General features: G+C 39.2%; 1 protein-coding gene and 1 long non-coding RNA gene across 2 annotated transcripts; both read right to left on the bottom strand.

Annotated features, from left to right (window-relative positions):
• Positions 1-6,059: 6,059 nt before the first annotated feature.
• LINGO3 (leucine rich repeat and Ig domain containing 3) lies at positions 6,060-7,960 on the bottom strand. Its single transcript, XM_053462427.1, has one exon. The coding sequence runs from the start codon at positions 7,939-7,941 to the stop codon at positions 6,124-6,126; it is 1,818 nt and encodes a 605-aa protein (XP_053318402.1). The 5' UTR covers positions 7,942-7,960; the 3' UTR covers positions 6,060-6,123.
• A 24,658-nt stretch (positions 7,961-32,618) lies between these two features.
• On the bottom strand, positions 32,619-37,293 carry LOC128490540 (uncharacterized). The gene is made up of 2 exons (XR_008353960.1): positions 37,171-37,293; positions 32,619-32,917 (listed from the first exon to the last, which is right to left on the bottom strand). It is a non-coding gene; the product is annotated as an uncharacterized LOC128490540 (long non-coding RNA).
• Positions 37,294-60,948: the final 23,655 nt, after the last annotated feature.

The raw sequence follows: 60,948 nt of genomic DNA, 5'->3' as shown, positions 1-60,948 counted from the left end.
ATCTTAGCATTGGAGAGAGGGAAGATGAGGAGTTCAGTTTTGGAGAGGTTAAGTTTCAAGAAACGTGCAGATATCCAGGTAGAGGCAGATGCAAGGCAGTTAGTTACACGATCTAAGACAGAGGGAGAGAGACCAGGGAAGGACAGATAGATCTGGGTGTCATCAGCGTGCAGGTGGTATTGAAAGCCAAAGGATGAGATCAGTTTGCCAGGGAGGAAGTGTAAAGAGAGAACAGAAGGGGTCCTAAAACTGAGCCTTGGGGTACCCCAACTGAGAGAGGGAGGGGAAGTGTTACTGGAGATAGAGATGCTGAAGGTACGATCAGAGAGGTAGGAAGTGAGCCATACCCCCAGATATGCCACTCCACCCTCCCCACATATGCCTTATATACCCTATATGACTTATACCCCCAGATATGCCACTCCACCCTCCCCACATATGCCTTATATACCCTATATGACTTATACCCCCTGATATGCCACTCTGCCCTCCCCACATATGCCTTATATACCCTATATGACTTATACCCCCTGATATGCCACTGTGCCCCCTGATATGCCTTATACCCCAGTATGCCTTATATCCCCAGATATGCCACTCTGCCTTCACCAAATATGCCTTATATGCCTTATACCCCCCAGATTTGCCATAGTGCTCTTATAGATTCGTTCGCAGATTCATTCACAGGATACAGGATTAATCTAACTGTCCCCAGGATTTCGATTTCCCTTAGTTTGCACCCCTTTACCTCTAACTGCACCTTAAGTTAACCTCATTAAATTAATTAAACGCTCACTCCTCAGCATTAAATTAACCCTAAAGACCCGTTTAACTATAACTGCCCCTAAATTAACCCTGAAGACCCCATTAACCATCACTGCCCCTAAATTAACCCTAAAGACCCCATCAACTATAACTGCCCCTAAATTAACCATAAAGACCCCATTAACCATAACTGCCCCTAAATTTACCCTAAACACCCCATTAACCATAACTGGCCCTACATTAACCCTAAATAACCCATCAACCACAACTGCCCCTAAATTAACCCTAAACACCCCATTAACCATAACTGCCCCTAAATTAACCCCCACCTCCTCTAACTTTCAGCAGCCCCAATATTAATTCTTACTTCCTGTTAGATAATTTGCTGATCAGTGTGAATGCTATAAGTAAAGGGGTGGGGGGTCAGCCTGTCAGTGCTCAGATAAAATGCTGCATCCTGCATCAAATTGGTCTGCATGGTTGTCATCCCAGAAGGAAGCCACTTCTAAAGATGATGCACAAGAAAGCCCACAAACAGTTTGCTGAAGACAAGCAGACTAAGGACATGGATTCCTGGAACCATGTCCTGTGGTCCTATGAGACTAAGATAAACTTATTTGGTTCAGATGGTGTCAAGCATGTGTGAAGGCAAGCAGGTGAGGAGTACAAAGACAAGTGTGTCTTGCCTACAGTCAAGCATGGTGGTGGGGTAGTGTCATGGTCTGGGCCTGCATGAGTGCTGCCGGCACTGGGGAGCTACAGTTCATTGAGGGAACCATGAATGCCAACATGTACTGTGGCATACTGAAGCAGATAATGATCCCCTCCCTTTGGAGACTGGGCTGCAGTGCAGTATTCCAACACAATAAAGACCCCGAACACACCTCCAAGACGACCACTGCCTTTTTAAAGAAGCTGAGGGTAAAGGTGATGTACTGGTCAAGAATTTCTGTTGCCTCTACAACCACACCATATGGTGCCCTGTGTGACCACACAGGTTGCATAATTAAATACCTGCCAACATTTACAAGGGCCACGACAGAAGGTATTTGGGGCTTTACCAAGACTTTATATGTGGTTTATGACCTATTGATAGCTATTTATCTATCTGAAAGAATTTAGGAGAATATATTTGTATAACACAGTTTCATTAATAGACATATCTTTCTGTTGTTTCTATTCACTGTGTTGTGTGTTGGTGGGTATTCACTCATACCCACCAAAAATTCTGAACTCCTGGAAAAATGTATAGTTTGTTGGCATGCATGCATGTATTCAGGGTAAATCAATAAGGTGAGATTTCCCTGATCTCACATCTTTAATTTATTGCTATGTTAAAGCAGGATATCCCTGCTTTAAACACCCACTGAACCATTGTTGCCAAGCACTATTTTAATTTTTTTATTTTAATACCTTCAAATATGTAATATGTAATACAGCTTCTTTTCTTTTTTTCAAGGTCACATGATTTAATACAAATTAATTATACAGACATATGCTTGTACAGGTAAATCATGAATCTTACAATTTACTATTATTATCTACTCCATCCAATCATCATACAATCCTCTGGGGGGGATTAGGAAATCTCGTCTAGGCTAGCCAACCACTATTTTACACATTAAAACCGGGTTACCTTTGGAGAAATATTTGGGTAGAACTTATTTTTCTATATTGCCTTTGCTTCTTGGCAACACAAACCCACGAAAAGTGTGAATTCTAGCAGTGTTAGCCTACTAGCTAACATGTCTACATTGAGGTTTCATTCCTTATTTAAAAAAATGGTCATAAAACAATAAAATACATAGCCCTGGTACAGATATTTTGTCATAAATAACTTGGAGAGGAAATGCTAATTTGTCTGTCAGCTTTATTCTGGCATCTATTAATGTCATGTCCATATGAAATGATTACTTTTCATTGACTTTCATGATTGGGTCCCATCAATAATGTTATTGTGGTCCACCTGCCCTAAATTCCAAACACAGACTCTTGTGCTAAGCATTTCTCTTTATTTCAGGAAGACACAGAGGAAAAACCCATTAAGAAGAAAATGTTCTCCAAAGCAAAAGGTTGCATAATACGACACACATTAATGATTGACCTGTTACCTGGAAAGTGCTTCCTTGAACTTCTTCAGATTGTGCAAGGTAACATCAACGCTCACAATTTCTGTGACTGGTGTTCACATGACTTAAAAAGTATGCTATTGGTCCCCTGCACCTGGAATCACTGGGAAATATTGCCCATCATGTTTAATTCCATCACAGTTGGCTTTAAAGCTTACTATATTCATGATGGCACAGAACATAATGAAGGGATGAAGGAGTTAAGGCAAGCAGTCAAGTGAAAATCAAAAAGCAATAATTGCAGATGAATAGTTGCTCAACGCAGCCCCTACATAATTTTTGAACAGTTTCCTTGATGAACGCTTCTCCTTACTCTAAACACTGAATGTTCTTAACTTTTTAAACCAGCTTCAGTTGACGGTTCTATACTAACTTATGATAGTTTGACACTACAGGGCTGATATCTCATAGTTTCTTTTTTTTTTTTTTTAAAGATATTCACTGGTAATTAGCATTAAGTGGGAGTAAACTAGATTCAACGGAATTCAACCAACCTTGATTTGGTATGTAAAATCTAGTTAATAATTGTTTAACTATAACAAAAAGTTTGAAAATGACTGTAACGTGTTAACATTTTTCAGCGGGAAATAAAAATTGTCTATTTGTGTTTAGGATATGCATGTCCACCGAACTGATTTTAGAGCTTGTTATGCTCATCTACAATCAGGAATCCCTACAGGGCTGCCCTCTTGATTTCAAGGACATGTTTGTCCTTAGGAAGAGACAATTGGTAAAAGACTTTATTAGGATCCGTTTATTTTCTATGTATGAATTCAGTTCTATGCATTATATTCACCAAACTAGCAGGAAACATCATATCCAAGATGATTAAATACAGCCCTGTAAAATGCATTTTCCATGGCAATCTCTGGTTAAAAGGACCATACTATGCCTAGTGTACAAGGTCACATTAACAACAGAACCCTGCTAGCAAGCAGTGCACATGCGACTACATTCTAAGTAGTTGGAAGGGAATGACAGTTATCAAAAGGGTAAAATACACATTAATGTGACCTTACCCTTATTTAGCTACTTACATTATTGGCATTTTGGAGATGGATACATCTGTTGCTATCCAGTGGTGTAATCTAGCCTAGTCCAACTAGGCCTAGGGTGGAAGGCCCAGGGGGGGTACCACATAACAGGAACCTTGATCGTCTTCCCTGTAGCACCACTGATCTAAAGGTAGGTTAGAATAAAGATCACAGATCTCGCCAACCAGCCCATTAGCACTATAGAGGACTATGTTGAGTCAGCTGACATCATATGCTAGCACTCAGCAGAGGATGGCAGCACACAGTAGGCGACTAGTGGTGCAGCCCTGGCTTGGGCCTAGGGGAGCACTGAAGGTAAATATGCTACTGACAATACCACTTGAAGATATGGGCAAAACTGGTTGCAGAGGTGGCCTTGTGTCTGTAACCACCTCTGTACATAAGAGTATAATCATATTTTAACCTTAGTAACGAACATTTAATTCCTAATTCTAAAAGGCAGTAAACTAGAACACCTGCAATGTTCATGCAACCATCAGCATGATGGGAATTGTATTCAAGATGTAATATAAAGGGGTGGTATTTAATTCATGGGATAGGCATGCTTAACATACCTGGCCTCTCCAATAATAATTGAAAAAGGTTTAAAGTTTTTGGGAAAACTAGATGAGCCCCATGGGTTTTGGCTGTTGTCTTTTCTAAAATAGTATAGCCCCATAGCTCCAATCTTACTAGCTGAATTAGATTTTCAGTATTTCCACACATTCTTCCTCACTTTAATCTTGGGAATCGACTCCAGCTAATAATTGTCCTATTAAATTAAATCAGTTGGTTTTGATTTGTTTTTTGGTTATCACACTGGTGGTAATCCAAAATGCTTTCTAGGTTTAAGAATGTTGTGGATGTGATCTTAGCATGACAAGTGTGGGTCCTAATTATTTCATGTTGTCAAAATTATTTAGGATATATTTAGGATCCCAGTTTCATTCTTCATAGTGTGAACTCAAGTGAGATTTCAATATACTCAAAAATATGTTGTCATAGCTTGGATAATTCCCATTGTGGCAAAATGACAAGATTTCACCCTCCAAAGATAATGAGATGTATATTACATAAATATATTTTACATGTAATGCAATTTTTTAATATCAGAAAAATGAAACTTGTTTATCAGAGAAGTGACCATAACCTTGTGGGTTATCTGCATTATTCTAGAGAATAACCCTTTTGTATTTAGGCCTGACGCAGAACTGAAGTGGTCTTAGAGCAGGCCCTAGTCCAAGACAATGGCACTCCATGCAGGAATACTCTTTTCTCACCACAATTTATTTCCCATTTTAGATTTCCCATTTGCATTATGTTGCTATACATTAATTGTGTGTTTACACGATTTAATATATAAACACATTTCCTCCTTTGCCTTTTTTATATCATTTTTACTTTTCAGTGGATGAAAGAGGGACACAAGGATTTTGGTCCTAATTGGGCAATCAGTCCCCAGTAAGATTGCCTAGGGGCTGCCACCACTTTAGACATATCTCCCTAGGAATAATACTGCCTGGTAAACCCATGATTCCGGTGTCCAGACAGCTGCTTGGAATGACCATCCATGACAAATATCGTTGAGGATAATCCACGTGTCTCCTTTCTTGTGATTTTGTATAATTTCCCCAAACCCTCAAAAGCATATGAGTTGGTGCATATTGGTGCTGTGTATACTCTGTTCAATTCTCAAAATCAATAAATGTATTGTATTCGATGATTCCTGTATATATCCTGAGTTTTTTCCTCCAGTGGTTATCAAAATAGCATTAGCGTTTCATAGACATTTTAAACCCATTTCATGTCTTGATTCCTGAATCATAATCTAGGGGCAATTTTCAAGAATTAAACATATTACGTTAACCAATTTTCTCATTCTATTAATTTCAATCATACTGCTAATTGCTTTGTCTTCTAAGTCACCTGGAGATCCATATCAAGATCACACTGGTAGTTGTGATTTTGACATCCTATTAACATTGTATTATTTATCATGTTATATGTTTTCAAAAGGTTGGCTTATGCCATCCTTCATCCTAACGCGAATGTAATCATATCATAAGTTGAGCTGTAAAGGAATTCACTTAAACTTGTTGTTAGCCCTTGTTTTATAGGACTGGAAGAATAATTATATTTTTTCAAGCAATAGAACATAATGTCCAAGTTACTGTAATTCAGTCTGTTAACCACTTTCATATCATCTTCATGTTGAACTTCCTGGCTCCACCCTGACCTGCTGCAGAGGTTGGGCCATCAACCTTACGGAAAGAGTATTCCACTGAGAAGTTGTTCTTATGTTGTCCTCTGCCTCTGCTCCACACAAATAGTAACAGGAAGCAGAAGAGGACAACACCCAGGAAGGTAATGCAGCCCATTGCTGTTGACACCAAGATGGTCTTCAAGTCCAAGGTGAACTTCAAAAACACATGGGTGTCATTATGAAAAGTGTCATTGTATTCTGGGAGATATAATGTTCTGTTGGAGTAAGGGGAGTTGTCACTTTTGACTGTCAATGTAGCAAAGTAGGTGTCATTGCCTCCAGCATTTGTAGCAATACAGATGTATGTACCGCTGTCCTGTACTTGTGCATATCTGATTTCCAAAGTTCCCTCTGGTAGGACAGTTGATCTCCCAACACTCCTGCTTGTAATCATTCTTCGTTGAGGTGAGACCCATACAATTATTGGGGCAGGATCCCCATCTGCCTTACAGTGAAACGATACAGCTTGCCCTTCATGAGTTGTAATATGCTGCAGCTTTCTGTCTTTTATCTTGGGCTTTTGGCATGTAAAGTATTCAAAAAGTACTGAGTCAGGAAAATCACGAAGAGCGTTGCCCTGGATTTCAGCTGGAGAGGCACAGACAGGTTGGTAGCCATCAAAGTTGAGAGTCTTTCTGCGTTGCAGGATCCACAGCAGGCGGCAATCACAGACAAGAGGATTGGCATCCACTCTCAATGTCTCCAATGTGTTAACTGACTGGAACACACCCTCCTCTAAAGTAGACAGAAGGTTATTGGAGACATTAAGAAGACGGATTTGTCTCAACCCATAAAAAGCCTGGGAATCCACAGTAGTCAGAGAAGCGCCAACCATGTGGAGCTCTCGAAGTCTGAAAAGGTCTCTGAAAGAGCCACGCTGTATGGATCTGATTGGGTTGTAGGAAAGATTTAGATATTCTAAATATACCATACTCCTTAGTGCAGCTGCTGGCACAAAGGTGAGGTTAGTGTAGGTGATGGAAAGGGAAGAGAGGTTCAGCCCCTGAAAAGCTGTAGCACACACATCCTCCAAAAATGGCCAACAGTCCAATTCAAGCACTTTTAAGTTGTAGAGCTTTTGAAAGTTGTGCTCTTCTAAAGAGCTGGTTCCCAAATGACGAAGTCTTAGTACCTCAAGTCCTTGTAAGTAAGAAAGTGACTCACCAGATATGGAAGTCAGGTTGCACTTTTCAATGGTTAGCTGCTCCAGTCCAACAAGCCCAGAAAAGGCTTTCTGTGAAATGTACAGTAGGTCATTGTCCCCAACGTCCAGGATCTTCAAGTTCTTTAAATCCTGAAACATAAAATCAAGTAAAATAACAATTTTGTTTTCACTAATGTCCAAAACAGTCAAATTGCTTAGTTTTGCAAAAACGCCAGTGGAAAGAAGCTTCAGCTGGTTCCCTTTCAGTCTGAGTATTTGAAGGTAGAAGAGATTGGCAAAGGCCCCAGGCTCTATCGTAGAGATGATATTTTCACTAAGATCAACTTCCTCTAACTGAGAGTATGAGGACAGTTCACCAGGGTTTAGGCAACGTATACGGTTCTTGCTGAGGTCCAAAAATCTGGTTTCAGAAGGTATACCCTCAGGAATCGTGGCCAGACGCTTGCGATGGCATATGACTGACCGGATCTGAGGTGTACAGTCACAACGGGCAGGACACCCCAAAGCCTTCCAAACTGGAAACAGTAGTAGAACTTGAAGAACCAGAATCAGGGGCCAGCATGATGCCATTATACCGGGCATCATAAAAACAGAGATTCTACCATTTTCTCAGGCACCTACAGACACAAACAAAACATGCATTAGTGCCAAATCATATAAAATCCACTATTATCAAATAGACTCAACACCTGTCTCTATATTGTACTTATATTTATGCACACTTCATCAAGTTTCTGTTTTATTTAATCCTAATCACTAGACACCAGGAATTGATCTTTACTGTGTGTGTGGAGAATGTCAGTACACATACTAATAGTAATGATAATAACAGCCTGATGTATGTGTGGCAGGATAGAAATGTCATGTATCATTTAGACTTTTGCACGGCAAGCAAAATCAATTTTGCCAAATTCTTTTTGCCCCGTTTGTTTGGTTCAGAAAAATTTGGATACCTTTTTTTGATTTGAAAATGAAATGCAGGGGGTTTGCCCAAAGAGGGAGGTCCATGTCACGTTCTGCACTCACATTTCACTTGCAGCATCTCTTCAAAGTTAAGGAAGAGATCCAGACTTGATTTTGCGTTGCAGGACCACCACCACAAGCAACAGTAGGGACTCAATTTTTACCAAAAATGGATGATTTTGATGAATTGATCCCACAGGTGAAGGAGTTGGGCACTGGGAAGACACTGGGTAGACACGTAGAGCCCCATGGTACTGGACAATAAGTATTTAAAGTATTGTTTCCTCAGAGATTGAGTAACAGCAGCAGAGCCAGGCACACAGACTCATCCAACCACAAGACCGTATTACCAAAAAAAATGGATCCTCAGAGTAAGGAAGGACATTAAGTCAGAGAGGCAGAGCAGGGCACAGGACAGGCACATTCAGATTGTATACAGTTGTGGCCAAAAGTTTTGACAATGACACAAATATTAATTTTCACAAAGTCTGCTGCCTCAGTTAAGATGATGGCAATTAATTGCAAACTCCCTCTTTGCCATGAAAATGAACTTAATTCCACAAAAACATTTCCACTGCCCCAAATGGACCATCTGACATCATATTTTTGATTCTCTCATTAACACAGGTGAGAGTGTTGACTTGGGCAATGCTGGACATCACTCTGTTATGCTGGTTGAGTTAGAATAACAGACTGGAAGCTTTAACCCCTTAACGACCACGTCATGAAAAAATGGTGGCATTAGACAAGCTTATAAAGTGATCTATGATCTACGATCACTTTCTTCGTTTAAACAGTGTTGCTGTAATGCCTCGATGTCGAGGCATTCAGCAACACCGATATCGGGATCAGCGCCATCTCTGGCCCCTCCCTGGGGCATGTCCCGTTTTAAAAGAGTTTAAGAGGCGATCATCGATAGCGAGGCATTCAGAGACATCAAACACCCTCTCCAGGACGCACTCTCACCGCTCCAGAGAATAGTCACAACCGCCACTGCAAGAGATTTTGCCACTCGCAAGATGGTGGCGCGTTGTTTTAAAAAAAAAAAGTTTCCAAGAAGGTCTCTCCAGAAATCCTCCTCCTCCTGAGAACTCTGGCTCTGTCCCTTGCAGGTTGACTACAGGTACTGCACTCCCCAGGTCTCAAAAAACTTTGGCCTTCATCTTTAAAACATTACCTACATCCATCCCTTCCTTACGCAAGATGCCACTCTTGTCCAAGCCCTCATTATCTCTCAACTTAATTATTGTAACTCTGTATTTGGTCTGGAACTGGTCTTCCTCAAACCCTTCTTGCCACTCTACAATCCACCATGGTGCTGCCAGATTTATCTTCCAATCCCATCAGTTTACTAACACCTCTCCCCTCTGTCAGTCTCTTCACAGCATGTGTGCTTCAGAATTAATTTCAAAATCTTGACTCTTATTTTACATAGCGGTTCCCCTACGTACATCTCCTTACTCATTTCTAAATACACTCTGCTCATCCAATGATCTCCATCTGTTCTCTCCTCTGATTTGTATTTTGCTAGATTTCTCAATGGCCTGTCCTCTGAAATGCCCTCCCGCAGCTTATCTGCCTTTGGTCCTTCAAAAAAAGTGTCACTAACAGTGGCACTTTTACCTCTTGTGTAATAAACCCCTCACACCTTTTAGATTGTAAGCACGTTTGAGCTGGACCCTCCTCACCAATAAGTTATGTATTACATGTTATGTCCTGTTTACCCATTTTACAGCTCTGTCGAATATGATGGTGCTATATAAAACAACTAATAATAATAATAATAATAGAAGTCAAGTTTTGGAAATTTAAAGAAAAGTGCATATTGTAGCGGCTGAATGAATTTAATCATAGCTTGTGAAAATCTAAAGAAAGGCAAGAGGCATTGTGTGCCAGGGAAAGTAGACTGTGGGCTGGCACATTTTTTGTTGCATAGTATATATTAGCAGCAGAATGTATTACAAGATAAAGTTAAATAATATAAACGTAGCTGAGAAAAACAGTATTCTAGTTAGGTGATTAAACGCTCTGCTTTTAAAGTCCATTAAGTCAGCCACTGACAGGCCTTAGCAATCAGTGTAGAGTCTGATGTGACCCCTCAATGTACAGAAAGGCTACCATTGATTTTAGCAGGAGTGTTTTGATGCCAGCGATTGGCACGAAACATGGACTGAGTGGGTGTTCCACTGCAACTGCAGGCTTGGTTTTTTTTTTTTTTTTTTAAATAAGAATGTATTTTAAAGTACTTACTAATTACTTTAATATGAATTATTATTTGCTTAGGCTGTTTGGGGCTTTAGATTGCCCCTCTAACTATATGCATGCATGCATATGTGACTGTATGCAGGAATTATATAGTACATTGGGAAGTATATAAGAATATTCCACAGTTTTTTTTATTGCATTTTTCCTAATGTACTTTTTATATAGCTTATACTATATAGAATATATTGTATATATGACTATATAATATCCCAAGAAGTATTTTATCTGTAACTGTGTGTTACAATTATTTGAATTCTGGCTTCTTCTTGTTTAGATACAATTAGGTCATGTATGATAGGTGGCACTTAAATGTGAATGCCTTTCTGCTGTATTTGGCTCTTTTTTTTACAAGCTGATGCATCTGGAAAAGTGCTCCAGAGTGCAAGAATACATTATGACACATCTGCAGTTTTTCCACATGAATTGCATTTTTTATTGGAAAAAAAAAAACCATACCAAATTTAATTTCAGATAGAATTGAATGTAGCCAAATCTAAGCTATGGTTGATAAGAAGCTTAATGTTGTTTATTACCAATTTCTTAAGGGATCAACACATTTAAATAGTCCTGTTGACATATAAAATATAAATGAACACTGAAATGATGGTCTGTGTTCACAGTGTATCAGAACCCCCCCTCCGTTACAGAATAAAATGGTAAAAAAACTGAAGTAAAAGAAAAATTACAAAACAATATGATACACTGGGTTTCACATTTTTTTTTAAACAAAATAAGAATTTCTACAACATTTCCAAGGACACTCGTAATCTGCAAGGAGTAACATCCTACAGATGGAAAAAGTTCAAAATTCCAAGAGCAGACAAGAGTTTAACTTCTTAGTGTCCAAACAGAATTTATCAAGACTGTGAGTTGTAAAATTATGCAGAATGGCTTTTCACTTTATGTTCAGAAACATTTCCCAAGTGCAATATTACCTCACATACATAGTTTGTACTACTTCACACACACACACAAACTATTTTTATCATTTTTAACAGTATAAGGTATTTTGGCGCTTCTTTGCACATTTCCCTTTTTTTCTAAATTATTTACATTTATGGATCCCTTTGGGGCCTTCACAGAGCATCATTTTTTATTTCTGAAAAATATTTTTTTCTCCCCTTTTATGTAGAGAAACCCCTTAATGAAGTAAAGGAATTATTCTGGTAAATAACTTATAAATTGTGGGAATGCTGAAACTTTGAGTGCTTGTCTTGAGTATGACACATTAGAATACCTTGGAGTACTTTCTGTGCATGTACAGTGGATATAAAAAGTCTACACAACCCTGTTAAAATGCCCGACAACGGTAAATCATGTCAGAACTTTTCCCACCTTTAATGTGACCAAAAGGTGAACAATTCAATTGCAAAACAAACTGAAATCTTTTGAAGGAAAAAAAACAACAACAAAAACATTTTTTGTAGAAGAGGTTAATACAGGGTTAATATGGTATGCACTACGCAGCAGCTTTGGTGCCAGGATTTTAAATGTCCATATGAGCAACTCAATTGGTTGATGCCAGAGGAGGCCCCTGCATGCGACCAATAGAGTTGCTCTTATGACCCTTACCTCCTGACACAGAACTTGAGTCGAAGAGTTAAAGGTCTGTACGAGCGACTCTATTGGTCGCCGGCAGAGGGCTCGTACAGACTTTTAAAATCCTGGTGCCGCAACTTGGCCGGGGGAGACCACTTGGTTGATGCCAGAGGAAGCCTCTGCAGGTGACCAATAGAGTCGCTCTCACGCCCCTTTAACTCCTGACGGCGAACCTACGGATTTCCATTCCCGTTAACCCCTGGGATTCTGCGTAGATAAGAGATTAATTCCATACAAAAAAAACTTTCAGTGGCTTCAAGGGATAATTTTGGACTGCGCAAGCATCAGGTCAGGCCAAATGGATTTTGAAGTATTGCCGCAGGACCATAAATCCGAAAGCCACCCATCACCTCTCCCCAAATCTCACATTCCTGTAAAACCCCTGGGTCTCAAACACCAAAAGATTACCTAGGGGTTGGCAACTTCCAACTTCCTGCCCTCCCTGCATACCCCCAATAGAACTAGAAGCCATCCTAAGCACTGAGATGCACCTGCAAGGAATAAGAAAGAAAAAAAAATGAAATAAGAAAATAAAATGCACAGTTTCAGAGAGGGGCAAGAATAATAGACACTTTACTGTATAAAGCACTCTTCTGCCGTTATAGTCAATGGTGATCATTTTAGATTCCACTGTCATCAGGTGCATATAATAATCATTTTTTGTTTCATTTTTGGATAGAGCTTTGTTAATCTTTGATGGAGTATTTCTTTAAATTTACAGGTTTGACCTGTATGTTGAAATTTTCCAACTGATGAAGAAATATAGAAACGATTACCTTCTTTTAGATCATCTCCTAAACCAAAAAAATACAAAGTGAAATGGCATAACATTTAAAATGCCATTTCAACAGTTAACAACAAAAGAATGGTGCTCTAAATGTCGTCATTAAATATTATTTGATGACAAGTATGTGTTGTGCTCTTTGTGTGCAGTTCTTCATAATTAACACTCTTCATTGTATGATTTTTATTGACTTTGGGCTTCACTGACGCCCTTGTTTTTGACCATAAGTTCGCATTTACCTGACCACCAAACCTATATAAACTTGTTAGATATCCCATTCCAAAACCCAGGCCATTAACCCCTTCAGTCCAAGGGGTTTTTGGTACCTCAAAGCCAGGATCAATTTTGCGATTTTTGCAGTATGTCGGTTCAGCAATTATTCTTCTTTCCTGTGAATAGTGTACCCATGTAAACTATATATTGTTTTTTTCAAGGCGAGATAGAGCTTTGATACCATAGTTAGATGATTAGCTGAAAATTTAGGATGAGAAATTTAGTAAAAACTAGCGAAAATTAGAAAAAAAAAACCCTAATATTTTATATATTTTCCCTCTGAATCCTCACAAAATTAGGTAAAGTGATGGGAAATCCCCTCCAAGTTTATCAATTCAGGTGCCCTGATTTCAGAAATACCTAATTTATATCGATTTTCCATACTTTCCCAGCACTTACAGGGAACATACTATAAGGTGTACATTATTCATAGAATTTTTATGCTTATGGCTTTGGGGGTTGTGAACAGGGGCAGGAGGGTTATACTTTTTAGATGTTGCGTTAGGGCAATGAGATGTAAGGGTTTTTTTTTTCCTTTTTTTTATTATTATTATCTTTTTTCTATATATATTTGTTTTTAATTTAATTTTTTGTATTTCTTTCTTTTTTTGTATTTTTTTTTTTTTTAAAATGAACTGTTATCAGCGCAGTATGGTTAGAGGTCCTCTTAGGGACCTCTTGAACATGTAATTAATGCCAGTGATGTCACAATGACATCACTTAGCTCACTTTATTGGTTTTTAAAAAAAAATATATTATTTATTATATTATTTTAGTGGGTTTTTTTTCAACATGGTTTCTTACTCTCCTCCCTGCGACCCCCCTGCACGATCACACTGTGATCTCTATGCAAGTCCCCACAAACTTGCATAGAGATCAAGTAGCGGCAGGGATGTGTGTTTCTTTAGATGTATTTTTTGGATGTACCGGTACGTCCATAGGGGACTGAAGAGGTTAATATGGAGTTAGTCTCTATTTACAGCTATAACAACCTCCGATCTTTTGGGAATGCCTTCCACAAGATTGTGTCTGTGGGCATTTGTGAGGTCAGGCACTGATGTTTCACAAGAAGGCCTGGCTTGGAATTAGCATTCCAACTCAACCCAAAGGTGTCAAATGGAGTTAAGGTCAGGTCTTTGTGCAGGCCACTCAGGTTTCTTCTCACCAGGGGCATAGTCATGCTGGAACAGGAAAGGTCCTTCTCAAAATTTTACAATAGGCACTATGCATTCCGGTAGTGTTCTAAAAACTCAGATTTAAAGATAGTCAGTGAGCTCTTTAGTACAGCATTCTACTGCCGATGTTTTCCACTAGCTGTCTAAATGAAGAACTTAAACTAGGGTGTTTTCTTTAACTTTGGTGATTAGATCCGTATGAGGCCTGCTAAGGGTGAAACGTGCAGCAATCATTTTAAACTGAGGGTTCCTCTAGTATTGTCAAAAGGACTTGGCGCATTGAGAAACTACCCTTGACACGTATGCATGCAGCCTTGCGAGTTGGAGACACACCAAAACAAGTGCATTAGGATTTGAAAAGTTTGTGTCTCTTAAATAATTTACTTGTTTTGAATGGCTGCTACCTTTTGGAGATTGCTGTGTGCTATCATGAAGCTTCTAATGAATGGCTACACTACAGACATCGGAAATGCTCCACTTTGATGCTTCAGTTGGAATACACAGTACGCAACAAGATAACTCCGGAAGCAGCACACAGTTGCCCATCTGGGAGCGTTACCAGGGATCTGTATAACCACCTGCAACATCTCTAGTAAGCTTGGAGAAGTTAAGTAGTGGATCTGCGTATGTGGATTTTTTTAGACTCTGATCATCATGAGCTAATTTGCTGTAGCTTCCTGAAACTTTGTTTAGGGCACAGTATGCGCTTTAAGATGGGGCTGTTTGTTTATCTTTTTATTGCCCTAATAAACTTATGACTGAGGATGATATTGCTTATTTATGCCATTATATTAATATTATGACCGTTCTATGAATTAAATATTCAGTTTACATTCAAATGCTCAGTAATCTGTATATAACTTTTTAGATTACGGTATTTATGTTTTGTGTGCTATTATTTATTTATTAATATCTGATTTACTCAGTTTGGTGCTTTTCAGAGTGCAGATCTCCATTTTTTCCTACTGCTAATGTTTGACTGTGTAGATGACATTCTTGTGTGCATGATTTTATATACCTGTTAGCAACACTTAAACTCAGTGATTAGGAAGGCTGTTCACGTGCTTTTGGTCATATAGTGTACTTCATTCCTTACATTACTTAAAAATAAAAGTTGTCCATCTCTTGGTGCACATCTCATGAACATTGACACATTTGCAGGTTCCGATGTCCCTAGGGCACTGAACCCTTTGTCATCTTCCTGGCACTATCACACTTTAGCCATATGAATAAGCTAAAATGCTATCAACCTCAAGGAGGTGAGGTCAAACTGTCCTGCAGAGTGTCTCACAAGTGGAGGCTATGGGGAAAATACTTAAATGGACAAGATGTTAAATACATGTTTTGATATTACTGTTAAAATAAACTATGTGTCACAAATGTCTAATAACTACTCAAATCACCATTATTGCTTTAAATGTCAAAACACATCATTCACAACCAGAAATGTAAAAATTGAGTAACATTTACTACCAACTAGCAACTAAAGAATTTGGATGTTATAAAGTTGTGTAGTATTTATGTGTCCGGTGCTACATGGCAACATCGATGAGCACTTAAAAGATTCAAAATGTGAAGAATTTGCCAGTACTATAGCTGTTCATAGCAGATTATTGAAAAATAAATACATTTTAAATGTTTAAATTTAAAAAAAAATAACAAATTATGTTTCAATGAAGACATCTCTAAAATTATACTTTATATGGCCTATGTAAAGATGCTCCTAATAGCATTGCAGCTGACATGCTTGAATCTGTTGCAGATTATTAGAGCGTTACTTCTGTTTGGAAGAATGCAGGCAATTTGCAGTTGTTGAAAATGACATCTGCTGTTTCTCTTTAATCCTGCCTAATGTTGGAAAATCTGCAATATTCTGTGATATAAATCCGAGAGATATAATCTGAAGGGGCGACTTCATCGAGGTCATGTCTGAGCATTTTCCAGATGCTGAAGATGCATGTACTGTTTAATCCATTCAACCCACTCACTACCAAGGACCTAAAGGGCAACAAGGAATATTTATAGACACATGGAGGGGATTACTGACAATTTGTCTGAAAGGACACGATTAGTATTAGCTAAATTCAAAGGGTCCCAAAGGGACAATGGGGGTATGTATAAGAAACTGATTCTGGTGCAAAGTTTGAAAACTTTACCATAGCAACCATTGGAATGGTCTGATCATTAGGATTACCATGAAGTGTCATATCAATTAAGAAAATGGACCTACCAGGACAAAAATCTAGAAAATCATCACTAACTGCTGTAATGCATGTCGATAATTAGCTTGGATGTACCCCAGATTCACAGCACAGCATGTTTTCAAGCCACTCTAGGTCTAATATTAAAAAGGGAAAATTCTAATTGTTGTTGGGGAATGTTGTCGCCACATCATTATATACAATATGGTACAACCAGGTGAGCTGAGGGAATAAAGAACAGCTCTTTTGCAAAAAGAATTTCCTTCAATAACCGTTTCTAGTCTGTAACATCTTGCTTCACCTTTCCTCCATTATACTAGCAATTCCTTGGCTGCTGCTTCACAGGGATGAGGGGGAATAGGTAGGAAATAATAATAATAGTCTGTTCCACAGTCATCATGGACACATTTACCACCTGCCCTCCCCATGCCATGAAGACACAGAGCATCGGGGTATGATGTCTATGTCAGTCCATGGAGGCAACTCCACAGTGTAAATGAGCTGTTTGGGGAGAACAAAGATTTCCCCTGCAACCTGCCCAATGAGCAACGGGATATTGGCAAGTAGGGAGACAATGTACAACTATCCATAAAAAAAACAAGAAATCAGAATCACCCAGCAAGCACTATTTAAGAGCACATATCTGTAGGATAAATATTGTGGATTTAGTCAGTCTACATGGCCATATATGATTAACCATGGGGTCAAAACCTCCAAATATACAAAAAACTATTACGCTTCAGAATTAAAAGTCAACACTCGCTGAGTCCAGCTTCAGTCACAATCTGCCATCCCTGTTTCGGGTTTAGTCAGGGTGCTGAATTAAAAAATTTATTTTCAACCACAAATTATAGTTTAGATAAACACAGGACGTGCTGTGGACTGGGTCCCTGGTGAGTGGCAACCATGCGTTACACCAGTGCTGCACCTATGTCCATTTTTAAGGACCCTAGTACGTAATCAAGATTGTCACAGTGTTCGATATTATACCCATACCTCTGCGTCTTTATTTTAAGATAATTTAATTTAATGAGCAAATTGACAATGCACCCATACAAAGCCATTTGCCCTATATAGCCTGCCCATTTTTATGTGTGTGCTCTAAGACTTCAAACCTTACTTAGCCCATGGTTTTGTGTTATGTTTCCGAATGAGGAAAGTGATTAGATATGCTAGTTTCTCCACATTTTGCCATTTACCTCTTTTCTACAAAGCAGTTAACCCCAATTAAAAACACAAGTAATAGGCCGTTTTAATAAAGTTCTTGTTTAATCTGCACTGTTTCAGATTACATATAATTACAGTATACACTGCCATGCATAAAGAGTTAAGGTAGTGGCAAAAGGGTAGGAAAATAATAAAGCAAGCAAGGAGAATAAATACTGTAACTAAACTTTTCGTTCTGAATTGTGCCAAAAATCATAGGGTACAGGATGAATTATTGTTAGGAGGAGTTGTAGTGAAAATATATAGTTTTAATAGAATACAAAAATGGTTTATCTGCAACTAGGAGGAGCGAATAATAAGTAATTTTTTAATGTCAAAAGGATGAAATGTAGGTGTATTTTACAACAATAAAAGTACATATATGGAGGACATGTACATATAAAATGAATTATACTGAGGTTACATGGGGTAACAAGGTCATTTAGAGAGATGGATGTAATTCCTTTACCCTCTCTGTTAATTATACCCTCTTAATGACAGACTGCCCCCCCATCTGAGATATCGCAATCCCTGAATCTCTTTTCATACAAGGATCATAATGTGCTGCAGGCCTCTGAGTGTTCAGTATTACTACACAACTAAATCCTACATGGCAGGCTTTATCTCCCCGGCATTAATGTGAGTAATATCATGAGGTAGGATTTTAAGGGGGAGGGTGATTTGCTTGACCTGGTTGAACAAGCCATATGGGGTGTTGTGTAATGTAAACAGCAGATTTCTGAGCTACAGTTTTATTTAAATATACAGATTGGGGACATTTTCTAAATACAATTTGACATTCACACGTGACTGCTGGTGGCTAGCTATGACCCTTGCATCTAATACTACATAACCCTCCTTGTGCCTCAAAGTTAAATACAGCTCTGTATTTCTCATACTCTCTGGCACTGAAACACTTAAAACATGTGCCAAAATAGACAAAACAGCCACACTTAATTACTTAGACTATACAGAGACTCCAATAGTTTATCCTTAGCCAGCCTAGATTTCATTTGTTTTCCAGAAGAAGACATCTGCTTTTAAGTAGCAAACAGTTTCAATGAAAAAGGTTAATAAAATTAAAAAAAAATCATTTCATAGTGCTTATTTTAAAAATCAACAGTTCATATCTCATGTACTGTTAGTTTACATATTTTGTATTTTTGAATCTACATGTGCATTCAATGATATTGTTTGAATTTATAGTAGCACAATTACGGTAGTTTCAGTATTTGGTGAGTAGATTGTCTGCCATTGCCTGGCTTCATAATAAGTGCTATATTTGTCCAGTGAAGAGAAGTATACAACTGATGTTTGAAGTAGTCTGATTTCCCCCCATTTTTTTTTTTTTAAAGAATGCATATAAAAGTGTATAAAATACTTTAATATTCATTATTTTTAGTTGAGGCTGTCGGAGAGATTAAACAGTTTATTTAAATACAATTTAATAAATTATTCAAATGCTTACGGGGTATATAGCAGGCCCATTTTGGAATTTTACCGCCGACAGGACAATTACCAGATAAGCCAAACAGGTTTTATATGCTATCAAAATCTGTATAATTTAAAGGAGATTTAACACAATTTCATGAACTCTTTCCTCTCAAACACATTTAATGTTCTGACAGAACTTTACTATACAGGAAAGGTTATGATACTCGTTTATTTTCATGGATATCATGAAAAATAGCTCAGGAAGTGGTAATAAGAGTACTGAAAGAAAAGGCTATGTAGAGTACAATGAAAAGAATATACATTAAAAGCACAGGAAGCGAATAGGCACTTCCTCCTCTAATACAAAAAAATCAGTGGCGAGGATTTTAAGAAATATGGTGGCATGAAATTAAAGACAATATACAAGAGGATAAAATTAAATAAACTTAGCTACAAATGTTTCAAGACACCTACTAACATATACCCTAGCAATCTCTACAAATATAATAGCCTTATTACTGTGGAAATTATCAGTCATGCTGGTCAGATCTTAAGGTAAAGGTCCAGAGGGCAGGTAGTAATGTGTTATTTGTCATAAGCCCAGTCCAAAGTGAAGAGTAATTGCCAGCAGATGAAGGAGAAGTGGGAATAAACATAGTGATGCAGGGGAGAGGTAGATGGGTGATAGATGATGGCCCGTAGAAAAGTTATGAACAAGCAGGGTGGTACAGCATGAGGGGAAGTGCTGATAGGTATGGGATGTGGATGGGACAGTAAAGCACAGAACAAAAGCTAAATAGGGTAACCAAAGGGCAATTAAATGGGGCAAGCCAAGGTCAAGGCATGCAGATAGCAGTCGTGGTCATAGAACAAGTTGGGTCAAACACAGAGTAATTCAGAAGGGGAAATCATACCAAGGCAAAGATGAAACTGGCTCAAGGAACTGGGAAAGAAAGCAGTGGCAGTAACTGATACACTGCTGTTTGCATATTTGTCACATTTTCTAATTAGACAAAGATAACCTGAGTAAACATAAAATGCTGTTTTTAAATTATGATTTTATGTATAGAAGAAAAAGCTATCATACCCTACCTGGCCCTGTCTAAAAAAAATGCTTGCCTCCTTAGTTACTAAATCAGCCAATTAACCAAATGTAATTGATAATTGGGTTTCATTTCAATAGACACACCCAGGCATGATTACCGCCAGCCCTAAATAGATCCTGTCTTGCAAAGTGAAGTAGACTAAAATGCATCAAAGAAACCTAAAGAAACAAATGAGAAACAAAGTAGTCGACGTCTATCGGTCTTCAAAAGGTTACAAAGCAATGTCTAACATTCATAGACCAGCGAACTCTTATCTACAAACTGATAAAATTTGGATCAGTGGTGAACCTTCCCAGGAGTGGCTAGCCTACCAAAAGAGAACACTGACTATTCGGGGGTGGGGAGCCTAGACTAACATGTAAATAACTGCAGGCCTCACTTGCCTCAGTTATGGTCAGTGTTCACAATTTTTAGAAAAAGAAAGAGACTGTGCAAAAATGGTATCAATGGGAGAAAAAGAACACAAAGGCTGGTCTCACATTTGCCCAAAATATCTTGATGATCCCCACGACCTTTAGGATAATATTCTGTTGCGTCATAAGTGGAACTTTTTGGAAGACATGGATCCCGTCACATATGACCATCACACTACCAACACTAAAGGACCTGGGTGACTTGCCATAATTGATGGAACCATGAATTCTGCTCTCTACCAGAAAATCCTAAAAGAGAATGTTCAGCCATCAGTTTGTTATCTAAAGCGCAAGGGCTTTTTGACATGGGTGATATAGTTTTTGATTAACTCTTTATCTTTAATAAATAAAATGATCATTTAAAAGTAGCATTTTGTGTCTGTCTAACAATAGTTAGATCATTTGAAATATTAAAATGTGTCAAATAAGAAAAATATAATAAATCTGGGCACTATTTACGGCACTTTATGCCTGTGTCTGTTTAGGCACAAGAATATGTGATGACATTATGTGCATCCGTGACTAAAGTGAAAGAAAGGTGACACAATCAGTTGCGTAAGTTGTGCAAAACAACCCATCATCTTCTGTGGGACGCATAGAAAAGCACACGTCATATAGTGACAATTTTCCAGCGCAAAATAAATAATAATAATGAGAAAAAAAAGGAATTTATAATAAAAATGTATTTGATTTACAGAGTTTAATTAGTAAACACATTTCATGGTGAATACATGTACACATGATTTCCACTGTGTAGAATACTGCACATTTACTTACTTATCTAATACAAGATCATGTACTTTGATATTAACATTTTGTCTAAATATGGCAGACAAAGCTCATATCATGTTCCTACTGCATCCATTTGCTACTCATGTTACACTTGGCTTGAAAACAATAATGTTTAATCCTTCTGTTCAATTTATAAATACCCACCAAACAGGTGTAATTTATTAGTACATGCATTGAAAGAGAGTCCTTTTAAAGAGAGAGAGCTTTACGCAGTACATGGGGTATTGCAAAATAACAATTTTCCTTACTCTTGACCCTAAACACCTATATACAACTTAATAGTCCTGTTATTCTCATTTACTCGGTTGAGTTTTTATAATGAAGTTGGTATTTGCTTTGGAGGTAATAACAAATATGCCTTTTTTTAGATTAAATGGTATTAATCAGGTGTTTTTTTTAAACATACCTCCCAAGCATCCCTATTTAAAGGAGACAGATCCTCTTTGGGACCCAAATCTCTCTGCCCTTCTTTCTCTCATGATGGCCTTATTTTCTTGGAGCTCAGAATATTTGGTGGGTATAAGTGTATAACAGCATCACTACCAACTGTCCCACCAAGCTCCACCTCCATCTTGAAAAACCGGACAGAGGTAAAGCTTGGCAGGACAGCTATATTTGGGGCCCAATCCCACAGTCCTGATTTCATTCTCCACTGTCTGGGACACGAGAGTGTGCATACTGTGCTATCAGTAATGCAATCAGTTTGAGTGACCTAAGCTCCGCCACAGCGTGTCCTGATAAATCATTGGGTAAAAATTGGGAGATATATCACGTTAGTAAGCATGAGGCAAATCAGTGGCTCAGGACAGAGAACAGGAATGAGTAAAAATGTACGAACCATGCTTCAGGTTCATACTGTGAGTACGACTATACAATATGGCAGAAGAAGATTTAAGATGGTATAAAACAAAACCAATTCATGAGGAGGAACCCATACCAACTTTTGTACATGATGCTGATTATAATGCGTCAACCCCATTGAGCCTAGTCTTGGAAGAGGGGCTAAGCTTTCACGGCCATCCCTACTAATCATTGTGTGACCAGGCTCTAAGTGTTAGAGGGACTGATGACTTTGCAACTACTGTTCTGTCTATTAGTGACATAGATCTTTCAAAAAAGGTCTAAACTAAGAGAGCCAAAATCTATATTCAAGATCTAAAAATCTAAAGCTTCATATGATTTACAACAGTAATAGTTATATTTCTGTATTGTCTGATGAAGATTATTAAATAAGTTAAAGCTTACTCACAGGAGAATATTTTTTTTGATCAGTTTAGCATAATAACCTCTTTTTACATGAGAGAATTTTATATGGTCATATGTATTGCATTTGTATTGAAAGCAAATGTTTTGGGGTATTGTGCGGTAGTACATCTGCTCTGTTTTTATTGAGCGTCCAGGCAAGTGCACAGCAAGCTTTGATTTATTCCCCTCTGTTTAGATCTGTGTTAATTAACTAATTGCCAACAGGCTGCTAATTAAGCATTCCAGTCTGAATATGGACAATGGAACTGATGTTTTATGCACAGCAAAAAATCTCAATATAATTGCTTACTTTTCCATTTAGGTCCAGCATTGGACATAGATGAGGAAAGATCGGCAATAAGACAGTCACTTAAGTAAGGCATACTATTCAACATTTCGGTTCAAGCTCCAAAAAGCATGCAATGCAAAGGTTCCACTCAATGATTCCAACATGGGTATATAGTACAGATCATGTTGCTAGGGTTGCTATCTTGTCTTGAAAAAAATGTCCATGTATTCTATGCATAGGGCATTTTCTGTCCTTTTTCTGAAATTCTACGGAATTACTACAATATCAGCTTTTCATCCAAAAACTATTCACCAGCCATTGCTAGTATCCTTATCTTTTGCTGCCTTGCCTTTACAGTACACACTATTAGCAGTAGTTATGTGAATATGCATAATGGCAACTATAGAAAGCTAGGGCAGAAATCTTACAGCTGGGACTGTTCTGGCCATCTCCTGCCCTCCCCTCAAATACACATTTATTCCATCAAACACACACTAGCACACACTCGCTCTATTACACACACAAACTCACGCTCACTCTAAAACACACAATTTGCACACACACAGTAACACATGCATACTCAAAGAGACATCCTGTCTTCAAAGTTGCTTGCACACTGTGCAAGCTGCCACTCTATTACAACAGGGTTATGTTATATCATGTTATGTGACCCCCATTGTTCTCTATTTCTGCAAGTTGGTGGGCCAAAGTCAGACCAGCCCTGTTTGAAGAATTTGGACTGGTTCATGGGGTAAATGGCCCCCTGCCCCTTGGACCAGCCCACTGTGGGCTACATAATCATAGCTGGCAAATATGAAGATGACCAGATTTTTTTTTTATCTTTAATACCAGAAATTTGTGAAAATATTTTTACAGGGCTGAACTAAAAATCATAGCTTTACTGGATTACCCCCAACAGTTTGTGCAGGTTTTGGGGAACTAACTAGATGTCACGTACAAGGGCATACTAAGGCACCCAGCAGCAGCAGTAACGCGGTCGCTCGCACAGAATGAAAAAAACAGCTCTGTGTGAGGTAAAATGGAGGGAGAGTTATGCAAGCTTCGGTGATAATGGGAGAAGAAGAGAGTGTATGTTTGTATGCAAGCATCTGTTAAATGTATGATGTTGGAGAGTGTATATGTATGTGTAATGGTATGGTGTCGACATGAGTGTGCGTGTTAGTATTTGGTGTTTTTAATTGTGATATTTTGTGTAGTTTGGAATTAACAGCATTTATGTATAAAAATCTTCATCTATGTTACAATAATGAATAAGCACAATCTGTTTCAACTAATAACACATGAATTATTGTGTTGTTCTTGCCCATTTTCAATATATCATTCAAACATTTACAGTGTTGGTTGAAAAACGTTTGTGAACCCCTAGGCTAATTACTTCAAAAGCAAATTGGACCCAGGAGTTATCAAGTCAAATAAAATAGTCAATAAAACAGGATTGGTGGTGTGCTTTAGAGCATAAAACACACACAGTGTAGAGGTGGAATAATGCATATTGAAGCCTAAGTCAGAGAATGTCACAGAGGATATTCAAGCTGTCTGCTGTGCTCTGAAAGAATTCCTGCGCAATTTTCAGGAACCCCTGCTCACTTTCTGCTTGCACTTCCAATTCATGTATGCTGTCCCAGATCTTTGAGCTGATGTTGGTTGGCTACTTTGTGCCAAAACCTACTCCCTGGTGATCATGCATGCAAAGGTGTTGATGCTGCTACTGTCTATGCCTTTTAGTTTCTGGAACCGCACTCTATCCAACAAACAGATGTGGTCGGCAGTTGGAGGCAAGCATGGATCCAGAGCCTGACCTAGGGAGAGGCATTCACACATCCAGACACACACAAATATACCCAGATACTCAAACTAACAACCAGTCACACACACACACTAACATACCCAGACACACACACATACTAACATACCTGGTCACACATTCACTAACATACTCAGACACACTTTCATTAAAATACCAAGACACACAAACAATAACATACCCAGACACACACATTAACATACCCAAACAAACATGTTCACAAACATACCCCCTAACAAACATACCCAAACACACAAATATACCCAAAGACACATGTTCACACATTGACTTATCTCCCCACACACATTCTAACATATCCAGACACACATGCACACTAATAAACCCAGACACACATTAACACACATACACACCCAGACATACATAGACACACATGCGCAGCTTATCATACGAAGCCACAGCCCGCCTTTCAGGCAACTCACCTACTATTCCCTCTGGGTCACGCAATGCGATATTGCATGTTCCCGCTTAACCCAGCCTCCTCCTGAAAATTAGGGAGATAGAGAGTTAGGTCCGAGTGTCAGGATTTACCTCTTTATCCCTACTGCCAGAGCATGCCTCCATCTATATTGGTCATGGGGGGGTTGGGGTAATTGAGTGAATTTGCCTGTTAGTATGTGCATGAGCAGAGGTGCTGAAGAAATTCTGCACCCAGACGCCACTAACCCTAGGCTTAAGCCTGGTCAAAGGTATTTACTTTTTCAGTCAGCGGGAATCGTGGGCTATAAAATCAATGGAGCAGCACAGACCTCCGCTCTAGCAACAAACCAGACTCTGAAGCTGAGGTGGCAATCCCTATTCAGATCCTGATTGCATCATAAGCTTCCCAAGTCATCTCATCAATTAAATGGTTTAAATTAGAAGGTTAATGCATGTAGTAATTTGATTTTTAAGTGTGGCCCAAATATCCTAGTCAAGAATTTCCTGCTATTATATCACTAGGTTTTGCCATTATAAATGTCAGATTAGAAACATTGTTCGTCACATGTCACATCGAGCTGATCTGCTGACCATGCCAGAAGCCACAGATCTTTGTACTGCTTTTCAGAATAGATGAAGTGATATTCAAACAACATGACAGAACATACAAGTCTACTAATGCTGTTGCCAGGTAACCAGCCAAAGGCTGTGAGGCCCAATGACTGTACTAAATAAAACTGACTAAATAAAACTGACTGGACATGGGTAGCAGATATTGTACTATTTAAAATGGTCGAGACTGTGAATTTCCATATTATTTATAGTGTACATTAAAGCGGATACATACAGAAAGACTGCAAAATATTCTAAACAGCTTTAATGCCCTTCTGCTGTGTATCTGCTTAATGCGCCGGTTACCAGGTAGATCTCAGATATCCCCCACCTGGGCCATTTACACAGAAGCTGTGTGCCCCTTAGACACAGACCGCCATTATATGATGTCATATCCTGATACATTGCTGTAAGGACACCTGAAACATTGGGGAGTTTGGAGTACAACCACCAAATATTTAGGAATGTTGGCCATATAGTGAGACGGAATACCCAATATTTATCCCTTACAGTACAGGTGTTTTTTTGAATGGTATTTGCTGGGTGTGTGCCATGTTTCTTGCTTTGCTTTTGTAGATAACCCAAAGGTTTGCAACAGGGTAGACGTTCCTGTTAAAGACAAGCCAAATGGCAGGGATCCGGACCACACTGACTCCTGCACTTAGCTACCTGTGCTAAGGGGACCCCCTCCAGCACTGATCTTAATCTGAAACAAAATAAAAAGGGAAGGGAAAAACCATGGCACATTTATCCAAAGAGGTCTAAAATCAGTGACGATCTACCTTTTATAAACCTCCTATGATTCCTGCTCACAAACCCTCCCCCTCCTATGTCTATTTTCTTCTACCAAATCCACACTTTTACCAAATCCTAGCCCATTCATTAGTGCTGAATCATGGGTTGCTATCTAAACACTACAGCCCAATACCTCTATCCTATACCTATGACTCTGTATCTTAATGTGTCCCCGAGCATTCAAGCATTTCTGTTAATGACAACTCCTGAGCTTTTAAACAATATGCAAGCTCTAAGTACCCTGAAACATTTCATTTACTTAGAAAATATTTAGATGCAGTAAGGGTAGTCCTTTCTTAATGCTGCTTACTGGCTCAACCACCTAGCCTACCTAACTGCTCCCTATACTGTCTATCCTACTGTTCACTGATACAGACTTATTGAAGTCTACCTAGTAAGCTATACGTAATGTCTCCTGCCTAGATATATTTAATGACCATTGTATGCACCGTCAGGCAGCCCTTACATTAATTCTTAACTCCAGGGCTGTTCTTTAGTAGCAAATGAGAGAGGTGGTTCTCTAGTCAGACCTCATCTAGAGTATTCTGTACAGTTCTGAAGATCCCATCTCCAGGCGGATATTGACATTTGGAGAGCGTTCAGGGAAGGGCTACCATGAGGGAAGTTAATTTCAAGGAGAAATGTCAGAGCAAGAAGTCTTAATATAAAACTAGAGGGTCGGAGGTTTAACTGTAATGTAAGGAGGCTTTACTTTATTGAGAGGGTGAAGAAATTGTAGAGGCTATTAGTGTGAGGGTAATAAACTCAAAATGGACCTTTAATTAGCTACTTCTGGGTATGAACCCTGACTGAGACACAAAAAGCAATGCAATTGTAGTAGCTGTTTATAAAAGTAAAACTTAGCCTTTATTAAACATAATCTAATAAGAAAGAAAAATGATAAAAAGAACTCATGGTTTAAAATGTTGATGATAGCTGATGTTTCCAAGTCACAGGTATGGCTTTTTGCCACAAGTCAAGACCACTTCTGACCAGACTTCTCTGGGCAGTAGATGGGTATAACAGGGTCCTACAGTTTTCCTCCAATGCTGAGCTGATGGCGCTGCAAAGGGAAGCAAGCATGATCTCATGAAGGGAAGCAAGCATGATCACATGATTTCATCTGCTGCACTAAGTTTCCTTGGCCAACCACTGCGTCTACGGTTATCAACATTAATAATTTATTTGTGCTTCTTCAAAAGAGCTTGGAGAGAACATCTGGAAACCCCTGCCTTGAAATGTCTGCCTGCTGATGCAGTATAACTACTGTGTGTCTTGTTGCCAAGGTGTATGAATTTTGGCATTTTGGCAATTAATTTGTCTTTAGCAACCTCACCTTGTTAGTTTCAGTTTCAGTTTCAGTTAATGATTGTGATTCCACCTGACTGCAATCACACCAAATATTGATTTACATTTTTCTTCTATTCATTAACTGTGCAATTTTGGTAAATGATAAAAAATAAACTTTTAATATGAACTATATTTGACAGGACTGGGTGCACATAGAGAGCGCTATCTGTGTTTTGGCCTTACCTGCTTTATTTCTGGGCCACTTGGTTCAGCGTGTCCCTAGAAGCAGAATGCTGGAAGCCCACCCCTGCTTTATGTTGCTAATATAGTTGATTATATGTTGTATGATTGTTCATTACTTCAAGAAAATCAAATCTTCAGAAAAGGAAATAGGTTTATCAGTGTAAGTTATCCCTAGGAAATGTCCATATCAGAATGTATAGCATCTTTTTGTGGAAACTAACTTTATGTAAGTGTGAGGAGCACCTGTTTAGAGCAAAGGGTTAAAGATTACTACTTGTCTAGGTAACTGTATCCTAATGCAAATGGTGTCCTGAAATCAGCACATGTAATCAATACACAGACAAGGTTTCTAATAACAGACAACTAACAAGATAGAGAGAGCAGGGTCATTTCACAGAACAAGAGGCAACAAGAGGCAAGGACATACATGGAAGAATCTCAGCATGAGAAAGAGGATAGACAAAAGAAACAGATGACAAACGCCCCAAAATTATGTTTTCCATTGCATTTTATTAACCCCTTCAGGACCGTTTTTTTTTTACCATGTTTGCATTAAATGACCAGAGCAGTTTTTGTGCTTTTGCTATGACTTTATTCAACTCTGATTGCCCACTAACTCATTTAGTGCACCCCACACATTATATATTGCTTTTTTCAGCACAGTAGGGCTTTCTTTTGAAATAATAATAAAATATATATATATATATATATATATATAAACCATCATTAAGTATATCTAAATATGGGGGGGGGTTAGGAAAAAAGGAAACATTTTCACAGTTTCAGCTATAAAAACGAAATTTAACCTGTGCAAATGGTAAAAAAAAACCTCCAAAAGTGTATTTAGGTATTTGTCCTGTTTCATTTATTTTGGCACTTATAGGGTTAACTATGATTGATCGCTGATTCTAAACAAGCATCGCTGATTCTAAACAAGATTTTGTTTAAATGTGGTATGCTGGGTGTTGCGCCCCAATAGCGGCCAGAAAAAGAAAAACTGCTACACAAAAGTATAGTTTTTTTGAAAGTTGACATCCCAAAGTATTTTACTAGGGGCATTTTAACACATTTTATTTAACCATTTTAACACCAATCTGTCCTAAACATTGCAGTAAAATGTCATTTTTGTTCATTTTTAACAAACATTCTATTCAAACACAGTATTTCAGTAATTTTGTTTCCCTAGGTACTTGAAATTACTAAAACACCTTGTGATTTGTATTCAGACCCCCCCCAAGTAAAGGAATACCCCATGTATAGGGCATGTCTCTTCGGCACTGCAGGTTCAAAATTGGAACATGCCCATTACAGTTTTCAAACATAAAATGTTTTACAGATCAGTTTGTTGGGTCCAGGTCTCATTTGAGACATGCTAGAGGTCCCATATTTCATTTTAACCCCCTAAAACTATATATTTCCAAAAACTAGACAGCTCAGTATAGTTAGGGGCATATTGAGATAGTGATATTCAGTCCCCACAAGCTTGTTGGGACAAATATTAACTCCTGCAATGCAGCGATGGTGTCGTTGAAGGGATCAACACTGCACGATCACTCTTAATGGAGTGATCGGGCAACAGGGGAGGGGTGGGGCTGGTCTCCACACTCATGTGGAAACCAAAGAAGCCTTGGCCCCTGTTCCTGAAGGGACACAATTGCCAGTAAACCAGCGATTGCGGTGAGTAGTCTCTTTGTTTAGTCCAGTAGGAGGCTGTGGGAAGACAGCAAGGGTTCTTCTAAGTGCTTACCCCTGTGCCTATGCCCTTCTCTTAAAATCTCTTAGTTCAGCTCTTAGTATGCTCTGTTTGCATGTGCAGAACGCACTCCCATTTAAATGGGAGCACTATCCTGGCACTGACTGAAGCAGCCAAAAATGGCTCGACAAACAGACCATGCAGAGGGCTGTGAGCTGCAGCTCTGGAGTAGGGAAAGCAGATTTATTTTTTTCCATGCATTTTATGTTTCACTTAAAAATGTCCTAGGGTATTTCCCATGTGGCTATGTCCTAAAAGAGACTTCCACATCCATTTCAATATTGTTGGTTGATGTTTTGGTTACATTTGTTTGTATTGTTATGTATAATGCTAAATAAAAGACCACAGCCTGTTTTTATTCGATTGATGTGTCGATTTGATATGTGTTACATATCCCTTGTAACCACATGCAGATGCCCTGGTTTTCCTGTCAATAGAGACACATACTGTTGTGTTATATTACAGAATGGTCTGAAAATATCACACTAATTCGGAAAAGCAAGGAACAGCTGTTGTAGCTGAACTGGTGCCTCCGAAGAGAGAGGCTCAATGCCACTTCAATGTTAAGCAGGGTGGATTTCCCTGCCATGGCTCTCCAGCTGTTGGAGCCATAGTCTCAAAAGCGCTTTTCAACAGGTAAACAATGACTAACTGGAAAGCTATCTTTAACTGGTTTGCGTTATATGATCTGTGGCTACCTGGAATGTCATTAGTTAAAAGAGCTCCCACATCACGACAATCAATGTGACCACTGTTGTTGCTGACCGCTCTATGACCTGAGCGGTCAGTCTAGAGTCTGTCCCTGCATTTCTGCGCGTGTGATTGCTTCTACAGCAAATAAAATGTATGAGTAAGGTTAGATGACAAAGACAATGCTTTCAAGCTCCACTTTTGTCTCTGTTCTCTGTCTCTCTTCTCTTGATTTGGAGAGACAGAGAACTGTAAGAAACAGTGCTTCCCTGTATCCAAAGTCCCAGGTTTATTAAGATTTTTTTATTTTTTATTTTTTAATGAAAAACCCTAAGGGGTTCATTTTTTTAATTTGTTTTAGTTGGTGTGGTGAGTGGTTAGTTAGTGGAAAATGTATTAGATAGGGTTAGGTAGGAGTTGAAAAGGTTCTAGAGGCTAGGGATTAGTAATCGTGAATATCGGGGTTAAAAAGAAAAGGAAAAAAAAGCAATGCATGTTATATTTAATAAACAGCGAAGGTACTCTGTTATTTGACTTGTATTCCATACGGAAGGCTAACAGCCAGCTAGTAACCTAACTCTTGGCTGTTTCGCAAAGGGCTCGGTGAGGGAAACGTGAATGAAATTATTCATGGCAAACAGATGCAGTCACTCTGGTCCCTCTGCCGTATTGTGTGGACAGCCAAGAAGAAATAGGAGATCATGTAATACACGAAAGAGGCTGAAACCTTATACTTGCCCTCACAGTGTACCCTGTACCAAAACACGGGCAGTTAAATACTCTACAGAGACAGACATAGGATGAGTAAGGGACTTATAAAATTGAATACTTTGTAAGCTTTCTTATTTGCAATTTTTTTTTTAATCTACAGGGTCAGAAATACTACTGCTGCAGGATTAAATATTAGGATTATAAGAATGATTGAGCTGCTTTTAAAGAACAAGGAGAGGTATTTAGGCTACCCTTTCCCAAATTAAAGTGGTTATATTAGCTATTATTAAGATGCTTTAGAGTAAATGCAGGTAGGATGCAAAGCCATTATCCCTGGTACCTATGAAATAATTAGTATACAGACACGCGTTAACCTGCCTTCTATGAACACTCTCCCCCTGAACAAGATTGTTCCTTATACTAAATAACCACAAAATGTTACTGTATGTAACAAACATTGGATCATTACAAAAAAGGCCCGTACCAAGTAGGTACCTCCAGTTGACCCTAAATAAAATCTCAATCTCCACGATTTTGTATGATGTTATTAAGGTTAACTATGTTTACGCAAATTCACAATGTAAAGAATAGACATAATTACAGTAAATATAAATCCAGAAATAAAGACTGGCGCATCAACAAGAACAACACTTTTTCCAATACTGTTATAAGAGAGGTTGCTACAAGATTGAATTTAGAAATGGATATAGCTTTTTATCTATTTGCGTGGTAAAAGGGATTAGGATAAAAGTCTCATGCCCTTGCCAAACTATGTGAATGTGATATGCAGTCCTCTGAAAATTCAAGATCAGGTGATAGCCCCCATTCGCTCCCTAAGCACCCTATGCTCCAGGTTCTTTATTCTCTCCTCTCAACAGCCACTTTCACAGTACCATTCCATCAAAGAATCCCTTACAACCCTTGAATGACCATTGGGGACTGTGGCCAAATGCGAGGTGGGTCAATGCCCAGTGGCGTCTCTAGGAAATCAAAATGTATTTGTTCTGTTGTCGGCAATAGCACGGCATGTTTGTTTTATTTTCTAGATTCATCTATTAATGCAAGTGTCTCTGTCATCTGATTGAACCCCCTGAGCTTTCAAAAGTACAGAAAGCAAGAGGCCGGGAGCTGGTGCCCTGGCATTACATCAGTTATAAACGTTCTATTTTTTGCCCATCTTTTGGATCTTCACCAATTCTGTTGTTTGGACTGCACAAATGTGACAGTCCTTGCATCATTAACGACAGTACGCAAACTGTCTACTTTTTATTCCTGATTGCCTCAGGCAGTCATAATTAGGTATAAACAGCAAGCACAATTGGATGTTTCTATCTGATGTCCATACTATTATTCATGAGCAGTAAAATGATTCCATTGTGATAATTACTTACCCCCTGGGTCACAAGCAGTGTTCCCCTCCACAGTGAATGGAGTCTTACATGCATGTTGTCACTGAGGCCTGTAAAACATATTCTATTTTTATCTGTCTTTTATGTGGTTTGGAGGTAGCCCGCCAATCAAATAAGATGAGAGAATGTCATTCATCAATTATAAATAAAAAGATATACCGGTATTTTTTAATGCATCTATAACACTGAGCTGTAAGGAAAATTAAGGCTAAGCTGAAACAATTTTAAGGAAAACTTCAATGTAGCAAAAATGACACTTTGTACAAGAACTGCCTTCTTTAATATGGACCCTAGCATTTCCTATTATTTTTTGTAATCCCAGATCGCCTACTATTTTTTGTAGGACTTCACACCGTAGGGATACATGATTTTGCCATTAGACATTTTAGGCAACCTATCACAAACACTGATATGCGTGTGAAAGTAAAACAAAATAACCAAAAATGCATATTGCTGTTTGCTACGTTCTGTAAACGATAAGCAAGACACAATCTTCCCTTACAGGCATCCTAAACATGGTTAGGGTTCTATTTCGCTAATGTTTACAGTGTTACAAAAAAAATGTGTTCTATGCCAATAGCTAGGCTTTTTTCCTTTCAATTCATGTATTAACATTTATATACAATCACATTATTTGAATGTTTCTTATAATTCTAAGCCATCCTTCTAAGAATAAATGTTACATTTTATCTAGTTAAATTGGACTGAATTATTTTAGGGGCATTGGCAGTAGAGCTTGCATGCTAATAATAATAATAATAATACTGCTTTGTACATCTGCAGGCTATTTGTCTGTCTTTTGTTTGCTACCTTTTCCCACTGCATTATCAACAGCAACCTAAAGCCCATTAGTATATATATATATATATATATATATATATATATATATACACATATATACACACATATATATATATCTATATATATATAATGTATATTAATAATATGATACTTTTTTAAAGTGTATTGTGCTTCTATGGATTACCGTCAATATTTTTGGATTACATTATTACATTATTGTACCTAAACTTCTAAGACAAGATGACTTGTACGCCGACTTTTAGATTTCCAAGGTATAAAGTGGTATGGCATTTTTTCCCCTGCTGGTAAATTGCACAATTACAGACATGGTTGTTGTTTATCAGGATACTTATTATACTTCCCATTGTATAGATTTTATGTATATTGTTTATTTTAAATTCGAAGCAGCATGACAAACCATTTTGTGGGTTGTTTTTGTATTTCACTCAGACATAGCAGTATTTAAAGCTGGCATGTATTTTACTTTAAGTAATATTCGTGCATTCATTCAAATTTGAGACATTGCACCATTTGTAAAAAACCTATTCTTAAAGTGTTGGGTTTCATTATGAAAAAAATATGCAGCTGGTTTAGCGGATTGTGGCGCATTTAGAATTTTGGTCATGTTCACAAAAAGCCTATCTGGGACAATTCAGGGTTTTTAGACAGCAACCAATAATGCATTTTAAAGATTCTATAATTATTAAAGAAAACATTGAGTAAAAAAGTATGCTGGAATGCCTGTGGTAAACTGCGCTATAATACAACATACAAAAAACTGTGCTTTTAACATGTATTTTCCTAAATGAACATACAAGCCTCTATTTTTTTTGCATAAGACGTACTACATTGTACGTCTAGATTGTAAGCTTGCGAGCAGGGCTCTCTCCACCAAATGTATCGGTTTGTCTTAGTCTGTCAATTCTTGTCATATCCCTTGAATTTATGTATTGTATTTAGCGCTGCGTAAACTGTTTGCGCTATATAAATAAAAGATAATAATAATAATAATAATAATAATACATAATGTACAACGTGGGCAGTGCTATATCAAGGACTGGGTTAAACAAAAGGGTTAGGTAGTATCCAAGTGTTCCAAAATCAGAGAAGATGGTATAGTCGGTGCACACCCAGATCAATTAATCAAGAGCTGGGAATATCTCTTTCCACACTTTCTACAGTTAGTAGCTACTAAATAGAGAGTAATTCTTATGATAGTCGATGGGCTGTGCGTGCATCTTTATGCATCCACACTATACTCTACAATACATGCTCTCCGAATGGATTGTGGACAGCCACACACACTGGTTGTCTGGGATCAAAGAGTACTTTGTGAAAGTGCTAGGCTGCATACTCACCCCACTATAGTGTAGCTGTAGCTTATCTATGTGTACAGATGGCATTCACACATAAGATCAAAACTTTTAGCTCCATTGAGATTTGATCTATACATCTGCTAATTTTATGAACATATTAGTTGATGCGCTCTTAAATATGCAGCCGTCTCATGTTTTCATGACAGGTGCACCTAAATATTGCCTTGGACATTAGACCTTCAACCATGTCTTGCCTCTCATAATGTTTATTGCTAATCATATGTACATTCTATGGGAGATTCTTGCATTCAGTCCATCTTAGGTTACCATGCTTTGGGCAGTATGTAATATTATCCAAGCTGTTTAACCCTATGACTATCTCTCCAAGGCTAATAAGTGTAAGGCTACAACATCAGACTTACACTAACTTAAACATGTTGATCTGAAAAGGAGGGCTAGCAGTTGATTTTAATGATGGTGTCTTAGAGTGCAGCTTCGAAACCACTGCTAGCCCAGCTAGATCCTCCTCTGCAGATCTATGTTTGCTTGTATCGCCTGTGCTTGAATATGTTCTACTTTGTTTCTCCACTGCTTTGTAATCATGTTAACTGACATGTGGGTAACTGGGTTCTTCTAGCCACAAATCTTGCATTCTGTCATCTTAAGGTATATTTTGTATAGGCAGTGTTCGTGTGTAATATGCTGGTTATAGTACATGGGGCTGAAAAAATGTCTCTAATTATATGTTGTGCTTTCATATGTGTGCAGTATGAGTATTATGTGTTGTTATTGGGGAAATGTGATAAACCAGATCAGTTGTATAGGCTGCTGAAACTGTAAGCGTTATAGTGTAAGGCTTATTGTCAGTGAAATACTGTTATTGGTGGGTTGTCAGTGTTTTTTTGCAGACTGTGTGATATACTGTTATTACCAGACAGAATGTGAACAGAATACTGTTATCAGTAGAGTATCACTCAATAGCTGTAAATACTGGAAGTGACATAGTGGGTTGTGGTAAATACTGTATCTGTGTGCATTGTGCCATTATTACATAATTATTATTGTTTTCCTTTTCAAGCCATTTCGAGCTTGCACTTGCACTCTCTTTACTCTCCCCTTACCCAATTTCCCAATTGTCTTGTTTTATTTCATCCTTTTGCCATTATTACAATAATATAAAATTGTGTGTATGGATTTATTAGGCTATTGGGTAAATCAATGGAAGCATAAGCTACTTTAAGGTCAGAATTGCTTTGTATGCGCTGGCATGCAGTAATAGCAATGTCTTTGCTGTAGTAAAATGATTTGAGGCGTAATACCATATTTCTGCTTGCACTGTGATTTTTTTGAATGAGAAACTAGTGATGCCCAGAACAGAATGTAATGTTTATGTTGTGACTTGCTGTCCTATCTCTTCTTATTTTGACAGTGTGATTTAAATACTAAGATAAAAAGACGTCTTCCAGCGTGACAAATAGTAATTGGCAGAATACATTAATGTTTTGCGTTACTTAGGCAAATCAAATGTATATTTTTTACGCGAGTGATGGGCTGGATAGATGAAGACAAACTGGTCACCATTTGTGTCCAAATTTTTGTGTAAATGCTCTTATGTGAAAACAACACAACAAACTAAAACTGCAGATACTTGGCCATTAACGCCAACAATGCAACAATTCTAAACACATTATGCTTCAAAGGGCATCCAAATATTCATATCACGTATACACCACCCAAACAGATAACAAAATCAACAAGCAATGACTTAGTTATGAAGATTTTTGAACATCAAGATGTATTTGGTGTAACAGTTCTCTAGTATTCTATTGTGCCTGCTGTAGTGGAGCACTAATATAAGGCAACAGGGAAGCTTAAGAGTGGATAAAGATCATGAATAACAAGCAACTGTTGGCAGGCGGTTAACCCTCAATTCTCAAAGAGATATATGATGTATACATACCACTGTTCCTTGGTACTTCCTGCTGTTGCAGTGCTAACCCCTCACCTCATACTCTCCCAGCACATGCTCAATGCTCCCCAGTTCAATACTGCAGCCTTCCCTGCCATTCCTGTAGAAAACTCACATGCACATAGCTCCGTCACTGTGTTTCCATCCAACCATTTAGCTTGCTTTGCTTGTAGAGCACCCACTCCTTCACACATACACTTGCTGCAACTGCACTCACTGTGGTTGCTTCTTCTCCCGCCCGTTCCTCTCCCTCCTTATCATCCTGCTCAGACGCAGTCCTCGTTTCCCTGGATGTCCGTGCCTCAGTCTTTTGGCTCTATGTCCCGGTCTGTCCGTTCCTTGTCCCTCCTCCCAGTCACACTGCTCTCTTCCCTTGCTGCTCGCACAATGTTGAGCTGCAGCATGCATCTCAGTCAGTGACTTCCTCTTTAGCCCTCCCTCTCATCATACCCATTATCCCTCTACATTCTTCCCTATTGTTTTCCATTTCAAGCCATTTCGAGCTTCCACTTGCATTCTCTTTACTCTCCCCTTATCCAATTTTCCCAATTGTCTTGTTTTATTTCATCTTTTAGCTTCACACCCCCCCCTCTCCTTTACTCTAACAAAAGGCTTGTTTATCCCTTATTTCACCTAGAAACATTGAAACAGATAAGAACCATTTGGCCAATCTAGTCTGCCTGCTTTTAAGATTCAAACCTTACCCCATGCATGTTTAAATTCACTTACTATTTGTGTCTACATCCCCGCTTCCATTGTTCTTATGAAATACATAGTGAGACAAGTAGAATATAGTCAGGCATTAACTTCACATTACATTTCAGCACCACGGACACTCCAATATCAACACAACTGGTTAACGTGATACAGGTATAATGCGGGATGTATACGAGTCTAAACTGTTTTCAAAACTGACCGCTACTTCTGTACTGCTGTATTCCATAATATTATTTTGTATGAGCTGTTCCCTTCTACACAATAATCTGCAACACTTTTCCATGTCCATATAGTAAAAATGTCCATCTTCAAACTATATTCTGAACTGCATTTTTTTTCTGAACTGGCATTTGGCTTTTTGCTCATTACCCATTTGGAATGATGACTCCCTCCCTGTTTTTTTTTGGCACATGTTAATTGTGTTTCTATTCCTTTCTCCACTTTTATTCACAATAAAACACTATTTTTTTTTTTAGTATTTCATTAAAATATTGGAGAAATGCTGAATACTTTCTGGAGACCACTGTGTAAGTTGGTGCTATATTACAAATTAAAAATACATTTCCCAAAGTATTCTTTGATGACTTCAGCATCCGCTAATTACCCCCTCTGCAATGAGCTTAGCCACACTGAAGAGATGTACACAGGCTTTGATATAATTAGGAGAACAGATGTATTTAGAAACAACGTTTTTACATTCCAGGCCACTAACCATTGTGTTAAAAACGTGTGCAAGTTTATTAATCCTTGAGTGAGTGAACAGATGAAAATTCTAAATCAAATCGATATTTGGCATAACCACCCTTTGCCTTCAAAACAGCATTCATTCTTCAAGCTGCATTTACACAAAGTGAGGTATAGTTGGATGTATGATTACATAATTATATCATACAGGTGCTAATGATCATCAATTTAATATGTAGACTGAAACACATCCATTAACTGAAACAAGAACATCTGGATAAAACTGGGTTAGGAACAGCCAAGCTTACTAACAATGTGCAGTTGCTGAAGACAGTTTAAAGTCAAAAGTGCTACGCCGTGGCAAGAGTGGGCACAGCAAGACACAAGGTAGTTATACTGCATCAACAAGGTCTCTCCCAGGCAGACATTTCAAGGCAGGTGGTTTCCAGATGTTCAGTCCAAGCTATTTTGAATCAGCCCAACAGGCAATGTGTAGGGTCAGCCCAAAAAAAAAAAGATGTCCAGCAGTGACATCAGCTGAGCGTTGGCAGAAAACAGTGGGACCTTGGCATACCGATCTACTGACTGGAGGAGTCTGGTCAGAAGTGGTCTTTATGGAAGACTTGCAGCCAAAAAGCTATACCTTCGAAGTGGAAGCAAGGCCAAGTGACACAACTATTCACAAAATTTTGTCTTGATCATAATTGTTGCTGGTTATACTTGGCAAGTGAAACAAAAATAGGCGCTGATAGTAATAAAAAGTGGAAAAGGTGTGTAAAAAAATGACAGAACTGCTGAAGAGATATTAAGTCTATGAACAACACAACTCTGATTGATACTCCCATGAGTTTGACTCCATAACACGGCAGTAGGTAAGCCCAAATGGAGTTAGGGGACCTCTAAAAGTAACACAAATTATGTTATCTCTGAGCCCCTATAAGCTTCAGTTAATCATCTGACTATAGCCCACTAACTTCCTCAGACTCTCCTCACCAATACAGCATGAGGTTGTAAGGGACAAAAACCGAACTTATTAAATAAAACACAAACTTTTGGATAAAACAGGCCAATTTACCAACAAACAATAAACCAATTGCCTAAAAGCCAGCAGGCATAACTTTATACCTTTACAGCCTTTGTTATAGGGCAACTTTACCCCAATAAAAGCCACAACAGGGCACATCTTCATCAGTTCTTCCATGCCATCTTCAGCTCACCTGTCATGCTGCTGCTCACCAGGCTCAAGGTCAGTGCAGACAACTTTCTTGTGCTCCTTTTAAATATTAAAAATAGTTTTAATAAAATCGCATTACAATTCATGATCAAGGAAACCAGTAATTCTTTAATTTCATTGTGTAGTAACATCAACTATACACTCCACATTATCTTTAATATTGTGTATGCATTGTGTCTCCTAAGGTGGAGAGCTCATTTGAAATGGATGAAAACACCCAGCTGTACCGAGTAAGAGGAAACAGGAGGCTGAGCTCCTGCAGATAACGGACTGCCTCATTATGAAAGCATTTAGCGATTCTGCTGCCGCTTTTTCTTCACGCCAGACTGGGTGACATTGGGTGACCTTCAGTTTGGGCAGAGAACTGCAGAGTGACTCGCCCCTGCAATAGGCTACGGGGATTCAAATGTGGAAAGGCCTGCAGGTTATTCCATGGCTGACAGGATTCTTGAAACTTTTTTTTCGTCATATCCTAACACAGAAAATTGCTGACTTATCAATATAATGATAATGATGTCACCTAGCGCAAGCTTTTAGTTTTAAGTATGTAGCACACTGTGCTACATAATTGTAACAAATGCATACGGTATATGTTGATAATGAAAACAGCTTAATGTGACGCTGAATCTCTACATTTATAATGATCGTGCTGTGCTCTATAATGATGGCAAGCACTTCTAGCCACTGGTACTTTATTTAATTTATGTTGTATTTCAATATTCTGGTAATAAAACACTATGCTACACAAAGCTGCTGAAATCCATAGTTTACGAGACTACAAAAATGATACAAAATATCTTTTGTAATGGAGTTAATCTCAACATGAATATAATGACATCACAAGACATATACAATTTCCAGGTTAAAATCAAATGTATGCAGTCTAATATAAGTGTTTTTGGCTTGTAATCAGGAATACAGAAACTTCTACCTTTTAGCCATCCCCTACTTTTAACACAGAAACTTCTATCTTTGAGCCTTCCGCTACTTTTACACATACAAATGTTTTTAAGTCTATAATGTCAATAATCTGCCATGACAATGATCAATTATACATTTCTTATGTGATCGTGATCATTATGTCTTTGCATTACTTAATTGAATCCAATCATAAATAATATGTAAACTGAATTTATATGTAGCACAATTGAACTTTTTTGCTTACCATAGGAACTTGTGCCCAGAGACTTTTGTTTAGCCAAAAACAAAACAGATAACTGCGCTTAAAACACCAAAATACTCCTTTACACATGACACTATTTATTTTATTTAAATATTTACTGCTGCTACTGCTTTACGTTCTAAAGTTAGTGTAACATGACTAGAACTAGAACCCTGGCTAGAACCCTGACTAGAACCCCAACTTGATAAAGACCTCATTGTGAGTTCGAAACGTTGTTGCTGTCTTCCTTTAATAAATCTGCCTGAGCTGGAACCCTTGAGTGCCTGGAGCCTTTATTTATTTAGAACTCTCCTTAGGTCACTTTTGCAGACCCCAATGATCTCTCATAACCATAAGAGGGTATTCCTGATGATATCATGATGACATCACAGTAGTTGAAATATATTATGAATTTAAATATTTAGTTTGCATTGCATTTTTAAATTTAAATGTTTTTAATTTTATATATTTCTCAGTAATCTCCCGATTACACAGCTACCACATTATGGGTGATCAGTGGCACGGGTTATCAGAGACGCCATCTGTTACTGTGATAGATGCCCCTTGCGATGACAATGCAAGGAAAGAATGCAAAACGGGAAGTTTGGGCATCTAAATACATTACTTATTAATCAGGCTGTCACATCGTTTCTATCAGCAAAGGTCAGTGATGCTGACCTACAGGCAGCCTAATCTTTTGTGCGTTGCCCAAGGGATATCCCTGCCAATACAAAACACTAAGGAATACAATATTCCATCTTCAGCATAAAGTGCTACCTTTGCAGGAAGACACAGTGATGCTCTCCACTGCAACCCTTACCAGGTTGGCACGAAAAGGATCTAAGATCAATCTGGCACATCACTGTGAAAATTAACACTGTTCTCCTAAGGAACCCTACTTGTCAAAAGATACACGTGGAATTGCAATATTACTGGGGCATTTTGTGGGACTTGCATGCTGGATTTCAAGTTCCAGACCATGTCCTGCTGCTACTTTATGGCTTTTCAGAAAACCTGATAAGGATTGCCATTGAAGGACCTAGTATTGCTTCCTGGAAACCAGAGAAAGGGTTGTTTGCTCCTTAGTCTTTATTATGCATGAAGTAACCTGGTACATTTGTTTTAGAAAATCTCCCCTGGCTTTTTAATAATAATAAAACTTCTGATCTGAATTTCTGGTCCAGTAGACATTTTTCAAGTTCAGTTGACTGAAAAATGTGCAGATCAGATATGAATCTGTACGGCAATGGGGTTACTTCAATTCTCTTACTGAATGTTTTGCACAGCCTCGTCACTTTCAGATTTAATGGAAAAAATGTGTGGAATTGTCTGAGCATAAATTGTGATTAATTACACTTTTATAATGGCACCAAGAATCTTTATATTGATCAACCAAACAATGGCCATAGACAACAATACTTAACAGTTATGGAAAACCTTTGGAAATGGATGATTAGTATCAATATAAAGGTAATAATCACACTGGGACATATAATGAGATTTTATCCACACATAATGAAACTCCCGTTATCAATAATGATGATTCATTGTTTGAGGACAATAATGGAAAATGATATACAACTGCTGGTAATAAATATTTCTACACTGATGATAAACAATATAAAATGGAATCTGAAGACACGTACAGAGGCAGATTAACAGCGGAGCATGCAGAGCTGTATTCTGAGGTGCCCTGCGCTAATTGGTCCAGGACCCCGGTGTTCTGATGGGCCCACACCTATCCCACAGAGCAGCAATCCTATCATCCTCCCTCACTGACACTGCACACCCAGAAATAACATTACTTCTCGGCACATAGTGTATGTAAAAAGAGGATGATTGTTGCACATTACATTTATTTATAAAGCGCAGGCAGATTCTGCAGCGCTTTTACAGTCAGTAGAATTATTTAGAAACACATACAATAACAAACTGGTGCAAAGGAGACGAGGGCCCTGCTCTTGTGAGCTTACAATCTAGTCAGTGGCTGAAGGGGAAATAAGACAATAGGAGGGGACGGCTCGGATGGGGATGAGTTGATCTGGTTCCGATAATGTGTTGAAGCTGTTTGAATACGGGGGTGGGAAGAGATAACATAGCTGCAGGTGTCACGTCCTCGGGACCCGTTGGCCGCGGGAGGGGGTCTGCTCACGGATCACGGGCACCCGAAACTTCCCTCTCCGGTCCCGTGGTCGGCGAGCGGACTGCCGCTCGCGGTGCACGGGCACCAGAGAAACCATCATGTTCTCTCAGTGCCGGCGGCGGACAGACTTTAAATAAAGTTAAACAAACTTTATTTAACATGAAGGATGCTAAATAAAGTAAACAAACAAAAAACCCCCGATGTTTTCATTTAAGCCCTGCGGCCGCACACCCCTAAGGACGGCCCTGGTTGGGGCTGCCCGGCTCCCTAGAGTGGCGGACCCGGTCGCAGTTGCTGCGGGCTTAAGGGGCAGGTGCCCATTATGCCCTGCGTTAATGCGGCCGCATACGCCCAGTCAGTCCGGTCCTGACTGAGCCTATTTTAAGGTAGGGGCCTGGAGCTGCAGCTCCATCAGCCCCTACGTCAATCCGGCCCTGGGCCGTCTGGTGTGCCCGATGGCCAGCCCGGGCCTGGATTAGGGTATCATCTGCATATAGGTGGTACTAGAAACCAAAGGAAGAAATACATTGTCCAAGGGAAGAAGTGAGATGGAGAATATCAGAGGCCCAAGAACTGAACCTTGAGGAACACGAATAGACAGGAGTGATGGTGGCTGTAACTGGGCCTCTGTACACCTATGAAGATATTCCATAAAAAAACAGCCATTCACAGCTACAATAGTCATTTACCATTTACCACCATTTAGGTGGATAAAATTTGCTTTTTTTTTCCAAAAACATTGAACATTTTAAGTCACCCAAACTTTTGAACATTAGTATATATATATATAAAACATCATGGTAGTGCAGACTACCAAGTCAGTGTCTTTGGGAGTTGGTTAAATTGTCCATATTGTAAAATCTGACCCTGTCTAAACTGGGTAACAAAATAATGAATACAAGAAATGTTACATATTTTTATACCAGCAAATATTTCATATCAACTGTGCTTGCTGGCCATAAACACTAGAAGAAATGTTAACATCTCCACTCCACGCTCTTTTAACTGTAACATGGAATAAAAGTGAGCTCTAGATTAACATTGATATATCTGTTAAGACCTAAGGCAAAGTGAGGGTAGAAGGAAGAGAGAGAAAGAGAGAATATACAGCAGTAAAAAAAACAAGGCATACAAAATGGGGGGGATACAAGTAAGAGATTGGTTTAGAGATAAAATAAAGGGCGTAAGAAAAAATGGCTTATGGAATAAGTAGCATGTGAAGAAGTCTGCATAATTTTCCACAATATGTAGCTTTGCTTAGGTTTTTATTTATGCAACTTCCTATTATCAAGAGGTATAAGATGCGGGGTTCATTGAAACTCAGAAATCAAAGAAGAGAGCAGAATACACAAAGGACAAGATGAGAGGAGAAAGACAAAGAATTAGGAAAGTGGGGGCAAAAAGGTTACAGGGAATAGTGGATTGTCATTGCTGAGAGGCTGCCTTGATTTTTACATGAGATAATGCCGATTAGAGCAGAGGAATATGAAGGGAAGAATGAGGTGAGAGAAAGAGATACTAGATGAACAAGAGACGAGAAAGTATTGGAAACAAGAAAGCTGAGACAAGAAAAGGGAGAAAGTAAACAAAGTAAAAACAGTAGAAAGAGATGAAATGTAATGGAGGGAGCCTGCATGCACTCTGGAGAAATGTAAATACAAATCGCTTTTCTTCTTGGCTCAGTCTTCATTGTATAAAAGACAACCCCACAGATATACACAGTATATACAGAGATGTGCCTCTACCTCCCTCCTACACATGTTATGTAGATACAATAAATGCAGTGACACTAACCCTCAAGCACACAAAATAAAACACAATGGTATGTAAGAAAATCACAGGTAATACATGGTCAGCAGCAGCAGCAGCGCAAGCTTCCCACACACAACTAATGTGCTTTTCAATTACATACGGACAAAGCACAATGTCTACAGCTACAGCATGTATACACAGTGACAATAAAATGTAAGTAAACACTTTGGTGTTTGTTTCCTGCATTAATTCTTCATAAAATGTGATCTGATCTACATATAGACAAACACAATGTGCTTTAACTAGTATCACACAAACAATGATAATATTTCATGTAATTATTAAACACACACATTTAGCATTCACGGTGCTGGTGGACAAGGTAAGTGATCCCTTGGATTTAATAACTGGTTGAACCTCCTTTTGGCAACAATAACTCAAACAAGCGCTCCCAGTAGCTGCAGACCTCTCTAGAGGTCATTCCACAGAATATCTAATGGGTTTAGGTCTAAACTCAAAAAGGTGGATTTTCTTTTCTTGAAAACATTCTGTAGTAGATTTACTTTGATGCTTATGGTCATTGTCCTGCTGCATTACACAACTTCTACTGAGCTTTAGCTGGAGCAGCTTGACATTATCCTGTATGATACTTTAGTAACCTTGGAAATCCATTGTCCCTTGATGATGGAAAGCTGTCCAGGCCCTGGTATCATAGCAGCCCTAAATCACGATGCTCCATTCACCATTGGGATGATGTTTTCCCCCATATGCAATGCTGCATGTTCTTCCCTAACAATTCAACCTTAGTTTCATTAGTTCAAAAAACATTTTCCCAGTAGCGTTGTGTAGTGTCAACGCATTCTTTGGCAAACTTCAGGCAAACCGTGATGTCAAAAGCAGCAGCTTCCTCTGTGGCGTCATACCATGAAATCAATGCCTGTTCAATGTTTTGCATATGGTAGAATCATAAACAGAAATGTTAACCAGTTCCAATCATTCATTCAAACTTTTAGCTGTACTCTAGGGTTATTTTTTCTTGGCAGGACGCCCGCTTCTAGGTAAAGTAGCTACGGTACTAAATTGTCTCCATTTCTAAACAACTGTGGCCTGGTGAATATGTAAACTCTTTGATATTACTTCGTAACCCTTCTCAGCCTTATACAAATCAACAATTCTTGGCTGTAGGTCTTCTGAGATTTTTTTGTGAGGCATGGTTCACATCAGAAAGATACTTCTTGAGAATAGCAAACCCAAAATGTTGTTTTTATTTTTTATTTATGACACAGTATCTCTTAACCACACCTCAAATCCTTTTTCATTAATTGGACTCCTGACTCCAGTTAGCTTTTTTGAAGTGATTAGCCTTGTTCCAACCCAATATGAACAAGATGAAGATCATATTTTTACCCCTTAAAGACCAATGACATGCCAGGTTGCTTTCTTTGGTGAAACGTGTTTCTGTAATGCCTCGATGTGTGCCATATACAGTATCGCCTGCCTGCTATAAATGCTCAAACTCTTTTGCTGGAATGCCTAGATATCGAGGCATTCCGTCAAGTGCCAATGGCGAGATGTTGTCTCTCAGACGTTCCCAAGAGGGTCTCTCCCTGCAGGTTAAATACAGATACTCCATTCAACCATGCAAATCAATGGAGCCCAGCTCACTAATCACAATGTCATTAGTAAAATATAAAGCAATTAAAAACCTACAAAAACAAATAAAAATGTAGTAACGTAAAAATTCTCCAGTGTTGCCAACCATTAGGGGAACCATCTAGTTCCAACAAATTGTCTAAAAATATATATAACAAAAAATGTCCTTTCAGCCCCCAAACAACCTGACAAACCTATCGCTGGTGATATCACTGTACTCAGGAGATGTTGCTGAACACACATTGGGGTGTTGTTTGGCAGTGACATATACTGGGGCCTGTAAATACCTGAAGTAGGATGTGTGCAAAGAAAAAAACAGACAAAAAATACTACCAAAAATGTTGACAAAGGCTTGTGGTAGAATGAGTGCATGGGTGGTAAATTACCAGCATTGGAAATACCCTGGGTCTTTTTAAAAAAAAAATATATATATATAGTTTGATAGGGGTAAATTTGAAGATGCGCCAAATAGAACATGGGGCAGCATGACCAGGTGTCAAAATTCCAGGTAGGTGAACAGAATTACACACGTCCCAAATGTGGCCTTTTTAGCCACCAAACAACTCGACAAAGAAATCCCAAATATGACATGGGGCAGGAGTACCAGATTTGAAATAGCAAAACGCTTCTTGTACTAATTGCCCTTTAAGGTGCAAAAAAAATGTGTAAAATCTTTTTCATATAAAAATCATAAAAGTCAGAAAAACTTTTCACCATATTTTTTTTTACAGGAAGTTCGATGATATGGAAAAATAATGGTATATAAATAAAGGAATTCTTGTCCTGAAAAAAAACAATATATAACTTGTGCGATGAAATTACAGCTAAACACAAGCACCGCAAAACTGTTAAAAAAACCCCAAAAAACAGCATGATCCTTAAGGGGTTAAGGCCAATGTATACATAAATGCTGGTAATTCCAAAGGGTTCATTTACTTTTTCTTGCCACTGTATAAAGATGATCGCACAGACATGCTGTTTGAGGGCAATGATGGTACAGAGTGTTTTGTGGTTAGGATGGCACTGAAAAGCTGCTTGAGGGAAAAGGTGGCACTCATAAGCTCTTTGGTGGCAAAGGTGGTGCTGTGGGACATGTTGCTTGGTAAAGTTGGGTAAAGCTGGGGTTTATTCCCATGGTACCAACCAACCAACCAACCCTGTGAAGAATTTTAACCTTGACTGTCTTTACAATTGTAGCTCGAGAAAAACTGACATACAATTGTCCATCACTAAATATGGGTTGGGAGAAATATATGTCAACATTATTTAAAGTCTAACCCTGACTTTTGTTTATGTTCATTGCAAAATGTAAACTGGAAAATTTAATTTTAATTTGTTTCAAAATAAAAGGAAAATCAATATCTGAGGGTGCCAAATTGATATGGGGAAAAAACAGCATTTTCTTTAGCGCTGACAATAAGAACCTTCACATATATACAATTTTTTGCTATTTTTTTTACCTGTAGTTGCCTTCCATTCACTAAGCCTTGCTAGGAATTAATATTTCTTAGAAACATTATTATTGCAGCAACTTTCAAACAAGAATTTATGCGGAGGCATTCCTGAAGCTGTCAATCTACCGTATTTGCTCGATTATAAGACGAGGTTTTTTTCAGAGCAAATGCTCTGAAAAATACCCCTCGTCTTATAATCGAGGTCGTCTTCTAATTAGACCTCAAAAAAATGTCTGCTGGGGCCAGGCTGCTTACCGGTGCTTTGGTCCCGAGCAGCGTCTCTTCTATTAGCAGCAGGAAGCTAGCAGAGTGTCACATAATTCTGCCTCCCCCTCCTTCCTCTGGGGGCGGGGCCAGAGAAGTTGCTCGCACAGCCAGGCCTCTGCAGAAGTCTGCGAGTGGGAGATCTGCAGTTCAGGTAAGGGGGTGGGGGGTTTGAGCGTGTGTGTGTATGTGTGATTAATGGAATGAATGAGTATTTAAATGTTTGTGAATGAGTGTGTGTGTGATAGCATGGATGTGTAAGGGGGGTGGTGGTAGCACGGCATAGGGAGGCTGTACTCAAACTCCTATCATCCCCAGGTTCCAGCATGTACTGGCTGCCTTGGCTTGATAGGAGATTGCTGTTAGCGGTTATATACCTCCAGAAATGCCTTTTAACCCCCTATATGCCACTCTGGCATATAGGGGGTTAAAAGGCATATCATGGGGAAGAGTGGCAAATAAAAGGGGTATTAAGGCATTTCTGGGGGCAGAGTGGCAACCTTGGGGGCAGATGTGCATAACTGGGGGGGGCAGGTTGGCAAATAAAGGGATGGGAGAGAAGAGAGTATTTCTGCCTCTTCCTACAAAAGAAAAAAAAAGGTAGAAAACTTTTTTTATGTATAATAAAATGAAAATAACGAAACAATACAGTGAGCTTACTGATGTCATTGTGACATCACTGGAATGCATACAATATTTTTTATTGTCCAAGCACTATGTGTAAAAAGTATTACCCTGCATCCCCGTTAACTACCCCCAAACACCTTAAACTAGAAGTATAAAAAAATGGCAAAATAGCTCTAAAACTTGAGGTATGAAAAAACCCCTGGGACTGAAGGGATTAAAGCCATTAGTGAGCTCTTTTAAAAACATACAATAGCATACTACATTAATCGCTTTGTAAATGACCCAAGTCTGTACACAGATATACCACATGTTATGCATAAAATAAAAATAAAAATACATAAAGTTTTTTTTTTAATTTTAGTAATAGCACCTTGGGTGACTATATTGTCTTAGAGGGCATCTTGATCCCTGTTCCCTAAAGATGCAAGATTTCAGGTGCTTCTGTCCAATATACAATAAATAAGTGCCAGTCTCATTGTCTAACGTGTGAGGCTGTATGACTGCACTGCCCTAAAAGTTTCAGACTTATGTCTGTCTGCCCTAGAGGCGTGTCTTGTCATCTCTTTTTTTACTGTTAATGTAAAACTGGATTGCTTGCTGTAGAGGGGTGAGCTTCTTTTTTCCCTTGTCTCAATGTACTGGGTCTCGTTCTAGAAATGAAATCATTAGTCTGTTTCAGAGGAGTCATTGTTTGGTACTAATTCTAGAAATGCCAGTTTCCCCTTGCAGATATGACATCATTGTTGTGTACTATTGGTGTCTGCTCTCAGTCCCAAGTCCTTGGCAGACTGATCTAATTTACCTATGCTATAGGTGTCATGTCTGTGGTTTCTTCAGTCCTAGAGGCGCTAGTCTTTGCGGAAATCTTAATAGTCAGAGGTATGCAGGGAAACAACTCTCATGAGCCCTGGCTTATTAATGGATCTGTGGTTTAGACTGCAGTAATCTCTGCTAATTAAATGCTTCATTGTCTGTGACTCCCTAACGTAATTGCTTAGATAGGAAATGAATAGAGGGCAGGTATTCGGCATAAGAAGTATCTGCATATAATGGTGGTAAATGTTATCATTATACAGTGTAACTCTGTTTGCAGTCAGGAGACCACAGAGGATGTTGAGAGCGAAAACCTTGTAGAATAGTAACAAGACACCCCCCTTTTAACCCCTTAAGGACAATGGCGGCCCCTAAACCCATTGTACGGGCTTTGTCATTAAGGGGTTAAGAAATGCATACTGCAGGGCAGGCATATTTTTTTCTATAGCGTTTCTGTTTTTTTATCATACAGCTGGACAAATATCTTCTTTGGGTCATTCAGGCATACAGGAGTTACATAGTACATACATAAGACTGAAAAAAGACCTACCGTATTTTCCGGCGTATAAGACGATTGGGCGTATAAGACGACCCCCAACTTTTCCAGTTAAAATATAGAGTTTGGGCTAGACTCGTTGTATAAGACAACCCTCTACCCAGTATACAACAACCAGCCAATCACGGCAAGCGATGTACCTTACCGGTGATTGGCTGGTTGTTGTATACAAAGCCTGCTTGGATTGGGTGGGTCAGCTCTCCCTAAAATATGCCTGTCCACACACACATGTATAGACATACACTGCCCTCACACACCCCTTCCTTTACACACATATACACGTACATACCAGCTTACAAACACACAAATACACTGCCCTTACACACACCTGTCCATACACATACACTGCCCATACACAGACATATATATACATACGCTGCCCTTACACACACACATATATATATATATATATATCTACACATACTAACATACGCCTGTCCATACATACATATTTATACACTGCCCTCACCACACACCCCTGTCTTTACACACACACACATATATATATATATATATATATATATACACACACACATACATACACCAGCTTACAAACACACAAATACCTACACTGCTCTTACACACACCTGACCATACGCATACACTGACCTTACACACACATATGTATATATATACACATACACTGCACTTACACCCCTTTCTCCCCATCTCTTACCTTTCTCATCTTCTATGTTCCATCCAGTTGTGGGAGCGTGAGGTCTGTCATTTCAGACCTCTGCTTTACTGCTCCCTCATCACTACACGCCGGCAATTGATGCCGAGCGCCGGGATATGACGTCATCCCCACGCTCGGCATCAATAGCCGGGACATAGTGATTAGGGAGCACGGAAGCCGAGGTCTGAAGTGCCTGACCTAATGTTGGGCTAGTTAGAGGGAGGTCGTGATCTCCCCAGCCAACCCTGCTCATCGGGTGCCCGCTGATCAGGGCTAGTTGGGGAGATCACGATCTTGCACCTACCTCGGCGCGTCCCTGAAGACCGGCCCAGGGGAGGCGGCTTCTCTGCTCACCCCTCCCCTAGAGATACGTGGCTTCGTGGGGAATTGTTATTCTCCGGCTCGGTAAGTTTCAGTACTCGGCGTATAAGACGACCCCCGACTTTTGATACCCCGGAAAAGACGGTAGGTCCATCAAGTTCAACCCTTCTACCTAACTTTCCTACTCTTGATCCAAAAGAAGGCCAAAAAACCCTAATTAAGCTACTTCAAATTCTGACATCAGGGGGAAAAATTCCATCTTGACTCCAAAAGGCAATCAGATTTCTCCTTGAATCAAGAAGCTCTAAAATATTCATTCTATTTATGGCCCTATAATTCAATAACTTGACGAAAGTGTAATTTGCAACAAGAATTGAAAAAAAAAGGCTATAGTCAAACCATTTGCCCTGAAAGCTATTCAATGAGGTTCTCGGTGTGTAGGACAACTACAATATAAAATCTAACCTCCATTAGACCTAACTAAACTCAATGTAGGAACCATACAAGAAATGATAAAATATACTGCATGTGCACAGTCAAGCAAAGAGAAACCCCAGCAAGGATGTTTAACCCTCTCAATGCTGACAGTCTGTTTTGAATTATGTGAATAATAAACTTTGATCAAGATTAATCAGAAGATACATGTTTCTAATCTGAGTTGGCTGCCAGCTCAATAATCGGACTCTTATACATTACATTACATTACTAAAAGTATGTTTAGGTTTTCACCTGCACCCATTGCTAACAGGTGTATAAGTACATAGGTAAACATTAGCAGTAAAATACTCAAGAGCTCAGTCAATTTAAGCATGTCACTGTCATAGGATGCCACTTTTACTACAAGTCAGATTGTGAAACGTTTGCCCTCCTTGATCTGCCCCAGTCTACTGTAAGTGTTATTATTGTGAAGTGGAAGCCTCTAGGAGTAACAACAGCTTAGCCACAAAACGGTAGACCCTGCACTCACAGAGCGGGGTCGATGAGCATTAACCCCTTCAGTCCCCTACGGACATACCGGTACGTCCAAAAACGCATCCCAAGAATCCCCTATGGACATACCAGGGACACATCCCTGTCTGGACTCCCCCCTGACAGCAGAAGCCAGCATCGCCAGCTTTCTGCTGCCCAATCTGATGTAACAGCTTCCAGCAAAGCCGGAAGACTGTTACATTTTTAAATGCCCGATCGCGAGATTGGGCATTCCCTTCCGGGTCGCGTCATTACTGACATCACCCGTAAGGTCATCGGAGGACAGAATATCCCCTGCAGGGATATCCGGTCGCTCCGATGAGGCACAGACACTGTGATCTCTATGCAAGTCTGTGGGGCAAGAGAAAAAGGGGGACTGCAGGAAAAGGAGACAGGGACATGAAAGCGGTCAGCAAAGAAGGTAGGGAGACATTGAGACAGAAAGTGAGACTGTGCGACAGTGTGAGTGAGAGTGTGTGAGTAAGAGTGTGAGAGGGCATGAATACGAGTGAGTGAGAGCATGAATATAAGCGAGAGTATGAATGTGTGAGACAACATGAGAGAGTAAGTGAGAGTGTGAGAGAAAGTTTAGCATGAGTGAGAATGTGGGAAAACATAAATTAGAGTGAGTGGGAGTATGAGAGAGCGAGAGTGTGAGGAGACATGAATAAAAATAAGTCAGAGCATGAGAGAGCATGAGCGAGAGCATGAGAGAGTGAGATTGTTAATAAGAATTAGTGATAAATTAAAAGAGTATGATTGTGAGAGTATGAGGGAGCATTAGGGAGAGTGTGAGAGAGCATGAGTAAGAGTGAGTGAAAGTTTGAGTGAAAAAGCAATGATGATGATGGGAGATGGGGTTATGGTGTATATTCTCAGTATGTCATGATGAGAGTTATTCTGTACCACCATCTGTGTCTGACTTGCTAGATAATGATCTGTTGCTGCATATAAAATCATAAGAATCATGCTGTATGACCATCTGTGTATCATCACTAGGTAATGATTTGAGTTGGGGTGTCAGACTCAGTATATATTGATGGATGTTTTACTGTAACACTGTTAGGCTCAGTATATAATGGTACTGCTTTAAATGCTCAAACTCTTTTGCTGGAATGCCTAGATATCGAGGCATTCCGTCAAGTGCCAATGGCGAGATGTTGTCTCTCAGACGTTCCCAAGAGGGTCTCTCCCTGCAGGTTAAATACAGATACTCCATTCAACCATGCAAATCAATGGAGCCCAGCTCACTAATCACAATGTCATTAGTAAAATATAAAGCAATTAAAAACCTACAAAAACAAATAAAAATGTAGTAACGTAAAAATTCTCCAGTGTCGCCAACCATTAGGGGAACCATCTAGTTCCAACAAATTGTCTAAAAATATATATAACAAAAAATGTCCTTTCAGCCCCCAAACAACCTGACAAACCTATCGCTGGTGATATCACTGTACTCAGGAGATGTTGCTGAACACACATTGGGGTGTTGTTTGGCAGTGACATATACTGGGGCCTGTAAATACCTGAAGTAGGATGTGTGCAAAGAAAAAAACAGACAAAAAATACTACCAAAAATGTTGACAAAGGCTTGTGGTAGAATGAGTGCATGGGTGGTAAATTACCAGCATTGGAAATACCCTGGGTCTTTTAAAAAAAAAAATATATATATATAGTTTGATAGGGGTAAATTTGAAGATGCGCCAAATAGAACATGGGGCAGCATGACCAGGTGTCAAAATTCCAGGTAGGTGAACAGAATTACACACGTCCCAAATGTGGCCTTTTTAGCCACCAAACAACTCGACAAAGAAATCCCAAATATGACATGGGGCAGGAGTACCAGATTTGAAATAGCAAAACGCTTCTTGTACTAATTGCCCTTTAAGGTGCAAAAAAAATGTGTAAAATCTTTTTCATATAAAAATCATAAAAGTCAGAAAAACTTTTCACCATATTTTTTTTTACAGGAAGTTCGATGATATGGAAAAATAATGGTATATAAATAAAGGAATTCTTGTCCTGAAAAAAAACAATATATAACTTGTGCGATGAAATTACAGCTAAACACAAGCACCGCAAAACTGTTAAAAAAACCCCAAAAAACAGCATGATCCTTAAGGGGTTAAGGCCAATGTATACATAAATGCTGGTAATTCCAAAGGGTTCATTTACTTTTTCTTGCCACTGTATAAAGATGATCGCACAGACATGCTGTTTGAGGGCAATGATGGTACAGAGTGTTTTGTGGTTAGGATGGCACTGAAAAGCTGCTTGAGGGAAAAGGTGGCACTCATAAGCTCTTTGGTGGCAAAGGTGGTGCTGTGGGACATGTTGCTTGGTAAAGTTGGGTAAAGCTGGGGTTTATTCCCATGGTACCAACCAACCAACCAACCCTGTGAAGAATTTTAACCTTGACTGTCTTTACAATTGTAGCTCGAGAAAAACTGACATACAATTGTCCATCACTAAATATGGGTTGGGAGAAATATATGTCAACATTATTTAAAGTCTAACCCTGACTTTTGTTTATGTTCATTGCAAAATGTAAACTGGAAAATTTAATTTTAATTTGTTTCAAAATAAAAGGAAAATCAATATCTGAGGGTGCCAAATTGATATGGGGAAAAAACAGCATTTTCTTTAGCGCTGACAATAAGAACCTTCACATATATACAATTTTTTGCTATTTTTTTTACCTGTAGTTGCCTTCCATTCACTAAGCCTTGCTAGGAATTAATATTTCTTAGAAACATTATTATTGCAGCAACTTTCAAACAAGAATTTATGCGGAGGCATTCCTGAAGCTGTCAATCTACCGTATTTGCTCGATTATAAGACGAGGTTTTTTTCAGAGCAAATGCTCTGAAAAATACCCCTCGTCTTATAATCGAGGTCGTCTTCTAATTAGACCTCAAAAAAATGTCTGCTGGGGCCAGGCTGCTTACCGGTGCTTTGGTCCCGAGCAGCGTCTCTTCTATTAGCAGCAGGAAGCTAGCAGAGTGTCACATAATTCTGCCTCCCCCTCCTTCCTCTGGGGGCGGGGCCAGAGAAGTTGCTCGCACAGCCAGGCCTCTGCAGAAGTCTGCGAGTGGGAGATCTGCAGTTCAGGTAAGGGGGTGGGGGGTTTGAGCGTGTGTGTGTATGTGTGATTAATGGAATGAATGAGTATTTAAATGTTTGTGAATGAGTGTGTGTGTGATAGCATGGATGTGTAAGGGGGGTGGTGGTAGCACGGCATAGGGAGGCTGTACTCAAACTCCTATCATCCCCAGGTTCCAGCATGTACTGGCTGCCTTGGCTTGATAGGAGATTGCTGTTAGCGGTTATATACCTCCAGAAATGCCTTTTAACCCCCTATATGCCACTCTGGCATATAGGGGGTTAAAAGGCATATCATGGGGAAGAGTGGCAAATAAAAGGGGTATTAAGGCATTTCTGGGGGCAGAGTGGCAACCTTGGGGGCAGATGTGCATAACTGGGGGGGGCAGGTTGGCAAATAAAGGGATGGGAGAGAAGAGAGTATTTCTGCCTCTTCCTACAAAAGAAAAAAAAAGGTAGAAAACTTTTTTTTATGTATAATAAAATGAAAATAACGAAACAATACAGTGAGCTTACTGATGTCATTGTGACATCACTGGAATGCATACAATATTTTTTATTGTCCAAGCACTATGTGTAAAAAGTATTACCCTGCATCCCCGTTAACTACCCCCAAACACCTTAAACTAGAAGTATAAAAAAATGGCAAAATAGCTCTAAAACTTGAGGTATGAAAAAAACCCTGGGACTGAAGGGATTAAAGCCATTAGTGAGCTCTTTTAAAAACATACAATAGCATACTACATTAATCGCTTTGTAAATTACCCAAGTCTGTACACAGATATACCACATGTTATGCATAAAATAAAAATACATAAAGTTTTTTTTTTATTTTAGTAATAGCACCTTGGGTGACTATATTGTCTTAGAGGGCATCTTGATCCCTGTTCCCTAAAGATGCAAGATTTCAAGTGCTTCTGTCCAATATACAATAAATAAGTGCCAGTCTCATTGTCTAACGTGTGAGGCTGTATGACCGCACTGCCCTAAAAGTTTCAGACTTATGTCTGTCTGCCCTAGAGGTGTGTCTTGTCATCTCTTTTTTTACTGTTAATGTAAAACTGGATTGCTTGCTGTAGAGGGCTGAGCTTCTTTTTTCCCTTGTCTCAATGTACTGGGTCTCGTTCTAGAAATGAAATTATTAGTCTGTTTCAGAGGAGTCATTGTTTGGTACTAATTCTAGAAATGCCAGTTTCCCCTTGCAGATATGACATCATTGTTGTGTACTATTGGTGTCTGCTCTCAGTCCCAAGTCCTTGGCAGACTGATCTAATTTACCTATGCTATAGGTGTCATGTCTGTGGTTTCTTCAGTCCTAGAGGCGCTAGTCTTTGCGGAAATCTTAATAGTCAGAGGTATGCAGGGAAACAACTCTCATGAGCCCTGGCTTATTAATGGATCTGTGGTTTAGACTGCAGTAATCTCTGCTAATTAAATGCTTCATTGTCTGTGACTCCCTAACGTAATTGCTTAGATAGGAAATGAATAGAGGGCAGGTATTCGGCATAAGAAGTATCTGCATATAATGGTGGTAAATGTTATCATTATACAGTGTAACTCTGTTTGCAGTCAGGAGACCACAGAGGATGTTGAGAGCGAAAACCTTGTAGAATAGTAACAAGACACCCCCCTTTTAACCCCTTAAGGACAATGGCGGCCCCTAAACCCATTGTACGGGCTTTGTCATTAAGGGGTTAAGAAATGCATACTGCAGGGCAGGCATATTTTTTTCTATAGCGTTTCTGTTTTTTTATCATACAGCTGGACAAATATCTTCTTTGGGTCATTCAGGCATACAGGAGTTACATAGTACATACATAAGACTGAAAAAAGACCTACCGTATTTTCCGGCGTATAAGACGATTGGGCGTATAAGACGACCCCCAACTTTTCCAGTTAAAATATAGAGTTTGGGCTAGACTCGTTGTATAAGACAACCCTCTACCCAGTATACAACAACCAGCCAATCACGGCAAGCGATGTACCTTACCGGTGATTGGCTGGTTGTTGTATACAAAGCCTGCTTGGATTGGGTGGGTCAGCTCTCCCTAAAATATGCCTGTCCACACACACATGTATAGACATACACTGCCCTCACACACCCCTTCCTTTACACACATATACACGTACATACCAGCTTACAAACACACAAATACACTGCCCTTACACACACCTGTCCATACACATACACTGCCCATACACAGACATATATATACATACGCTGCCCTTACACACACACATATATATATATATATATATCTACACATACTAACATACGCCTGTCCATACATACATATTTATACACTGCCCTCACCACACACCCCTGTCTTTACACACACACACATATATATATATATATATATATATATATACACACACACATACATACACCAGCTTACAAACACACAAATACCTACACTGCTCTTACACACACCTGACCATACGCATACACTGACCTTACACACACATATGTATATATATACACATACACTGCACTTACACCCCTTTCTCCCCATCTCTTACCTTTCTCATCTTCTATGTTCCATCCAGTTGTGGGAGCGTGAGGTCTGTCATTTCAGACCTCTGCTTTACTGCTCCCTCATCACTACACGCCGGCAATTGATGCCGAGCGCCGGGATATGACGTCATCCCCACGCTCGGCATCAATAGCCGGGACATAGTGATTAGGGAGCACGGAAGCCGAGGTCTGAAGTGCCTGACCTAATGTTGGGCTAGTTAGAGGGAGGTCGTGATCTCCCCAGCCAACCCTGCTCATCGGGTGCCCGCTGATCAGGGCTAGTTGGGGAGATCACGATCTTGCACCTACCTCGGCGCGTCCCTGAAGACCGGCCCAGGGGAGGCGGCTTCTCTGCTCACCCCTCCCCTAGAGATACGTGGCTTCGTGGGGAATTGTTATTCTCCGGCTCGGTAAGTTTCAGTACTCGGCGTATAAGACGACCCCCGACTTTTGATACCCCGGAAAAGACGGTAGGTCCATCAAGTTCAACCCTTCTACCTAACTTTCCTACTCTTGATCCAAAAGAAGGCCAAAAAACCCTAATTAAGCTACTTCAAATTCTGACATCAGGGGGAAAAATTCCATCTTGACTCCAAAAGGCAATCAGATTTCTCCTTGAATCAAGAAGCTCTAAAATATTCATTCTATTTATGGCCCTATAATTCAATAACTTGACGAAAGTGTAATTTGCAACAAGAATTGAAAAAAAAAGGCTATAGTCAAACCATTTGCCCTGAAAGCTATTCAATGAGGTTCTCGGTGTGTAGGACAACTACAATATAAAATCTAACCTCCATTAGACCTAACTAAACTCAATGTAGGAACCATACAAGAAATGATAAAATATACTGCATGTGCACAGTCAAGCAAAGAGAAACCCCAGCAAGGATGTTTAACCCTCTCAATGCTGACAGTCTGTTTTGAATTATGTGAATAATAAACTTTGATCAAGATTAATCAGAAGATACATGTTTCTAATCTGAGTTGGCTGCCAGCTCAATAATCGGACTCTTATACATTACATTACATTACTAAAAGTATGTTTAGGTTTTCACCTGCACCCATTGCTAACAGGTGTATAAGTACATAGGTAAACATTAGCAGTAAAATACTCAAGAGCTCAGTCAATTTAAGCATGTCACTGTCATAGGATGCCACTTTTACTACAAGTCAGATTGTGAAACGTTTGCCCTCCTTGATCTGCCCCAGTCTACTGTAAGTGTTATTATTGTGAAGTGGAAGCCTCTAGGAGTAACAACAGCTTAGCCACAAAACGGTAGACCCTGCACTCACAGAGCGGGGTCGATGAGCATTAACCCCTTCAGTCCCCTACGGACATACCGGTACGTCCAAAAACGCATCCCAAGAATCCCCTATGGACATACCAGGGACACATCCCTGTCTGGACTCCCCCCTGACAGCAGAAGCCAGCATCGCCAGCTTTCTGCTGCCCAATCTGATGTAACAGCTTCCAGCAAAGCCGGAAGACTGTTACATTTTTAAATGCCCGATCGCGAGATTGGGCATTCCCTTCCGGGTCGCGTCATTACTGACATCACCCGTAAGGTCATCGGAGGACAGAATATCCCCTGCAGGGATATCCGGTCGCTCCGATGAGGCACAGACACTGTGATCTCTATGCAAGTCTGTGGGGCAAGAGAAAAAGGGGGACTGCAGGAAAAGGAGACAGGGACATGAAAGCGGTCAGCAAAGAAGGTAGGGAGACATTGAGACAGAAAGTGAGACTGTGCGACAGTGTGAGTGAGAGTGTGTGAGTAAGAGTGTGAGAGGGCATGAATACGAGTGAGTGAGAGCATGAATATAAGCGAGAGTATGAATGTGTGAGACAACATGAGAGAGTAAGTGAGAGTGTGAGAGAAAGTTTAGCATGAGTGAGAATGTGGGAAAACATAAATTAGAGTGAGTGGGAGTATGAGAGAGCGAGAGTGTGAGGAGACATGAATAAAAATAAGTCAGAGCATGAGAGAGCATGAGCGAGAGCATGAGAGAGTGAGATTGTTAATAAGAATTAGTGATAAATTAAAAGAGTATGATTGTGAGAGTATGAGGGAGCATTAGGGAGAGTGTGAGAGAGCATGAGTAAGAGTGAGTGAAAGTTTGAGTGAAAAAGCAATGATGATGATGGGAGATGGGGTTATGGTGTATATTCTCAGTATGTCATGATGAGAGTTATTCTGTACCACCATCTGTGTCTGACTTGCTAGATAATGATCTGTTGCTGCATATAAAATCATAAGAATCATGCTGTATGACCATCTGTGTATCATCACTAGGTAATGATTTGAGTTGGGGTGTCAGACTCAGTATATATTGATGGATGTTTTACTGTAACACTGTTAGGCTCAGTATATAATGGTACTGCTTTAAATGCTCAAACTCTTTTGCTGGAATGCCTAGATATCGAGGCATTCCGTCAAGTGCCAATGGCGAGATGTTGTCTCTCAGACGTTCCCAAGAGGGTCTCTCCCTGCAGGTTAAATACAGATACTCCATTCAACCATGCAAATCAATGGAGCCCAGCTCACTAATCACAATGTCATTAGTAAAATATAAAGCAATTAAAAACCTACAAAAACAAATAAAAATGTAGTAACGTAAAAATTCTCCAGTGTCGCCAACCATTAGGGGAACCATCTAGTTCCAACAAATTGTCTAAAAATATATATAACAAAAAATGTCCTTTCAGCCCCCAAACAACCTGACAAACCTATCGCTGGTGATATCACTGTACTCAGGAGATGTTGCTGAACACACATTGGGGTGTTGTTTGGCAGTGACATATACTGGGGCCTGTAAATACCTGAAGTAGGATGTGTGCAAAGAAAAAAACAGACAAAAAATACTACCAAAAATGTTGACAAAGGCTTGTGGTAGAATGAGTGCATGGGTGGTAAATTACCAGCATTGGAAATACCCTGGGTCTTTTAAAAAAAAAAATATATATATATAGTTTGATAGGGGTAAATTTGAAGATGCGCCAAATAGAACATGGGGCAGCATGACCAGGTGTCAAAATTCCAGGTAGGTGAACAGAATTACACACGTCCCAAATGTGGCCTTTTTAGCCACCAAACAACTCGACAAAGAAATCCCAAATATGACATGGGGCAGGAGTACCAGATTTGAAATAGCAAAACGCTTCTTGTACTAATTGCCCTTTAAGGTGCAAAAAAAATGTGTAAAATCTTTTTCATATAAAAATCATAAAAGTCAGAAAAACTTTTCACCATATTTTTTTTTACAGGAAGTTCGATGATATGGAAAAATAATGGTATATAAATAAAGGAATTCTTGTCCTGAAAAAAAACAATATATAACTTGTGCGATGA

This window comes from Spea bombifrons, chromosome 1 (assembly GCF_027358695.1).
Source record: "Spea bombifrons isolate aSpeBom1 chromosome 1, aSpeBom1.2.pri, whole genome shotgun sequence".
NCBI lineage: Eukaryota > Metazoa > Chordata > Amphibia > Anura > Pelobatidae > Spea > Spea bombifrons.
The sequence above is the reverse complement of the archived record's forward strand: the minus strand, read 5'-3'. Positions and strand labels throughout refer to the sequence as shown.

What these genes read in the sequence shown, in the direction of transcription:
- LINGO3 (XM_053462427.1), bottom strand. Translation starts at nt 7,941, where the DNA reads ATGATGCCCGGTATAATGGCATCATGCTGGCCCCTGATTCTGGTTCTT.